Source organism: Pholcus phalangioides, unplaced genomic scaffold (assembly GCF_987345545.1).
Source record: "Pholcus phalangioides strain wild (caught in Gottingen) unplaced genomic scaffold, Ppha-v1.0 ptg000005l_1, whole genome shotgun sequence".
NCBI lineage: Eukaryota > Metazoa > Arthropoda > Arachnida > Araneae > Pholcidae > Pholcus > Pholcus phalangioides.
The window spans coordinates 13224848-13296936 of NW_028301598.1; the positions used below are offsets into that span (position 1 = coordinate 13224848).

Here is a 72089-nt window from a genome sequence, read left to right on the forward strand (position 1 = left end):
TTTGGTGAAGTAGAGTGCTGATGATTTGAGGCAAGCATTGAGTTCATCAGCTGGCGTTGAACGTTTTTATTCCCTGTTTTATCGTCGTAGTTGTTGTTCACTGTTGTTAGTAACGTCATATGTCCAGCTTCTGCAGCGAATATTATTCAAACTCCTTTTAAGCACTTTTTAAATTGAAACTATACCTCAACGATGGGTGGTTGATGAGATAAAGCCCACATTAGCACTTACAGGAGACCCTGTATACATGCAAGCAAATCTTTCGCTTCCCGGGTTTTTTTTAATTACTGGGAGGATTGGAAAAGAGCCAAACCATTATAAAGGAATAAACTGTAATGATGGCAGCGTTAAAGATGTGACAAACCGATGTGACAAACCATCGTAAAGACATATACACGTCTGAAATGCATTGTTGGGAACCACGGTAACCAAAGTAATTGTTCCGAAAGTAATTGTTGAGGCCCCAAAACCATTGTTGCCCGACAGTTTTTCGCCCATTTCGGGCATTTGCCCAGCTCTGACGAACTTTTAAAGTAGCCTACGGTTCAATCCCGGACCTGTTTGGTATATATGCAAAATCTGGCGACGATCGGTCTAAAACTGTAGATTTGTATAAAGAGCATACATACATACATACATACTTTCACATTTATATATAAGACTAGCTGATACCCGGCGACGTTGCCCGCCCCGTAAAAAAATTATATATGTATACCTTAATAATTATTTAACGACTGGCAGCTGGAGTTGAACATTTTTATTCTCAGTTTTGTCACCGTAGTTGTTGTTCTCTCCTATTAGTGACGTCCCATGTCCAGCGAATATTATTCAAACGCCTTTAAGCATTTTCTAAATTGAAACTATACCTATACCATGGGCGGTTGATGAGATAAAGGCCACATTAGCACTTACAGGATACCCTGTATATAGGCTAGCAGAAATACCCGGTGCTCTTCCCGGGTTTTCTTCAATTACTGGGAGGATTGGAAAAGTGACAAACCGTTATAAATGAATAAACTGTTATAATAACAGAATTAAAGGTGTGACAAACCATTGTAAAGGCATATATTCCCGTCTGAAACGCATTGTTGGAAACCACGGTAACCAAAGTAAACGTTCCGAAAGTGATTGTTGAGGCCCCAAAACCATTGTTGCCCGACCGTTTTTTGCCCATTTCGGGCATTTGCCCAGCTCTGACGAACTTTTAAAGTAGCCTACGGTTCAATCCCGGACCTGTTTGGTATATATGCAAAATCTGGCGACGATCGGTCTAAAACTGTAGATTTGTATAAAGAGCATACATACATACATACATACATACTTTCACATTTATATATAAGATATTTACAAGTTATTTATGAAATGATCCAAAAACCAGTCACTTCAGGGGTCCTTCCCAGCACCCCACCCCGTCTCAGTGCAATGCCGTTATTTTTTCCTCTTCCGAACGCTTTTCGTAGGATATCAACTACCAAAAAGTGAGAGAATACGCACAAAAAAAAAACACCTGCACAAGTTTTCAATGTCAACGTTTTTATTTTGTTTCAGATAGCAATATACATATTAGTAGCCGTAGGGTAGAGTCGAGAAATCAGGCAGAAGAACCCTCTTGTCGTATACAAGTCCGTACTTTTTCTCCTCCGCTCGGCTTATGACCCACCTTCTTTTCACGTCTCTTGTTATTTTATAATCGTCTCGAATGATGACCTTTGTGGTGAAATCCATAGATTGGACTAGCGCCTTCATTGAGTCATAGTTGAGGACTTCCGAATTTTTGAAGTTAAGGGTGAAGCTTCGAATCTTGCAGAACGTCTTTCCATCCGACCTCTTGTATGCGTAGTTTTTGGCTCCACCTGTTGTAATAAAATTAATGAAACTTCATTTAAATTAAAAAAAAGATTTTTGTGAATGAAAAAACAATATTTTTGTTGATAAAAAATAATTATAAACGACTAATGTATTGCAATACCTGACACAAATTCGGTGATGTGATGACCGTCGAGCTCATCTGTTAATTGGCCCAAGAAATCGCCCAATAATGGATCATTGGTCCCATTACTAGCATAGATGATTCTGAAATTTAAAAAAGAAAAAATTATAAAAAAACGATAACTATATAAAAATTAAAAAAATATATGTGTGTATCATCATATGTTTATATAAAAACTTACGAGTCGGTGTCAAAATAGAGTAAGGTATCGCCTAGCTTCTCCATCTCGAAGGTCATCATTCGAGACGATTATAAAATAACAAGAGAGGTGAAAAGAAGACGGGTCATAACAAGAGCGGAGGAGAAAAAGGACGGCCTTGTATACGACAAGAGGGTTCTTCTGCCTGATTTCTCAACTCTACCCTACGGCTACTAATATGTATATTGTTATCTGAAACAAAATAAAAACGTTGACATTGAAAACTAGTGTACGTATGTTTTTTGTGTGTATTGTTTTACTTTTGGTAGTTAATCTCCTATATATTCGGCATCGTAAGAGGGAAAAAATAACTCCATCGCACTGAGATGGTGGGAATTGAGCGTTTTTTTTTGGATCATTTCATAAATAACTTGTAAATATTTGTTTATGAAAGATTTTTATCTGAGCCCCAGAGCGAAGCCGCATAATTTGTACACTAATGAAAAGCATCATCAACGTAAGGAAAAAAAGCAGCATCATAAAGAAAATTCTCCTCACGAAGAGGAGGAGGAGGGGGAAGGTCAGACGGAAGGACCATCACTAGTGAGCGTGTCGAAAAATTACGCCAAACCGACGCGTATACTACTGATGTGTTAGATGGTGTGGGAAAGAGTTTTTCCAGAATTATATTAGCAAAATCTCTTTGGGTTCTTGTGCATCTTCTCCAAGAAGTTTGAAAAGCTGGGAGGGGGTGGTGCTTTTGGATTTAACTGTTTTATATTGTTTACCATAAGGATTAAAAGCTTTATTACAGAAGTCTCTGAAGGTTTCTCTTTTTGATTTGCGAATTAGTTTATAAAATTTTGCTCTTTATTGTTTAAATATTATAAAAAGTCTGGGTTTTTCATCTGGGGAGGCTTTTTGCGTTCTAAGCTGTAGAGCTTTGAGTTTATTTTGCGCGGCATTTACTTGGGGGTTGCCCCAGGAGGTTTTGATATTAAGTTTGGATGTTGTCTTTTTGAGAGATTTATGGCAAGCCTGGAAAATTAAGTTTTCCAACGCTTCCGTTTTGGCGTTGAGATCCTCCGAGGTGTGGCAATTATTAATTAAAGTTATTAATTTTGGGATGTCCCTGAGATGCTTGTTAAGTTTAGAGAGATCAAATTTACTTTTGAACCTTGTGAGTGAGATAGCGTTGGCAGAGATGTGTAGTTCTATCAGAATGTATTTATGAAGGCTGGCTGAGAAGTCTGCTGTTATATTTCTATTTAGACATTGCACTATTTCTGTGTTTGTTGTGAGAGTTAGGTCGGGCCAGCCTTTTTTGTCGCCATGAACGTATGACGGTGGGTCTGAGTTTGAATGATGGAGAAAAAGATCATGTTCGCCAATGAATTGCTCTATCTCTTTGCCTCTACCGTTAAGCTTCGGATAGTTCCATAGCGGATTTTGCCCGTTTAGATCAGACCCGATCAGTGCTTGTTCCGGTTTGATTGCATCGAGAATAATTACTGTCTGCACTGGAAAAATAGGGATCCCCTCACTCTACTCTATTTCTCCTCTAAGGATAATTTCCGCATTACCTAAAGATAATTCCAGAATTAATGAAAGATACTTTCAGCATTAACGAAATTGATAATTTTAAAATTAATGAAAGTGATTATTTCGGAATTAATAAAGATAATTCCAGCATTAATGAAGGAAATAATTCCAGAATTAAGAAAAAGGGATAATTCCAGAATTAAGAAAAAGGGATAATTCCAGAATTAAGAAAAAGGAATAATTCCAAAATTAATGATAGAAAAATGCTAGAATTAATTAAAGAGATAATTCCAAATTAATGAAAGAAAAAATGCTAGAATTAATGAAAGAAAAAATGCTAGAATTAATGAAAGAAAAAATGCTAGAATTAATGAAAGAAAAAATGCTAGAATTAATGAAAGAAAAAATGCTAGAATTAATGAAAGAAAAAATTCTAGAATTAATGACAGAAATAATTTCAGCATTGATGAAAAAGGGATAATTCCAAAATTAATGCAAGAAAGAATTCCAGAATTAATGAGATATAAATTCAGAAATTTAATGAAATAAATAATTCCAGCATTAATGAAAGAAATGATTCCAGTATTAATGAAATAAATAATTTAATTTTTTTCATCATTAGATGAGTTCTCCATCCTTCTTTTAAATCTTTAAAACGCAATATTTAGAGACCGAGCTTTGTTTTCACCGAGTCACGTGGTTTCCTTGCATTTGATGTCTACGCCGTCGCGGCGGCTGGATGCTCCCTCCAATAATATAAAGTTCGATGGATTTTTGGCAAATAAATGGTAATGTCCCACATTACCGCTGTGGTGGTCGAGTGGTTATAGTGCCGGACTCGTGATGCGAGGATCCGGGTTCGAACCCCACAGTGGTGGTCGGCTGAAGTTGGTTTTCTGTGGTTCCCAACTTCAAGGCGCAAATGCGAGCCGATCTCCCCGTTAAAAAGTCTCGCCACAGAGAGCAACAGTCCTACAACGGTAAATCATTCAACCATAACACTTCACTCATAGTTAGTAAAACTGGGGGCAGATGACAGCACTACACATAACAAGCATTACACAGAAACAAACTATACATCAGGTTGCACTACACGTACACGCACATTCCCGCATTTAACGATTCGTTGGGGGGTTCCGCGGGGGGGGGGGGTGCATGTGTGGTGTAGCAGTAGTAGGTAGGGGCTCGGGGATCCATGATGTTCTTAAGTCAGCCACCTCGTTGGGCAATTTGCCTGTTGTGGCGTTGTATTTGTATTTGTATTTATTTGGAATCCAAATTTCCCTCATTTTCTCGAGAAAATGTGGTCAGAGGTTCTGCTGTACACAGTATCAATCCCTCATAATCCTAACTGTAGTTAGTAAGCTGTGCTCTAGACCAGTGGTTCTCAACCTTTTTTTGTCCATGGCCCTCTTTCAACCATTTCTCATTCCTGCGGCCCCCTTGCGAACATGAATACTTTTCTACTCCCCCCTTCCTTTATTTCCCCCCCCCCCGTTTTCCCATTAGAAGATAGTTATTCAAAAATTGTCTGAAGTATATTCTTGAATTTAATTTCATTAATTTTTAATTTATGAAAATAACGAAAAAGCAAAATAAACATAATAGAATACAGTAAAAATAGAATAAATCCCTTGGGGGTCACAAAGTGTCTGTATCATCGTAACGTTACTTTTTGTGAAGTTTATTGTTTTGTGTTTTCTCAGTTTGATTTGTATGTTTTATGTGTTGTGTCAGTCCAATTAAAAAAAAAATATTTTTAATCCATGTAAACTCTGCGCTTGAAGACGGCACAATGTCATCAAGTTACAGTACTGGATGAAATTTTTATTATTTCCAAATTAGTTTTTTTGTGTCTGTAAATGATTATGGTTTCATTGAGAAATGTTAGTTGTAGCATCCAAAATACGCATTCTTATAATGATAAAAATTGCAAAAAGTGGTAGAAAACAGTTTTGTTAATTTTATTCTCTTCGTGCGGATAAAAGTAGTAATGAGGGAGTAGCCACACAAATGAATCACAATTGAAAAGTTTAACCTTCCACATCGTTTTCAACAATAATACATGTATCAAGGATATAGGTTCATGTTGTAGCCCTACTATGAATTTAAAAAAATGAACTAAAATACGTGCGAAAACTTTTTTAATATTTGTTTGAACCATTCATTCCAGAGAAATCATATACGCAGTGACAAAACTGTTCATGTGAACATAATAATGATTCATTATCAGGATTTCAAGCCCATCAGAAAATATAAATAATCAGATTTTCAAATAAGAAAATTATCAGTTTGTTGACTTCAATTTTGATACGGTCAAAATCTGATATTTCATTGGATGACAAGCTACCTTCAAGTGGCTTTTTGGTTCATAATGTGAACGCTCTCTCGCAGGCTAACGAAGCAACGTGCGTGTTGGCTTAAACACAACACAATATTTCACATAACAGTCCGTACTATATTTAATATACAGGGCGCATAGGTAACGGAGCATATGGCATTTTCCTGGCGAACCATTGGTCCTAGAGGCATACTTCCAATTGGAAGAAGTACCCGAATAATGTGTAGTACTCAGATATTTGATTCATGTTGCCAGTGGTTACAGAGTTATCAAAATAAAAATGTTAACTTTTTATGCGGACACCCTGTGCCCCAAAACCCAATTGGAAAGTTGTTTCCTGGTCTCCAACAAAAAAATTCAACATGTCTAAGTTCAAATTTCCACAGAGATATTCGAAGAAAGTTGGAAAAAACAGCATTAAATGAGAGGGAAACCATTTTACCCGCATCGAATGCTGTTTTTCCCCAAATTTCTTCAATTTTTCGAATTCGCATATCTCGGTGAATATTGCACTTAGAAACGTGAAATTATTTTAGTTGGCATCGGGAAAGACAGAGCAACAACTTCTTAATTGGATTCTTTGGCACACGGGGACGGTATAAAGAGTTGTTTTTTTTATTTTATAGCTATACAACCCCTTACAACATGAATGACATATCTGAGTTGGACACGTGGTTTGGATACTTTTTCTAGTTGAGTATGTCTCTAAGACTAATGGCTCACCAGTAAAGTGCCATACGCCCTGTTACCCATGCAGCCTCCAGATACACGTAAAAAATAGTTTGAGACGAAATACAGTCAACTCTCATTTTAACAAATACCATTATAACGGGAAAAATATAGTTTTAACGAAAACTTTTCTAATCCCTCGGATAGGTTTACATAGGAATAATAAAAAAACCTGTAATTCCTTTGTAACGAAATTTCGTTATTACGAAGTGATTTCTCGGGTCTCTTGGAGTTCCGGTCTAATGGGGTTTGACCAAAGCGTATTAATAAAGGGTCTTTAATACGCTTTGGGTTTGACTGTATTTCCCCCAAAAAAAATCTGACATTTTTCCAGTAAAGTAATTAAACTTCAGCAATTTGATATGAAAACAGTCCTTTTTATAATGATTATGTCCTTTTTACTTTTATAAATTTAGGAAGGAAACAAAAGGAAGAAAGTGTGGGTAGAAAAAGAAAAATAGCCAAAACGGGATCGGTTGTGCGTAAATGCCTCGAACTTCCACTTGTGCGCAAGGGGATTCGTGCCACACTCTCAGTTTTATGACAAAATTTCACATTTATGAGACGTATGACTACGGGCACGATTAATCTCTTGAAGTTCGTTGTAACTGAGTTTGACTTTCTTTTCAGCAGAGGCAATGGATTGGCACACCCTTTCAAAATTCATAAAAAATAACCCAGGGCAATCATTCTCTATTCGATTTTTATAAATATATTCCACATCAGACCACTCAGTGCTGGCTGAAGATAGCTTTGTGCTAAACTGGATGCTATCCATCTGTAATTGCATGAAAACGATGGGGTTTTTTTACAAGCTTTCATTTTTCACCCATCTACTTCTCGGATTACATTTACTACCAGCACTCAAAAGAATGTCAATGAATGGTCAACAAATCTTTGTCTGTTTTCTTTATGGCAGCTCTCTTTGAATGAAAAGTCTAAAAATTTTCTGTCTTTACAGTTACTCCATTTTGCTTAACCTCTTCTATAGTTTGTGTCAGGGCCTACTGTCACCCCCAAGTCGTATAACCATCGAGATAACATGAACCACTTTTTTTTATTTCCTTGCTCATGTTAATGTTACTTGAATAAGGAAAAATTACGAAAAAGATAATCCATGCATTTTGTTTGAAATTAAATTTTTTTAGTCAGAGTGACTAGAAAACATTAAATGTCACAAATTTCTTCGTGGCCCCCGTATCAGTAGCCGTGGCTCCCCTTTTGCAAGATTTTCATCCGTGGCCCCACTGGAATATCCTAGGGCCCCCGGTTGAGAACCACTGCTCTAGACCAGTGGTTCTCAACTTTTGGAAGCCCGTGGCCCGGTTTCATTCATTTTTATAAGTGGAAGGCCCGGTGAAACACATGATTAATGAAACGTGAATGGGGGAAAAGGAAACAGCAGATCAATCGCGGCCCGGTATGAATGATGTCACGGCCCAGTACCGGTCCGCGGCCCGGCGGTTGAGAAACACTGCTCTAGACGGCAGCATAAATTCGAATATTTGAGCTACTTCTTGGATACTTTTGAAAATGACTTTGGCTAGAAATTTTTTATGAATCTGACAACTTTATATAAATTAGTCACGGCCGTACATTACTGGTGTTATAGTTTTTTGATTGTTGCTTTTCTCGGGCGGTCGTCTGATTGTTATTGAAAACAAGAGTTTTAATGGTAGAACGAACTCATGATTCCTGTGGTACCAGCTATAATTGGTCAAGGCTTTGAGAAACACGAGTTTAGGTTCAGAGTTTCCGTCTTTCCAAATATAAATAGCTGGCAATTGTCTGGAGGAAAACCGGACCCGCGGAACAAGGACTTGATAGCTCGATGGTGCGTCAATGCCGAGTCTTTGGTCGGTATCCGAAATGTTTTCCTTCTTTCTCTTTCCACCAAAGTTCGTTGCCCGGAACGAAAAAATGTTTTCGCTACAGTTTACATTCTGTTCCAAAACTACAGTGGCAGGACTTTGCACGGTTTCCGCAAGAAATGGTGCTACCGCATTGAACGCGAAGAGAGGTTCCTCTTCTCACACATAGAGTTTATACCACCAAACTCCACCATGCTAGTCGCCATAATTTCGGAGACCGGTCAAAAGCCAGGACTAACAGATATTCTGTTGTTGGACGTTGAAATGAAACCGGTTCGTTTACCATGCAGAAATAAGTCTTCGACTCGGACGACTAATTACCGCTGTTTGAATGGGGATTGTTCTCGTGACGTTCCACACCCTAGTAATGATGGGTCTAGACTTTGGATCGGGAAGTGGGAGAAATTCACATTTGTTTTTCATTCGTTCAAGCCGCGGAGTGTCTCACAGATAGAACCCAGTCGAATCATCATGGAAGATTCAATACAGAGGTGGCATGTCCAGTTGAAGTCTGAAAGTGATCTCGGCAATACTTTCCATTTCCTTGTCACGGTTAAATTGTTATCGAGTGTAGAATGGATCGTTTATGCTAAAGTCATGTATGTCGTAGAAAGAAAGGGGAAGACAACTCAAAAACATCAGTTTTTATATTCTGTAAGTGCCAACAAGACTGTCTCTCACCTACTCAAAAATATATCGAACATAAAAAGTACCATTATCAAAGTATCAATCATTTCAGATACTGGAAGTCATTTTCGTGAACTTTATTTGCCGGATCCTTCCAATGATAGTTTCGTGATTAGAAACTATAGTTTAGTTCAGCCATATGTTGAACAGGAAGCTGAAGTTCCCGTTACACAGGAACAAATAAGGTGCAGAGAGGTTCATTCACCTGACCATATTCCTGTTGAATCAGAGTGTTCCAGTCATGTTGAATCTTCTACAATACATGGAAATAATGACACTACTCATGTTGAAAAGGACCAGCAAACAGAAAAGCGGAAACCAAGACATAAAGCTGAATTACAAATACCTTCCAGTGACTTAAGGGGCAATGTGGCAGGACCACCCCACCGTAACTATGATCAAAGTTCCGAATTGCATGTGTCTAATAAAACTGAATTTTCAAGTGTACAAGTAAGTTCATCTAGTCGGCAGAATAAGCGATGCAAAAAAAAGAAGCTCTCTGAAATTCATTCGCCCCAAGGAATCGAGCCTCATTTGGATTTCCATTGTTTAGAAAAGTGGAAGAAAGAAGATCACAGTTATTCTGTTCTTGCCCATGAGCGATTCCTATATTTATACTCCATCAGAATGGTAGATGAATTTAGCTCCATCCAACAATACTTGTGCCACAAAAGGGAACCTGATAAAACTTTGAGTTCGTGGAACATCAAGACAGAAAGCTCCCTCTGTGGTAACAGTGAAGTCAATATACACATTGCAGCTACTTTAGCGAAGAGTAAAATCAACATGTTGTTTGCTCGGATTCTCATCTTTGTATATCCCAGAATGGACCAGGCTGAATATTCATTTGAAAAAAAACAGTGTTTGTGTATAGGTGAAAGCATCATAGAAGACCTTCAAAACATTTCCATATCGACGACTACGACGATGGTAGAGATATTGATCTTGTCTGAGAATCCGGATCATTTTTCGACTCATTCCTGTGAACATAATGTTGATCCTGGTGTTCGTTTGATTGAGACTCCTATCCAACAAGTTTTTATACAATCCAGTACCAATATACTGGAAGCAGATTCCATTGCTTTGAGCAACTGCTCACCCATTCTCAGAGCAATAATACACAATTTTGACTTTGAGAACAAAGACAGGGTTATCCGCATGACAGATTTCAATGCTAAAGTAGTTCAGGGTATGTTAAACTTTATCAATGGTGCTTATGAAGTCAACTGGAAGCGCAAAAAGACTGAGAAAATCTTCAGATTATCTGTAAAGTATTGCATATCAGAGCTGAAAGAGAAATGCGAATTGTATTTGATGTCTCTGTTGAAAGTCACGAATGCATTAAAGTTATTGATTTTTGCGACAGATAACCCAGCCGAACGGTTGAGAAGCTCAGCTTTAGAATTAGTGAGTAGCAACAAAGAATACTTCAAGGAAAATAACAGATGTGACACTCTTCGTGACAGGCCAGAGATAATGCAACAGGTACTCGGGTATCTTGGAAATGACAGGTGAGAGATCTTCACTAATTACGATATCAATGTGATGATTAACTGAAATGTGACCCCCCCCCCCCCCCTTCAGACTAGAGAACAGCTGTAGTATAATCCCTTTTGGGGATGACCACAACAACTTGGCAATTTTTATTCCTTGGCGAGAAAAATGCCTGCAAGCATAACAGGAAGTTACTAATAGTGAAACAGAGTCATGTTTTTGGCCGTCTTTCCTCCCAAAGAAAAAATTGCCAACTTATATTCAATGGAAACATCTCAGAATAAATAAAATTTTGCAATGATGGAGGGCTTTCTATTTGACTCCGAGCCTCATTGGGTCTAACTGTTAAGACTCAACTGAGTGAATTGAGATACCACACATTGTTGACCACAACGAGCTTCATGGAAACTTCTCCGTTTTGACCTGCACTGTCTCCAAAGTTGAAAATTCCTGCTTTAGACAAGGTTAAAGTCTTTTGAGCTTTCTCCACATGAATGTGAGTCCCCCTTTCGAATAATAAGAACTATGTGCCATGGAAAAGGGGACATAAGCAGGACCTACTTTTTTTTGGGATTGGGGTGCACAATCTAATTTGAGGTTTGAAGTGCAGCGATTGGGTTTCAAAATCACAAAAATTGACTAAAACAGCAATTAAAGAATTTTTTTCAATATTTTAACCTTTCTTTAAAAAAAAATTGATTTTCAATCATTTTTAGAGGAGGGTTTGCACGGGGCTTCATATCCTCCCCACCACACACATGTGCCCTTTAAAGGGAACCCATGAGGGTTTTGTAAAATTCTTAGATGGGGCAAAAGTTGGGAATAACTGGCATAGAATTAAAAGCTTTATATAGAAACTAATTTTTCTTTTTTTTTATTGCCAGACTCATTTCAAAGTTGCCATTATGCCAAACCACAGACAAGAAAAATAACACTAGGTAAACATGGGATAAATCGAAAAGCCATCCATGCTTAGATTAAAACCATAATTTTTTATGGGCAATATATTTATATTTTATCATAATTATTGGTGTTTTATTGCTCCTATCAGGTTGCTGTATTTTTGATATAGTTTAAATCCCCAAAGCAGAATGTGCCAAAATCTGTGACTTGCGTCGCAGAACAATTAGCGCTACTGCAGAACAATTTGGAAGAATTTTAAGAAAAAGTGCAAAAAAAACTATCACATGCATGGGGATTTTTACCGCAGAACATTTCCAGTCAGCCGAGGGCTCATCACAGGACAGTGTTAAACATTCTGCTTTGGGGGTTTAAATATACAGGGTGGATGGCAAACAGGGAATATGGCATTTTACTGATGAACCGTTCATCCTAGAGGTATACTTCCAGTTAGAAAAAGTTTCCAAATAACGTGGTGTAGTACTCACATACGTCATTCATGTTGCAAGGGGTTATATAGTTATTAAAATTAACTTTTATACAGTCTCCGTGCATCTGAAAACCTAATTAGAAAGTTGTTGCCCTGTCTCCTGGCACCAAAAGAAAAGAAAAAACTTCATGTAATTCCTTTGCCACTTGGCAGTCTTGTAGTTAGGGAGCATCTGTGCAGGTGTACCTTCTGATTGTGCAGATCTGGGTTTGAATCCTGGTTCAGGCATGGATTTCCAATAACGTTAACAAATTCCCTGGACAGACCTTGTGGATCTCTTGGGAACACACGAGGATAACATTATGTTTCTAAGTACAATATTCACTGAGATATTCAAATTCGAAAAATTGAGGGGGGAAAAAAAACAGCATTAAATGCGGGTAAAAGGGTTTATCAGCATTTGGAAATGTTTTTTCCTTGAATTTCGTTCGTTTTTCGAATTCGAATATCTTGGTGAATATTGCATTTAGAAACATGGAATTTTTTGTTGGCTTCAGGAGGGACAGCACGACAACTTTCTAATTGTGTTTTGGGGCACAGGAACTATACAAAAAAAACAAAAAAAAACTTTCCCCTTGAAACATGAATGATATATATCCAAGTATTACATGTTATCTGGAAACTTTTTCTAACTGGAAGTATACCTCTAGAATAAACGGTTCACCAGTAAAATGCCATGTTTGCTATGCACCCTTCACATTGACAACCATATTCTTATGGGTATCTTTTTTTAGCCATCTTGTTGGTCATTTTGTCTGTTGCGGCCTTTGTATTTGTGTAACAAATTTTGACAAAGTTTCTGCATCCTGAATGAAAACAGTTAATTCTTAGGTAAGTGAGTGTGGTGAACACGAATCTGAACTTCAAAAAGCTGGATTGGCTATGGTTTTCTTTGCGATTGCACATTTAATGTGTACATTGTAGTACATAATACAATATATTATATATTGAAACAAAAAGGTGTATAGAAAATCAAGATAAATAATAAAAAACACACACACAAATCGTCATTAGACATTATGCTTGTACTGAACATAACGCACATGTACAGGATGATTCAGAAAAGATGGGAAAAACCTTAAGAGGTGATATTAGACACTAATACAAACAATTGTCATCAAAGAATGTATGGGTTTCATATCAAATACACTAGCACGTTTCAAAATGGCTGCTCCGCAAATGTTAAAACAGCATTCCTGTTGAAATTTATCTGGAGAAAAAGAACATGCATGCAAATGTAACCTGGGGAAGAAAAAGAAAAAGAAAAAATGTATGCAAATCTGCGTCACAGTGAATAAAAGGCCCAGATGCCAGCCCTGGGAAGTTATTCCAGTGTGCAACCTTTCCAACAGTTGTAACTTACAGAATAATGGTGCACTTTAGTAATACTTAAAAAAAAACAACAGACATCCATTTCATTTACGGCACTGCAAACTGAAGTACCACAGAGGCAGCATGAATGTATGGTGAGCATTACAATGAAAGTCTTCTTTTTCAGTATTATTAAATTGTACCATTATCTCCCGCACGTTACAAGCTTTAATAACTTTATAGGGCTGGCATCCATGCCTTTTATTCACTGACACAGTTTTGCATATGGTTTCTTCTTCTTCCCCAGGTTACATTTGCATGCATGGTGTTCTTTTTCTTCCAATAAATTTCAACAGGAATGCTGTTTTAATGTTTGTGGAGCTGCTGTTTCAAAACTCGCTAACACGTTTGCTTCATATTAGACCATGCATTCTTTGATGACAATTGTTTGTATTCGTGTGTACTATTGTAACCTCTTGTACTACTGTAACATCTTGTACTATTGTAATAGTGTGTACCATTGTAACATTGTGTTTTTCTTCATTCTTGTGAGTTTTATTTAGCGTGTTTATTTTTCGGATCAAACACTGCTGTGCTTTCTTTATTTTTCTAAATTGTGAGTTTATTCTTTTTAGTTTGATTTTGTCACTGAAATTTTTGACTTCCATTGCTGGATTTGCGAGATAAGAGTTTTTTCTTATTACTCTCAACTTTTTAAAATTTTCGTTCTGTATTTTCGATCGACTTAAACTTTTTTTTTCTCGCTCTCATTTCATTTTCAGTGTACTTTCACCAGGTTTGTGACCATTGCTTTTTTGTTGATAATCAATTCTTTGCTCCAGTTTTCATGTTTTCCCCATTTCTTTGATATAATTTCGTGCGTTTTTTGGGCATTAGTGTTAGCAAACCTTTTTCCAAGTATTCTCAGTAATTTTTGTTGTTTTTCATTTTGGGTCCTATTGTTTTAGTATTAGCGAATAGAGATGATTAGCTAAATCTAATAAGTATAAATTGTACTTTGTAGCTTAATACTTGTTTTAGAGTATGTTGTATTCTTTACATACATATATATTTTCTTCGGGATTTAGTGTTGAGCATTTTATTTTACTTAATTTTTTCGTACAATCTTTTACGTATATTTTGCATTGTAATGTATTTTACGTTATTTTAATTTCCTGTAAAAGTTGCTCATTTTCCAATTTTTTAAATACTTTTATCTAGTTTTAGCAATAGTGTTAGTATGCCTCGACCTTGACTAGTGTTGTGTAGAGCTTGCGACGGGAGGTTTCCCTGATCTAGGGGGATAGTAGCTGATAGTTTCAAGTGTAAGGGGTGTTTGGATAGGGCAAGGTTGGAATTCAAGGTCGAAGCATTATGGGAAAAAAATAAGGTTCTAGAGGGCCAGGTTATAATGGAGCCACTTGTTGATGAAGAAGCAAATATCCACGAACAACGACAGTTTAGAGGGTGAATGGGTGGTCATGGGTGAGGTAGAGGGGAATAGTGATAGGGGTTCAATCATCAGTGATTCTATGGTTAGGGAACAGAGTGTGTGGGGATTTTCTGGGTTTTGAGTGTCGTTGTCTTCTTGCGGAAAGATTAGCTACGTTTGAGATGTTTTTCATCGCGGAAAATTGACCTTTTGGGTAATTCTGTGGGTGAGAACGAATCAGGTAGGAGCGAATATGGTGAGTCTCTGTCAGAAAACGGGAATTTACTATTATCCGCTAGAAGGGTTGGTAAAAAAACCGAAAACCAGGTTTTTTTGTTTTAAATAGTGTTAACATGAAAAACAATAAAATTTCTCAAAAATCATTCAAACTTCTGATAATTAATTAAAATAAAATGTTTATTTATGTAATTAACACTTCCTATATTTAATTAATCAATAAATATTTCTTATATTTTAACAAAAACCAACTTTTGCAATTTAATTATTTTTTGCTTAACTCAATGGATTACTTCGTGTTTGAAAATTCTTTTAATGTTGTTATTAATCATATAATATAAAGATGTTTTCTTCAGTTACTTTCAGTATGCTTAATTAGGAAGCTATTTTGCAAAAACTATAATAAAAATTAGGTGAATATAATGTATTTAATGAAGCATAAATAATGCAGATTATTCAGTGATGATTTACAATATACAGGGTGATTATAACTAAGGTTCTGATTTCAAAACACTGTAAAAAAAAGAATGATTGTCAGAATGACTTGAAAATTGATATGAATATTGTTGAATAAGTAACTTTATTTGGTAAAGGGGGAAAAAATACTTAAAAATGTAAAATTAATGACATCATCCAACATGTGGGAAATTTGCTCGCAGAATGGAAACGATAGCCAGTCATGGCAAAATGATAACTTAATTATAGCATTGCACGATTCCATAATTCACGGAAACATCACAAGAAAATGAAGTAATTGAACAAATAACTACAACTTACTCAAGGAATGTTAAATATATTGTCCACTGCGTGTTCTGGCTATGAGGTTGAAAGCACTAAAATTCTTGTTCAACAACAGAATCGGAGTATGTCATGGTCATAATGTGGATGTGCTTGCAATTCAGTTTTATTAAACCAAACGCCCCCCGTTAATATTCCCGAGGAACTTCTAACATATAGGGAATGTGCTGGAGGTTGCAATTCCCCAAAGTTTGCCATCTGATTATTGTTTATAACATTTTTAGGTACCCCCACAGCCAGAAGTTGCAAGGGTTAAGGTGCATCCTGTCAAAATGGGTCTTCAGCAGCTGCTTTGCTGGTATTGCAATGTGCATCTTGATAGAAGTTCTATCCACACACTGATGCTGTGGAAGTGCCGAAATGATGTGGTTGCACAAAATAGATTATACTGCTTTCCAAGTACAGCATCATCTACTTGCGCATTTTGCATTTTTGCGAAAGAAACTTCCATTGCTTCAGGAGTATCCATGCAAATTTTCAAGTCATTCTGATCAGTACTTATTGTATAGTTTTGTAATCAAAACTTTAATTATAATCACCCTGTATATAGCTGATTATTTTTCATAAATCTGTTACTACTACTATGCAGAACCCTGATTAACTGGACCTAACAGTGAAAGTGTAAAAAAAACAACTATTGGATACAGCCGAATCCCGTTTTAATGAATATCATTATAGCGAAAATCTCATTTTAACGAACACTTTTCTAATCCCCTCAGATAACAATACAATACAAATACAAATACAACGCCACAACAGGCAAATTGCCCAACGAGATGGCTGACTTAAGAACATCATGGATCCCCGAGCCCCTACCTACTACTGCTACACCACACATGCACCCCCCCTGCGGAACCCCGCAACGAATCGGTACATGCGGCAATGTGCGTGTACGTGTAGTGCAACCTGACGTAAAGTTTGTTTCTATGTAATGCTTGTTATGTGTAGTGCTGTCATCTGCCCCCAGTTTTACTAACTATGAGTGAAGTGTTATGTTTGAATGATTTACCGTTGTAGGACTGTTGCTCTCTGTGGCGAGACTTTTTAACGGGGAGATCGGCTCGCATTTGCGCCTTGAAGTTGGGAACCACAGAAAACCAACTTCAGCCGACCACCACTGTGGGGTTCGAACCCGGATCCTCGCATCACGAGTCCGGCACCGGTATAAGTTTTTATAGGAACAATGCCAAACCTGGAATTCCTTGGTAATGAAATTACATTATAACAAAGTGATTTCTCCGGTCTCTTGGAGTTCATTATAATGGGATTCGACTGTATTAAGACTGGGAGATATACAGTAGGAGATGTGCTACTTCTTACGGGAAAGAAAATGAAAATGTCTACTTGAAAATGTAACTACTAGTACACTAGTCTTTGTCCTTTAGGAACAGCTGGTGTCTTTATTGGATTATAGGACCACCTGCCCCTAGCATGATGGTGTCACTACTGTTGCTGATTCTTTGTGAAGGGAAAAAGAAACCCTGTGAGACAATCAGGGTTGGCAGGTTTTTGACACATGGCAGTTTTTGACAGTTTAAACTGTCACACCAAAAACCTCAACTATTGCTTTTCAATATAAAAATTCCCATTGGAAATACACACATTAATTGCATGTAATGTTTAAAGTGACTATGTTATACAAAGAATAAATGTTTAACTCTATAATGCCCAGATCGCCCGAAGTCGGCCGAGTTGGTTAATGCCCATAACCGCCTCAAGTCGGCCCAGCTAGGGTGTATGGGTATGTTTTGGTGGGCTTTTGTCACCAACGGGGAAGAAGATGAAAGATCTTGTCAGAGGCGGGAACAGGAAAGACAACTGCAACGCCCTATCAATGAGATTTTAAAAGCTGATGTACTAGAATGTTCCTTGAGAATGAACTAAGGGTACTCAATGCATTTTACAAAGAGATAATACTGTGAGGAAAGGGGTGTTTTCAGTATATAGATAAATTATCTCCCAAAAATCCAAAGGGTGGCATCAATAGAAACTCATGGAGAAAGGGTGGGGAGAGGGAAAGTGGCCGAAATTTGGATGAGTCCACTTCGAACACAAAAAACTTGGTATTTTCACGACCCTCCCAGGTTTTCTATCTGGGCATTAAAGAGTTAATATGATTGTAAAATAATTTTCTACTCTTTACAGAATTATTTTATACAAAATATATATAGGTTTTTTTTCTTATGAAACATACAATTTGAATAAAGCATAGCATAAACACTGAATGGAAAACTATGGAATGATTTGATATTCTCTGATTCTTGACCTTACAAAATTTCTTCAACTGCTTATATATGTGTGCATTGATATAAACCATCTGCTGTACTCTTTGTACAACAGATCACTGAAGCTAATGGGGGTAGCTGGGAATCAAAGCGAAAGAGAGTTGCTTCTGACCCAATTGAACAGTATTGGAACATGGGCAAATGAATGGAGCATGAAGTTTAGCATTGACAAGTGCATGGTCGCTCATTTTGGTTCGAACAATCCACGTTTCTCTTATGAGTTGAGTGGTGTCACTATCCCGGATGCAAAAAGGTGACAGATTTGGGAATTTTCATTGACGAGCAGGGTAGGTTTTGTGAACATTGTTCAGCAGTGGCCAAAAAAGTGAATACAATGCTTGGTCTAATTTTCAAAAAGGTCTCTTCGCGTTCTCCTAATGTCATTCTTCCGCTTTTCCAAGGCTTGATTCATCCTCGACTGGAGTATGCTGTAAGGTTTTGAAGACCATACCTACAGAGGGACATAGACTTGGTTGAAGGGGTGCAGAGAAGAGCTACGCATGTCTTTATTGGCACACGGAGCTTGAGTTATGCAAACACACACCAAACAAGGCTCCCACGCTGTCTCTTGTAGGATATAAGCAAGGCTTGAGTTGTGAAGAGACTTCTTTTTTTGAATATGTTTACATTGGATGAACACAGGAGGCTTCGAGGATCACGATGCAAGTGTCGGTTACTCCCGCCGTTTACCCGCTGTCGGCATCTGGGAGATTTGATTGACGTGTTCAAAATTTTCAACGGGATGATCATGAATTACTAATATACTCTAAATCAACTGCTTTTACAAGGGAGCACCAATATCGATTACTAAGGGATGATTCTAGATTATAATGTGGGGAATTTTTCTCTAATAGAGTTGTTAATAAATGGAATAGCGTACCCCCGGAGGTAGTAAATTCTAACACAATTGACACGTTTAAAAAGAAATTTGATAAACATGTTTGGGTAAATCGAGAAGGTATCCATACTTTGAATAAGACAACTATAAATACATCCATATTTGTTATGGGCATCTTTTTCTCAGCTACTTCGTTGGGCATTTTGCCTGTTGCTGCCTTGTATCTGTATATCTCTGGAGAGTTACATGCCTGGTTCCAAATATCCGGTTAAAGCAGACAACAAGCAAGAAATGAAAACAAGTTTTTTTACATCGATTACATTAATTTATTTGGTGATATTACATTAACAGGCTAACTTTCAATTTTTTTGTTAAGAACAATTTTACATTTAAGTTTTCAATTGAAAAATTTGTTTTATTAAATGTGGATGGATCTCACCATTGGAAGTCCATGTTTTGCTGAACATCTTCTTTCCAGTTGTAGACCAGGGTGAACACAATGCAGGTCCATCCACGCCAGTAGAACCAATCGAAGAACAGACTCCCAGAGCCCAAGGCGAGTCACCAGCAGCCAACACCAGGCGAAGATCTCTCAGAGATCACGGATATGAAAGTCCTCAAAAATAAGCCAAGTCAACATCATAGAATGAAGAATAAGTCAGCACACGTAGACCTTTTCATCGATAATCCATTTGAGTTTTGTCACCCATAGCAAGCAGGTAGTGACTAGAGACCAGTGCTGTAATACTCATAAAGAGAAATTAGACTTTCATTATAAAAACTTTTTGTGATAAAATTATTTTCATTATACCAGCCGGGAACTGGAGAGCAAATTACTCAAGTTACGACATGATTTTTTTTTTGTTTAACAACCTGTCGATCAGCTTAAGCTACCCAAGTAGCAAAGCATAAAGCAAGAAGTAGTTGGAGTAATAGGTGCGGAGAAAATAGAGTGATCGTGACAGCTTGCGGCCGGTATTTAAAAGGGGAAAACTTTTGACCGCACATGTCCAGATAAGCCAATTGGCTTCAAGGTAATTTCATTTACATATCCTGATTGTAAGCCGGCAGCATCACGATCAGCCTTGATCGCTATCACACGACCACCGCTGCTGATTGGCGACAGAAAAAAGTAAACATTTGTGTTTTTAAGTGATAATGACTTCTGGCTTTTACGCCGGGGGCCCATGAATACATTATATTTTCACCTCTTGAAGTTGTTCCCATCTTTTCTGAATCACCCTGTATACAATGAGGAGTAGCACAATTGTCCAACACTAGTCAGCCAGCATCGAGATTGATCATAGTCCCTGGTACCATTCTTCTATGTCCTGATGGAAACGCTCTCATTGTTCAACATCAACATTCCCACAGTTTTCTAAGAAGAAATCCATATAGAAATCAAGAAATGTTTTAGGTTTGAGATTGAGGACCATGTCAGATGACTCTGAGAGCCCTTGAACATGCCCCATATTCATCTGTAACAGCCAACATATTTGAAATGTAAAAGAAAAAACAATTACTCGGTTTTCGTTAAATTGCATGTAGCGTACGAGTAATGCATGAAAGAGGAATTTGAAATTACATGAAAAATAAGTAATTTTTTAGATCATTATCATCATCAGAGTCACTCTCATCACTTCAGTTTTAGTTTCGAAGAATGGAGTAATTCGTTAATACCTATTACTATCCATGGTGTTTCCGACTTGCATGATGATGTTAAATAGTTTACACATTTTTATTCTTTCGCAGATGTAATAGGTTTTGGTAAAAAAACTAGCAAACTAAAAATTTTAATACAAAAAGTAAAGTGGAAAGCCCATTGGTATCTATGTTGGTACATCTAATATTATTTTGAATCGGCAATTAGGGCATAGAATTGAAAGCTTTACACAAAAAATTATTCCTCTGTTTTTTAATCAAGCAAACCCTAGTGCCACATTGTAATGCACTGAAAATACTTAGGGCAGTTATATTTAAGTGCCAAAATCATCTCCCTATATTTTTGTGTAATTTTTTCCATGTACAAAATCTAGAAACAGAACAATTTTCTTTCTGCACTTTAGGGATTAATTCAAGTCTATATTTACCCCAAAGATGTGTAATACTTTTAATCACAAAGTTTATCACATATCAGTAACATGCAAACCCTACCAGGTTACTTTTACTTTGATATCATTGAAGTTATGTGAAGTAAAAACCAAAATTTAAATTTTGTGATTTAATCAGTCAATCTTTTATTTTTTTCCCATAAAACAATATTATATAAGAAACGGGGGGGGGGGGGGATTGCCCAACTTGGCTCATATTGGCAATCACAGCATTATAGAGTATATATTTACTGAACGTTCAGTACAATTATACCAAATAATAATGATATATGTAATAAATGTAAATATTAATTAAAGGAAAGGAAATTACAATTGACTTGATAAGGGCCTGTGAATTTCAGATAGCCTATTTACCTCATCACCCACTTTGAATTTTTCTTCCCTATGTCAGATATTAATACAAATACAACGCCACAACAGGCAAAATGCCCAACAAGGTGGCTGAGAAAAAGATGCCCATAAAAATATAGATGTCATATATTTCAAAAATACAGCAACCCAATTAAAAATTCAATTAACAAAAATTATAATCAATATATACACAGGATGAAATATTATACAGTGCCCATAAAGAATACTTATGGGTGTCTTATTCTAAGTATGGATAGCTTCTCGATTTACCCCAACATGCTTATCATATTTCTTTTTAAACGTATCAATTGTGTTACAATTTACCACCTCCTGGAGAGGGCTATTCTATTTATTAACAACCCTATTAGAGAAAGATTCCCTGCGACACCATACCCTTGCATTGCCCCTCACCAATCGATATTGGTGTCCCCTTGTAAAAGCAGTCTATTGGCGGTGTACTAAAAGTTCATGGTCCATCCTATCCATCCCATTGAAAATTTTGAACTCTTTGAACATATCTCCTCGACACCTGCGTTTATCCAATGTAAACGTATTCAAAAAATGAAGTCTCTCTTCATAACTCAAGCCCTGTGTGCCAATAAGGACACGCGTAGCTCTTCTCTGCACCCCTTCAACCAAGTCTATGTCCCTCTGTAGGTATGGTCTCCAAAACCTTACAGCATACTCCAGTCCAGGACGAACTAAGCCTCGAAAAAGCGGAAGACTGACTTTAGGAGAACGCGAAGAGGCCTTTTTGAAAATGAGACCAAGCATTATATTTGCTTTTTTGACCACCGCTGAACAATGTTCAGAATACCTAAGCTGCTCATCAATGAGAATTCCCAAATTGGTGACCCTAGTTGCATCCGGGATTCAACCGTTCAACTCGTAAGAGAACCGTGGGTTGTTCGAACCAAAATGAGCGACCATTTAAATGAGGGTAGACTTGAAAAAGTAGAGGTGTCATAATGGAAGGATATTTAGTGAGCAATAAAAGTTCATGAATTGATGATCTATAGTCATTAAGATGATCTTTTTTGAAGATAAATCAATGGGTATAAATTTGTAGTTCGGTTGGAACCCCAAGCTGATAATCCATATAGCAGATGAGAATGAAAAAATGGGTAATACAAGACCAATAGAAATGATGAACCGATATAAAGTTTGGGATAGTAAAGTCTGTAAATTACATACCAGAGTTTAGAATAAATATGGTTAAGTGTGATTCGAATCAATGAAAACTCGTAGGTATTTGATGGTATTAACCTGTTTGAGATGAGCACAGTTACAGATAGCATCAGCGCAGTTGTAATTATAAAAGATAATATCAATATTTTGTTAGAGTTCAGATTGCAAGGAAAAATTAATGTATTTAGTTTTAGTAACGTTTAGTTCAAGACAGTTGGCAGAAAACCAATTTCAAATTTTTATTAAATCATTGTAAATGATATTAATCAGTGATTCATAATCTTTTGCTGAATAAATTAAAACCGTATCATCTGCAAAGGTAATAATTTTACCTGCGGAATTCAGCTTACAGAGATCATTAAGGAAAAGTAAAGGGCCAAGAATTGATGCCTGAGGAACTCCTTTATTGATTTTCATTAGATTACTGACTTTATCACCACATTTTACAATCTGCTGTCTATTGGTTAGTTAAGCTTTTAAAAAGGTTGGGAGGAGTTCCTCTTACTCCATTAAAGTTAAGTTTTTCAAGAAGTATTTTATGGGACACACTGTCAAAAGCTTTTCTGATGTCAAGAAAAATAGCTATTGTTTTATAAAAATTATCAATATTTTTAAAAACTAGAAGAGAATTCTAAAGGGCCGATTCTGTATTTTTATTAGAAGAAATCTATATTGATTATCTGAGAAAAAGTTGATGAAGAAAAGAATAAAGTCTATTTTTGATAAATGTTTCAAAGATTCTAAAAACAGAGTTCAAAACTGAAATAGGTCTATAATTGTTGAAGATATCAGGGTCACCGGACTTTTAAATTGGGGTAACTGTGGCAGTTTTTAGGCTGTCAGGGAAAGCACCATCCAAAAAACAGGAGTTAATCAGTTGAGTCATCACTTGAATTGTTCCGAATGGGATTTTTTTAGAAGAAGTGAGTTCATGATCTCAGAAATAGTTGATGACGGTAAAGAATTGATAGTTTTTTTAATTTCATTATTATCTGTCAGAGGGAGGAAATTTAAATTAACACTACTAGCTGAGACAATTTATCTAAAATCATAAGTTGGGGAAAGACCTGAATGAGGAATATTATGGTTGATGGAGAAATCTGATTAATTGATACAGGATCAGGTAGATTAGCATTAGAAACTCGGCTTGGAGACACGGTTGGAGTTGAAACACTTTTTTCCTGATGTTAGTATTGGCACTGCACTTGACACAATCCAGTTGTCTTTACAAGATTGTATTCTGAAGGTTCTTTTGGTAAACCCAGCACAAAAAAAATGAAAGTCAGCTTTACATACAGTACAGGTGATTTTATCCTCATCGACCAGGATAGGCTCTTTACAGAGACGACATTTCATAACACCTTCAGTAATCATAGTAGATATCAATATAGCTAAAGCACATGAATTCAATTATAAAATTAATTTGATGAATTTGGGGCAGATAATTTACTTGCATTCATTTAAGATGAACAGTAATTCATGAAATTAAAATCAACATTTGACTTATAGAAGTACCTGAAAAGCGTAAAACCTAGATGTGAAAAAAAATGACAAAAAAATAATAATAACCAAGCTTTTCAGGAGCGTAATGAATGTGTGATCGTCCTCTCTGCCAGCATTGCCGCCATTTTAAATCAATGATTTTAAAAAAAACAAGTGATTTAAATCAGCGTCCCTTGATAGACATATATGAGAAAATTCATAATATCTCTGTTTGTTATTATACACAAGTATGGCCACTTGAATTTTGATCGAAAGACACGTCTGGACTAAGGAGCAGTGTTCTAGTGGATGTTTTGTCCACATCTGCAAGACACGTTTTCTGAGTAACAGGAGTAAAATCTCTGTGACAGCTGTCCAGAGATTACTATAGATGGAACTCGTAAATCACCTATACGAAAGCCACGCTTAGCCTGTTACGTATGTATAGCTGTATATGCATGTAGCATGTATCTTAGGCTGTTTACAAATTGAAACTACTATCTTAGGCTGTTCACAAATTGACACTACTGTCTTAGGCTGTTCACAAATTGAAACTACTGTCTTAGGCTGTTTATAAATTGAAACTACTATCTTAGGCTGTTTACAAATTGAAACTACTATCTTAGGCTGTTCACAAATTGAAACTACTGTCTTAGGCTGTTTACAAATTGAAACTACTATCTTAGGCTGTTCACAAATTGAAACTACTATCTTCTAACCGGTATACTGAATCTCAATTATCCTTGCTTCTAAAACACAGTGTACATGCAAATTTCCAAATTCCAATGGACAAGAATAAGACAATATTTACATTATTCTTTTTGCAAGGTAGATACTGCTTTCAGTTCTAAAATCGTGTCATTAAATAGTTGTTTATTTTTACTTATTCTTTTTCAAATGTAGGGCATTGAAGAAAAAAAGAAAAAGAGGGGTTGATTCTCCCACAAAGAAGAAGAAAAAGAAGAAAAGAGACAAATGAGGTAAAGTTTTTAATGAAAAATCTTTTTTTTTTTCCTGCGAAAGAGGGTTGTCATATTAGAGGATTTTTCAATTACCCGGGTTATCGATTGGGAGACTTTTTCAGCTAGAGATCAATATGAAAGGGACTTTCTTAAGTTGGTGCTCGATAATTTTTTGTATCAGAAGAGCCACTATAGGGGTACTGCTATTTTGGATTTAGTTCTCACTAGTTCCAAGGATCTTATTGCACATGTTTCCGTGGGTGACAAGTTTTCTTCCTGTGATCATTGTGTTGTCAATTTTCTCTAACTTTTCTTTGAATAAGGTTGATAACAAAAGACTGGTTCCTTGTTTTCGGAGAACTAACTTTAATGTTTAGAGCGAAAGGTTAGTGGAAGTCTTCAAAGACTTGGTTGGAATCAGTCAGGGTTGTAAGTCGATGGGAAGAATTTAGTACGAAACTGCCCTGTGTTTTGCGCGACGTCATACGCTTTGTTATAAAAAAGCATGTTTGTACATTGCACCTCCTCTGGTTCACAAATAGCATGTGCATTCTTTATCTTGAAAAGAAAAGAACGCACGGAGAGTATAAAAGTGGAAATGGTGAACTGTTATTATTTACTGATTAAACAAAGGGTGTTTAAGAAAGGGATAGTAAAAAGGAAGTTGAATCTAGGTTGGCAGATAACAAATTGCACTGACCCAAAAATAGTGTAGTAGAGCCATGTCCAATTATCATCCTGTGAGTTTGATGAGTTCCCTGTCAAAAATTTTGGAAATTATTATCAAAGGGCAATTGATGAAGTAGATAGAAGAGAATAATGTATTTTTGAAAAAAAACCAGCATGGGTTGAGGAAGGAGAAGTCGTATGTAACTAACCTCCTTTGCATCTATGATCACGTCACTAAGGCTTTGGGGAAATGCCAGAAATGTCAGTGCAAAAATGCCAGAAGGCATTCAATTAGGTCCAACAGGGTAAACTCTCGAAGTGTGTAACTTTTTCATGAGATTAGAATTAAGGGTGATTGTCTGAATAGGGTAGAATCGTGATTAACCCATAGTGGTCCAACCACAATTATGGTGTGGTCCTATCAAACATTGTGGTTCAACCACAATGGGTTATGGTGAATGGGGAATTCTCTGATCAGACAGGTGTCGCAAGTGGAGTTCCTCAAGGAAGTGTCCGTGACCCCTTACTTTACTTTTTATCGATAAACTTGATCAAAGGATGGATGGGATTGTTAGCAAATTCGTAGATGACATGAAGCTAATGGGAGTAGTTGGAAATCAAAGTGGTAGGAAGTTACTCCAGACCATCTTAAACAAGGTTGCATTATGGGCAAATAAATGGAACTTTAGTGTTGACAAGTGCATGGTCACTTATTTTGGTTCTAACAATTCATATTTCACTTTCGAGTTGAATGGTATTTTTCCTGGATGCAATGAGAGGATCACCAATCTGAGTATTCTCATTGATAAGTGGCTTAGGTTTTCTAAACATTGTTCAGCAATGGTCAAGAAAGCAAACAGAATGCTTGGTTTCATTCTTAAGAAGGTGTCTTTGCATTCTCCTAAAGTGATCCGTGTACTTTTCCAAGTCTTAGTTTGTCCTGGACTGGAGTGTGCTGTGAGGGTTTGGACCTTACTTGCAGAGGGACAATAGACTTGGTTGGGGGGCAGAGAAGAGCTACGCTTGAGCTCTGGTTGGTACTAAAATAGGGAAAATTTGTAGTGTGATTAATTTTAATGATACGCCAGTGTTTTATCAGTACACAATGCTTGCGCTATGAAGAGTGACTCCATTTCTTGAATATATTTACATTGGAAGGAAGCAGGTGTCTGGAGGGATATGATTGGACGTCATTGTATATGATCTGGACCATGAATTATTAATATACCGTCAATCAACTGCTTTCACAAGGGGACACCAGTATCATTTGGTAAGAGACAATTCTAGGTTATGGTGTCACAGGGAATTTTTGTCTAATAGGGTTACTAATAAATGGAATAGCTTAATTCAGGAGGTAGTAAATTGTAACACAATTGACACATTTAAAAAGAAATATGATAAACATGTTGGGGTAAATAGAGAAGCTATCCATACTTAGAATAAGACAACCATAAATACATTTTATGGGCATTGTACAATATTCTATCATGTATATATATTGTTTGTAATTGCATTTTTAATTGGGTTGCTATATTTTTGAAATATATGACATCCATACTTGTTATGGGCATCTTTTTCTCAGTCACCTCGTTGGACATTTTGCCTGTTGTGGCCTTGTATTTGATAGTACACAAGTATTTCTATTTCTATTGACACATGCCGAACATCCCTTGTGTAGAAAAAGTACTAGAATTTCTTTCTGTTGTGGCAATTTTAGAAGGTAACTTTTGTCCATTGAGAACAGAGAATGCATATGTTATACTTAAGTCTCTGTTAATCAAGTGGTTTTTTTCAAAAATCAAATAAATGTTGCCTAAATATAATTTTTTTTTCCTTGAAAAATATCACATTGGTTCATTATTAGCCAAAATGTTTCATTTTTACCACATTTTATATCCTTGGGGTACATTCTTATGGTATATCTTTGAATGGCATAAGATTTTATAAGTGGTTTTTTTCAAAAAGTCTCATAAAAGTGGCCAGAATATATATATATATATTTTTCATATGAAGTATCTTAGTCATTTAAAGTTATGTATAAAAGCAAACTTCTCATTCTTACAACATTTTCTAACCTTTGGCTACATTCTGATGCTCTATCTTTAGCAAATTCATGAATAAGGATTGCATCACACATCTAAATGTAGTGGTGTATTATCTCACAGGGTTTCTTTTTCCCTTCACAAAGAAGCAGCTGCAGTAGTGACACCATCATGCTAGGGGCAGGTGGTCCTATAATCCAATAAAGACACCAGCTGTCCCTAAAGGACAAAGACCAGTGGTAGACACTAGTAGTTACATTACCTCACATACATTTTCTTTTTTTTCCCATAAGAAGTAGCACATCTCCTACTGTATATCTCTGTTTTAATATTCAATAGTTGTTTTTTTTATACTTTCCACACACACACACACACTGTTAAGCCCAGTTAATCAAGGTTCTACTGTATAGTAGTAACAGATTTATGAAAAATAATCAGCTATACACAGGGTGATTATAATTTAAGTTTTGATTCCAAAGCTATACAATAAGTACTGATCAGAATGACTTGAAAATTTGCATGGATACTCCTGAAGCAATGGAAGTTTCTTTCGCAAAATGTGCAAGAAGATGATGCTGTACTTGGAAAGCAGTATAATCTATTTTGTGCAACCACATTATTTCGACACTTCCACAGCATCAGTGTGTGGATAGAACTTCTATCAAGATGCACATTGCAATACCAGCAAAACAGCTGGTGAAGACCCATTTTGACAGGATGCACCTTAACCCTTGCTACTTCTGGCTGTGGGGGTGCCTCAAAATGTTATAAACAATAATCAGATGGCAAACTTTGGTGAATTGCAACCTCCAGCACATTTCCTATATGTTAGAAGTTCCTCGGGAATATTAACGGGGGGGGGGGGGGCGTTTGGTTTAATAAAGCTGAATTGCAAGCACATCCACATTATGACCATGACATACTCCGATTCTGTTGTTGAACAAGAATTTTCGTGCTTTCAACCTCATAGCCAGAACACGCGGTGGACAACATATTTAACATTTCTTAAGTAAGTTGTAGTTATTTGTTCAATTACTTCGTTTTTTGTGATGTTTCCATGAATTATGAAATCGTGCAATGCTATAATTAAGGTATATTTTTGCCATGACTGGCTATCGTTTCCATTCTGCGAGCAAATTTCCCACATGTTGGATGATGTCATTAGTTTTACATTTTTAAGTATTTTTTCCCCTTTATCAAATAAAATTGAATTTTTTCAGGAATATTCATGTCAATTTTCAAATCATTTGTGTTTTGAAATCAGAACCTTAGTTATAATCACCTTGTATATAATAAATCATTGCTAATTAATCTGCATTATTTATGCTTCATTGAATACATTATATTCACCTAATTTTTATTACTTTTTGCAAAATAGCTTCCTAATTAAACATACTGAAAATAACTGGAAAAAAACCGTTATATACTATATGATTAATAATAACAAAAGAATTTTCCAACACAGTAATCCATTGAGTTAAGCAAAAAATAATTAAATTGCAAAAGTTGGTTTTTGTTAAAATGTAATAAATATTTATTGATTAATTAGCATGGGAATAGTGTAAATTACATTAATAAACATTTTATTTTAGTTAATTATTGGAAGTTTGAATGATTTTTCAGAAATTTCATTGTTTTTAATGTTAATACTATTTAAACCAAAAAAACCTGGTTTAAACCAAAAAAACTGTGTTTTGGTTTTTTTCAAAAAAACATTTTTTATACCAACCCTGCTTGCAGTAAAATCAAGCAAATTATAGCTTTGTTTTTCCACCAATGTAATCCAATTACTATTCACATTGTTTACCACAATGCATTCAAATTATTGTCCAATTACCAAATTATCTTACCGCATATGCGTAGTTGATTGTCAGAAATTTTGAACCCATGGAAATATACAGTGGTATTCCCCTATGTTCCTTCAGGAACAGGATATGTTCCCTGGACCATTCACAAATTTTTTGCGTTGGCTTTAGGTTGTATCTGGAAGATCTTCCTTCCTGGACTATCAGTGCCATTCAAGTTCTCTTGCCACTGCATTTCCATAGATTTCAAATTATATCTTGTTGTTGAAATCTTATAAGTTGAAATGAAATATGACAATGTGATGATCATCTGGTTCTTGTGAGTTGCCTCTTTTGCTAGGAAGTCACGTTTCAATTCCTAGGTTGTCTGTGTTGCCTCTTGTCCATTGCAGAATAATGATAATGTGCTGGTTCTCGAATGAAAATCTTTTTCATTTGTGTGAGTGCATATCTAGTGTTGTCTGATTTTGCAGTGCTGCCATCTATATTTCAGAAGTGAAGTGCAATAATTGAATATTTGTTTGCACTCTTTCCCAAAATGATAGATACAAACCATCCCTAAGATGGTCTCTGTGAGCTGCCAGCAATCATGTTTGTACTGTTTGTAGCCATGTTGTTCCCTGTGGCGACACAAATGAAAACATTCCACACCAGGAATCAAACCCAGGCCTCTTCGGTATCCTAAATGCCAGACCATGTAGGAATTTCTATTGACTACAGTGGCTAGCCGAGAAGTGATTGCTCCCCCAATTAAAATTTTGCCTATTCTCCTGAATGACTTTCGATCTTCAAAAAATGTGATAAAAAATTGAATTTTAAACTTTCTACCTTTAGTGACATTCGTAAAATGTGTGAGAGAAAAAAAATTCTCTACTTATACAGGGTGATTCAAAAAAGATTGGAAAATTTTGCATGGGTCTCACATCAAATGCACTAGCACTTTTCAAAACGGCCGCTCCGCAAACGTTAAAACCATTGTTCTAAAAACCCGGGTTTTTTGGGCAAAACGGGAAAATTGAATTTCCTTTTTCCACAACCACAAAATATCTAATTTAAGCATGGATGTACATTCTTTGTGTACAGCTTACATTATGCCTAAATATATATTTTTAGTGCATGTTAAACTATGTATTTGATTAATAAAATTGACCATACAATAAGGGAATAATTGTTCACTTACAGCCCGGGCTGGACTTTGGGACAAAATGGGAGGAAAATTGAATTTCCTTTTTCCACAACTTCAAGATATGTAACTTAAAACATGTATGTACATTAGGGTGGGTTGAAAAAAGTGTTTTTATTTTCAAATTACTACAGTGCAGAAAAGTTGCCTGCTTTAATAAGAAGAAAAACATGAAAATTTTTAAAATCGGTTGATATATATATCTTCCGCTCGCGCATAGTACACTGGTGAAATAAATTAAGAGAATTTGCATATTTTATCAGCTTTATAAGTTCGTGTAAGTTAAGATGCATTTCGTTCGCTAGCACACCTCGGCGAATTTCTTGTAAAAATGAGTAACCACCAACGTTTAGATGATGGAATGAGGTGGCGAATTGTGGGGAGGCTAGAAGCAGGCCAATTTGTCCAGATTTGTAGAGTTCAATTTAACACCCAGCGTCGTGTGTAACTTATGGAAACAGTTCCAGGATACCGGATCCATTGAGAGAAAACCTGCACTTGGTCGTCCAAGAGCCACGACAGCCAGAGAAGATCACCATTTTTCGATTATAGCGAGGCGTAACAGGAGTGCTACAGCTTCTCAGCTCTCTCGTGATTTGTATGCAGCCACAGGAACCCGTGTATCAAGGGTGACTGTTTCCAAAAGATTTCATGAGAGAGGGTTGTTTGCGTCCCGCTCACTTCTACGGACAGGAGAATGAGTTCGACTCCGGTAGAGACAGAGATGAGTTTTTTCCTTCCTTAAAAAATCAACATCTCAAATAATAAATATCTTCACAACATCCAGTCTTCTGTATATCTTGTATTAACAAGTGGAGAGCGACATTCATGTCATATATATAGCCCTCTGGTGGCTCGTCGTTCATGAGCTATTAGCTGATCGGTTTCACCGTCCATTGCATGGTTCCGTTCGGCATATATACGCTCTAGCGAAGGAAAATCTCTATCTCCTCTGTAGCTTAGTGGTCAGAGCACTCGTCCGGCAATCGAGGGACCCGGGTTCGACTCCCGGTAGAGGCAGAGATGAGTTTTTTCCTTCCTTAAAAAAATCAACATCTCAAATAATAAATATCTTCACAACATCCAGTCTTCTGTATATCTTGTAGTATAATATATGTTTATTTCCTCAGATCCCTTAATTATTACTGAATAAATCCCTTCTCAGATCCCTTGAGTATCATTGTACAGAAGTTTCACTGTAAAAGGAATTGGTGAAAATTATATTTGTTCCACAATTTTTTTGCATTGGGCTCTGTGTCTGATGAATGTGGCCTTGCTCAAATCTCCTACCTTTGATCAGACCGGTTTCACTCATAAAAAGATTTATAAAAAAATAATCAACTATTTACAGGGTGATTATAATTAAAGTTTTTATTTAAAAACTATACAATAAGTACTGGTCAGAATGACTTGGAAATTTGCATTTAAACTCCTGAAGCAATGGAATTTTCTTTGGCAAAAGAAAAAAGTGCAAAATGTGCAAGTAGATGATGCTGTACTTGGCCAGCAGTATAATCTATTGTGTGCAGCCACATCATTTTGACACTTCCACAACATCAGTGTGTGGATAGAACAACTTCTATCAAGATGCACATTGCAATACCAGCAAAGCAGCTGCTGAAGACCCATTTTGACAATAATAGGATTGCACGAGACACCTGGCCGGCCATCAGTTCATTTAACCTTAACTGGCTGTGGGGGGTACCTCAAAATGTTATGAACAGTGGTCGGATTGCAAACTTTGGTGAATTGCAAGCTTCAGCGCATCCCCTATATGTTAGAAGTTTCTCGGGAATATTAACGGGGGGGGGGGGGGGGCGTTTGGTTTAATAAAGCTGAATTGCAAGCACATCGACATCATGACCATGGCATACTCTGATCTATTGTTAAACAAGAATTTTCGTGCTTTCACCTCATAGCCAGAACACGCGGTGGACAATATATTTAACATTCCTTGAGTAAGTTGTAGTTATTTGTTCAATTACTTCATTTTCTTGTGATGTTTCTGTGAATTATGAAATCGTGCAATACTATAATTAAGTTATCATTTTGCCATGACTGGCTATCGTTTCCATTCTGCGAGCAAATTTCCCACATGTTGGATGTCATTAATTTTACATTTTTAAGTATTTTTCCCCCTTTACCAAATAAAGTTACTTATTAAAAAATATTCATATCAATTTTCAAATCAGTTTTGAGTTTTGAAATCAGAACCTTAGTTATAATCACCCTGTATATCATAAATCATTGCTAATTAATCTGCATTATTTATGCTTCATTAAATACATTATATTCACCTAATTTTTATTATAGTTTTTGCAAAATAGCTTCCTAATTAAGCATACTGAAAGTAACTGAAGAAAACATCTTTATATTATATGATTAATAACAACATTAAAAGAATTTTCAAACACGAAGTAATCCATTGAGTTAAGCAAAAAATAATTAAATTGCAAAAGTTGGTTTTTGTTAAAATATAAGAAATATTTATTGATTAATTAAATATAGGAAGTGTTAATTACATAAATAAACATTTTATTTCAATTAATTATTAGAAGTTTGAATGATTTTTCAGAAATTTTATTGTTTTTAATGTTAATACTATTTAAAACAAAACCCGGTTTTTTTACCAACCCTGGAATGCAGTCATAAACAATATTAATGACACTCAGCAAAGAGCTAGAAATGAAAGTGCTTCATTTTTCAAAAACGATTAAACTGGCATTCAACAGCAAAATGTAAACAAATCCCTTTAGAAAATGGATGGATCTTGTGAAAAATAGATCTGTTTACAAATTGCGAGAGTTAGTATGCCAATTGATAGGCAGGAATTTTTATCTGGTAGAGAAGGCCCCTAAGAAAAATCAGCTTGTCAAAGAGCCCCCATGATGCTGTTAAAATTAAAGCTAAAGCTAACTTTATAGAAATTGCACGAAATTTCATTCCAAAACTTCAACATTAATGTGATCTCTAGTTTGCAATATTATCAGTTTTTTGTATTTGTGCCATCCTTTTGATGAATATCTTCACCTATACAATCAATCAAAAATTTTAGGATTTTCTGCCGCATGCATAATGCAGGAAAAAAATTGTACATAAAAACATTTTGGCAACTTTTTGTGGTGCCCCTTTTCTCTTGATGTCACTTAAGCACATGCTTATTTTCCTTAATGGTCTATCCGGCCCTGGTTATACATGACAGGTTGTCTGGTATAAAGTGATATTAATATACAGTAATGTTATTGACATTTGTATTTAATGATAATTCGAGTTATTCTGTAGTTTTAAGTTCCCAAAAATGGCTAATTTGGACAAGTGGAAAACACCTCCAGAGTAATGAATCCTCAGAATGACTGCTATATCCTCCTCTTAACCACAGATCATTTTTTAATTATTATTGCTCCTTTAAAAATATTTCAGAATTTAATATAACGAAGCAGGGGATATTCTTGTAAAGGAATTCAAGAAAAAGGGAAGCATGCGACTTTAGCTCCTGAAAGTTTGGGTTTGATTTAGAAAAAACTTTATGGTTTTGGTTACATAGCTCAAGGTTTTATTTTTGACGAATCAGGACACTTTTGGATACATTTTCTTTGAGGTTTGAAAAATTTGGAGAAAAAAAAAATTCAGGCACCATCCTGATTTTTCTCAGAATTTTCATTATCCAAATTCATTCCTTTTATCACAAACAATCTTCTTGCTACAGTTCTGTATATAACTCAAGGTTCAGATACAATTATTCAGAAGTGAGTATGTTTGTGTGTGAACAATTAATCCCTTAATACAAATACAAATACAACGCCACAACAGGCAAATTGCCCAACGAGGTGGCTGACTTAAGAACATCATGGATCCCCCGAGCCATTTTTTGGAGGCCCTACCTACTACTGCTACACCACACATGGACCCCCCCCCCCCCCCCCCCGCGGAACCCCACAAAGAATCGGTACATGCGGGAATGTGCGTGTACGTATGGTGCAACCTGACGTAAAGTTTGTTTCTGTGTAATGCTTGTTATGTGTAGTGCTGTCATCTGCCCCCAGTTTTTCTAACTATGAGTGAAGTGTTATGGTTGAATGATTTACCGTTGTAGGACTGTTGCTCTCTGTGGCGAGACTTTTTAACGGGGAGATCGGCTCGCATTAGCGCCTTGAAGTTGGGAACCACAGAAAACCAACTTCAGCCGACCACCACTGTGGGGTTCGAACCCGGATCCTCGCATCACGAGTCCGGCACTATAACCACTTGGCCACCACAGCGGCAAATTACCTTATTGTATGGTCAATTTTATTGATCAATTCCATAGTTTAACATGCACCAAAAATGTATATTTAGACATAATAAATGATGGACATATAAATGGTATTTTTAAGTTACATATTTTGATATTGTGGAAAAAATTCAATTTTTCCCATTTCGCCCAAAAAACACTGGTTTTTTAGAAAAACTCTCCCGGGATGGGTTTTTTATAACCCTGTTATCCCCCCCCCCCCACCATCTCATCGGGGCTGCAACTAGGGGGGAACAAACGGGTCTCGTGCCCGAGGTGGCACAAATTTCTTTCTGAAACCTCTCCTTCAACATTACAAGGGGGCGTCAAAATGTGCTCTCGCCCCGGGTGACCAAGCATCTAGTTGCGGCCCTGCATCTGATGATCAGTATAGTGCTATAGTACCCAAGTGGAATCCCAGAGTGATTTTTACCACTGTTACATCCATTGTTGCAGCATCACTTGGTAACTCAATATTTGTCAGTACAGTGTGCTGAAAGCTCCAGATGAAAGGATTATGCTCCCGAGTACCATGCATTTGTGTTCCATTAATTGTCCAATCCAGAAGGACATGGTTAAAGTGGTGTGTGTCATTATGTTATATAAGTCGTCACATGCTTAACTTGTTCATCATGATATGGCAAGATGTAACCGACAATCATCTTGAACTAGTTGAACTGTGCATTGTTTTTTTATACATGATTTGGTGATCGTTCTTGATCAACAATAATGAGACAGTTATTCTTTTGTTATTTTTCAGGATTATCTATGTGTATATGAGTCATTGAAAAGAAATCCAAGTATATATGTTTAATTACTTTTTTCTTGAATTTTTTTTCTTCTATTTTCTAAAGCATGGTTGAAATGGTATGATGTATATTTATATTCTCATCTCATATGCAAACTAGTCTACAGAATCTAAACTTGATCTCAGCGCATACATATTATTTTGTTGAAACTAGAAAAGGTTTGTTTCTGTGATTTGTTATTGGAATATGCAATACTGAAATTTATTTTTGCTTTCATATTTTTTGGATATAAATTATTTTCAATGTTAGAACTTACAAATAAAATTTCTCCTAATCATTATTTATCTCTTGTTATTCTGTGTGTCTAGCAATCATTAACTCTCCATAATCTTACAATTGAAAATTACAATAATATACAGGGTGCTCTATAAGTTCCTATGTGGCTTTTATCTTGTGAACATAATGTGTGAACATAGTGTGTGTCATAAATGTAAGGTTTCAATTTAAAAAATGCTGAAAATGTGTTCAATAATCATTCTGTGCCAGTTTCGAGAGGGGAATTACAGTGTGTCATACAATCGGATGAAAATTTAATTCAATTTTTTTTGGTCTCGCTGTTTTCCCAACTTCTAATTAGAAAGTTGTCGCCCTATCATTCGTGAGGCCAACGAAAAAGAAAAGTTGGGAAAGAACAGCATTAAATGAGGGAAAGGAGCATTGTCTATTCTTTCCCAACTTTTTTTCAGATTTTTGAATTCTAATTTCTAAGCAAGGCCAACAACTTTCTAATTAGAAGTTAGAAAACGGGGGGGGGGGGGGGGGGACCGGATAAAAATTTAGATTTTTTATTTTGTGACGCCTGTAATTTCGCCCTCAAAATTGAAACTGTAATTTTTGAATGCTTTTCGAGCATTTTTCAAACTGGAACCATACCTTTATGATAAATAGTTGATGAGATTAAGGCCACAATCAACACCTTCTATAGCAGAACAGGTCATTCCATGTCAAATCACCCAGCCATGAAACTCCATGGTCACAAATTTTTTTTTATTTTTTTTTATTTGTTGCTTTTACCATCCTTATTAACCGTGTGAAATATTATTTGCATATCTCACAAACTTTTTGAGAAAAAAAAAAGTTAAAATTTATCAAAAAATGACGACTTTTCCAAGGCTCGATTTGACAAGAGGCATTGTTTGAGAGAATAAATCATAACTTTTTCAATTTTCAACATATTCAAGTGACATTTTCACTAAAGTGTTTACAAAAATATTCAAAATATGAATAAAAATAATTCATACACTTACATTTTAAATTTGCATGAAAAAAATTATGTAAACTGTTTTTGTGTGGAATGTTTTGTTAGAAAAAATACAATTTTTCTAACGTATTTTTATACCAGAGGCAAAGCAGTTACAAAAACAACTTATTTTAAATTTCTCCCAAATATATGAAGTAAAAGACGACGAGAAAAAAAAATAATGGGTTTTTTTTACCGTTAATATATTTTGGCTCGCAACACAAAATTCATCGAAGTAAGACTGGATCCCACTGATTTCAAATTATTCAACTAGATACTTTGACCTTTGAAGACCGGACACACCCCGCTTCCCATCTCATAGAGATATCGAAGCGTTCCCGATGGGTGGGTGTATCCGGAAAGTTTTATTATAAAAACAAAACATTGTCGCCTCATACGTAGGCAACCAAAAAAAAATATATATATATATATATATATGAAGACGATCGTCAATCTAAAATCATATAACAGGTGATTAAACTCTAAACATAAAACGCCAATCGACAATCGAAATTATAAAGAAGATTATGCGATGATAGCCCTCCCATAAGAATCTTGCCATCGTCAGTTAATCGAATGATTGTCAATAATCTAAATCTAATGATTGTCAATAATCTAAATCTAATGATTGTCAATAATCTAAATCTAATGATTGTCAATAATCTAAATCTAATGATTGTCAATAATCTAAATCTAATGATTGTCAATAATCTAAATCTAATGATTGTCAATAATAAATATAAAATTTCGAATCGCAGAGTAAATCAGCTAATCACAGCCATCCATTGTCCAGCTCCCACATATCAGTTCGATTGTCGGTATCGGTCCGCCGTCGTCTAGGCCGCAAGTTGTAAATAATCGCCTGGCTGCCGCTCTCTCGCGAGGGCGGGTGCGTGACGTCAGTAACTCCTCTGAGTCTTGGCCGCAAATCGTACTGTCTCACCTGACTGCTGCACTCCCTTGATGGCACATACGTCGGGTCGGTGCCTCCTCTCCGTTCACGTGCTCCTCTGGTTTTGTCGTGCATATGGTGAACGTTCTGCTCCAGAAACCTGACAAGACCTATGAGGCGGTGAAAGTTCGTAGGACTACGAAGGGTCCTTATCTTCCAGGCTAAGGTATAAGACTCTGGCATCTTACCAAAGTGGAACTGAGCCGTCATTGGACACTGCGTCGCATAGTGCCAGAGAGATCCAGAAGCTCCACAATTACAAGCAGAGTGAGTTGAGCGCTTAAACCGTTCGAAATAAACCGGAAATGGACCGTGCTCTGTTACCACTATTATCTTTTCTCTGGGCCAAACATAATGGTGCCAACGGACCCGTCGTTGGACTTTATAGGCGTCTTTGGCCGCATTAGAATTCCAACTACATTGCCACGTCTTCAACAGATCCTCACGCAATAAGCGTTGACCAAAGCTCCAGGGTGTTCACCTGGAGTTTGAAGATTAGCGGCTTCCTTAGCAAGTTGGTCAGCTTGCTCGTTGCCAGCTACTCCAGAGTGCGCTTTCACCCAGGCCAACCGTATTCTTGGATTTCCACACAGGATGCGACGAATCTCTCTGACGTTGTAATACGGTGAACGTGGATTTTTTATAGCCCACAGACCAAATGCACTGTCTGAAAATATGAGCACTGGATGCTGTTCGGATTGCGCCCATTGAACTGCATGCAAAATTGCATATACCTCAGCCTGGAAGACGCTGGTCTCAGTAGCAAGCCTTCTCATCCAAGATACTTCACGAGAGTCATCCTGCCGCAAAACCACGAATGCACTACCGGTTCCTTCTGGAGTCTTTGAACCATCCGTAAAAACTAATCTTGTATCGGGCGCTATCACAAGATTACTATTGGACAGTATTGTCTGGTTTACTGCTATGTCCATACTTGGGTGCTGTGGCCAGGTCTTGAGCGTCTTTTCGAAGTCTGCAACTCGCAGTCGTCTAGCTGCCACCACAATATCCTCGTCGAGGTGAAGCAGTCGTGTTTTGCGCGCCTCGTAATCAAGAAAACTACTGAGAGGTGGATTCCCAGTTGCCACATATAAGACGGCGTTGGCCGTGGTGACGTATGCCCCTGAAACATAAAGCAGAAATGGTCTCTGGGCGATATCCAGAGCTCTTCTTTGCCTCTGCGTGGGATCCCGATACCAAGAAGCGCATCCATAAGATAATTGCTGCTGCACCACCGACTTGTAGAGCATATTCCGGAAATTCTGTCGGAGGCCCCACCGTGGTCCGGCAACTCTTCGCAGCAATTGCAGAGTCTCATGAACTTTGTCAATCTGTTTCATCAAGTGTGGCATAAAGTTAAGCCGGCTATCTATATGTACTCCTAGATACTTTATTTGCTTCGAAGGCCAAATGCGGGTATTGTTGATTATAATGCGCGGTTTATTTTTCTTAGGATGGGGCCAAAGAAACTTCGTCTTCTCGGCCTCCATCTCAAGATGATTCTCATTAAGCCATCTAGTCAGTTGGTTGAACGCAAGCTGAGATTCAGTAGTGATGTCGTCGTGATTAGCACCAGAAATCACAAAAACCAGATCGTCCGCAAAAGCTTGAATATGGATGTGCTGTCCCCAATCAAGCTTAAGCAGAGTGTCCAGGACCAAAGACCACAGGAGTGGACCGCTGCAAGAACCTTGTGGACATCCTTTCCGCTGGGCTTTGATTGCAACGCCGCCATCGGTGGTCATTGTAATATGTCTACCTTGTAGCATGTTCTCCGTTGTACGCACCAGGTTCTCAGGGAGAGGCATTCTTCGGAGCTGATTGATAATGACTTCGTGTCGCAAGGAGTCAAAAGCTCCACGTATGTCCACAGAGACTATTGCAGTCAACTGGCCCTGGACATGCTTCTGTCGAATAATTCGAAGGAGTTCAGCGATAGCTTTTTCTGCTGATCCGCCTGCTTTGAATCCAAACTGAAGAGGACTCATCCAATTGACCTTCTCTAAGTGAAATACGATTCTCTGCACCAGTACTTTCTCATAAACCTTCCCTATAGTAGGCAGCAGGCATATCGGGCGATATGACCTTAGAGAATCCGGGTCCCTATCTTTTTTCAAGAGCAGAAGCAGTTTACCTATTTTGAAATGATGTGGGAACACCGACATCTCTAGTAGTTTGTTGAAGATAGATGTAATCTCTGTGGCGTATCTCTTGAAGAGTGACTTCAATATAGGGATACTTATGTTGTCAAATCCAGGAGCCTTGCGGTTGTTTAATTTCTCCACGATGTGCAGCACTTCAGATGTCGAGATTGGGAGGTCGCCACTCAAAGTATTACTGGATCGTGGTACCAAGATTATATCGTCTGTGGGGTCCGGGAAGATAGTGTTAAGCTGGAGTTCAGCGGCTTCCAAGATTGTAGCGTTTGAACCACTTTGACGCATACCCAAGTAGCACAAAGATATAGATCTATATCGTAAAATTTCAGTTTCCAATATAGATCTATATCGGGCCACGATATCGTTCTGGCTAAAAAAGGCATAGTCGGAGATAAATAGATCTATATCGTGAATGTGATATATTCAAATACTTCACATTTTGGACGATAGATGGCGCCCTTTCGGAAGAAAAAAAAAAAAGTGTAATTATTTGGAGGTGGGTGGACTTGAACCCGTGTACCCTGAACTCTTCCCATCTCTAACTCTGTATCTTACCAACCCACCACTACAGCACTGGTTACAGTTTCGTATTATAACATTAAATTACAAGTGATATTTTTTTTTACTTATATTTTCAATCAAATTTATTCATTTTCATGTCTGCACAAAAATTACAAAATAGAAATTGTGAGACATATTTATCATTTTGAGGCAGATAATAGAAAAATTATATTATAATTGAGGAAATTATATATAATTCAAAAAACACAAGAAACAAATTAATGTATTGTGTAGTATATTTATTTAAAATTATTAATTTATATGCTAATAAAACAAAAAATACCGAATGACAATTTTAACTCTTTCGTGATGCATATTTTTTAAAGTATGGTAAAAATGAAAACATCAAAGGAAAAAAATAAATAATTTTCAGAAAAACACACATACAACAAAAACAAAGGCAATTTTTTTTAATTAAAAAATATGTGCAATTATAAAGTGGCAATTAAAGTTAGAGTAAGTTCTCGCTCCTTCTAAAATACCAACATCTACGATGTAAAACATACACAGTAACGATTCAATCATAACTGACGAAATGATTTTGATATATCAACATAATTAATCCTATTAAAATCAAAATTTCATATGAAAAATTCAAACGTTTTTAATTTCAATTCAAACAAAAAATTGTACACTCGACTTTAAATTTTCTCCAAATTTTTATTTCAAGGCAATATTTTTATTTAAAGGCACACAATATGGTGATATATCAGCATATTGTGTATCTGATATATATCTTTGTCAGGTTCACGATATAGATGTATGTCATGCTCAGGATATAGAGCTATGTCGTCTTTGATAGATCTATATCAGGTCTATATCAAGAATCTGATATAGATCTTTGTCAGGTGCACGATATAGATCTATGTTTTTCAAACTATATTAAAATAATTTATTGTCCCAAGTTGTTGTCCTTCAAAGTAGAGATTATTACATGGAATCAAATACATATTCGGCTGAAAAATTAAAGACTTGATCAATTAACATAATAAATAATTTGCACCATATAAGACGAGATCGTTCTATATCATAGTTATGACATCTGATATTCCTCTGACATTTCGATATATAACGATATGGTCCAGATATTGTACTATATCGTTGTGCTACTGGGGTAGTAATTTGCGGCGAGATTCGACGATACTTGAAGACCGAACGATACGCTGGTCCAAAAGGGCGATTCTGCTCGGCACAAAAGTTCGCCCAACACGTATCCCTTGTCTTTTTCACCAGCCGCGTATACTTCGCCTTGGCTTTTTTATATGAGATTCTCGCTGCACCTTTGGTATTCTCCGGTGCCTTCAAAAACTTGCGTTCCAAAGCTCTTACTTTTCTCCTCTCGATAGCCAGCTCTTGCGTCCACCAACTTATCATGTGGGACATTTTCTTCTGTGTGAAGCCCAGGGTGTCGGCGCATGATGACTGAAGTTGGAACATAAATTTGTCTACCGCAGCATTCACATCGACCTCGGTTGCGACGTGGCTGATTCGATGATGCAACTCAGAGACAATCGGCTTAACTACTGACATAAGCTTGTGTAACCTTCTTGTCGTCGTTCTGTACCTTGTCTGAGTGTTATGGTAACAATAAGCAGCACTCAAGAACATGTGAATGTATTTGTGGGAGCTGAAAGAGTCATCGCCTCCCACTGACCAGGTAACCTCCTCCATAATTGAAGCGGATGTAGTGAATGTTAAATCGGGCCAACCCCGTGCTCCTTTTAATTCGTACGTGGGAGCTGTACGACTGGAGTTGAATAAAAACATGTTGCAACCTCCTAGAAATTCCTGTAGTGATCTTCCTCTGGAATCTGTATCCTTATACCCCCAGAGCGAAGAGTGGCAGTTCAGATCCGTACAGAATATTTTCCCTATCCCTGGTGACATATTAAACACTTCCTCCATCTCCTTAAGCGTATCGTCCACATCCTCATACGGGGAGACGTAGGCACTCACGAGAACCAGCTCCTTATGCAGCAGACTTAGTTGTACAGCTACAAGATGTCGGCCAATTCTGAAGGTTGCTGGATGAATGCATATGGAGGGAACTATAATAGCGCTTTTCCCGTCGAGGGATTGCCATCTGGACCATTCCTGGGGCCAACCACACATGACACCGCGATGAAGCCAGGGCTCCTGAATAAGCAGAATATCCACTGCATTCTTCTTCGAGAACGTCACCAAGTTCCGGGTACATTCTTTTGATCGGTCCATATTTATTTGGAGGAGCCTCAGGGAATTGTGATCACAACTGCTGCTGGGTACCCCGTCATTCATTCTTGATGTCTTAGATGACGTTGGTTGTCGACTAAATGGTCATTCGTACACATCTTGCTACGATTGTATTTACTTTACTGTGATTCGTATTACGTTGAATTCCTTAAGCCATAGATATGAGGCTGCAGTTTTATCGAAGTTGATCTGAAGCAGCCGTGTCTATCTCATTTGCTGAGAGATATGGTATTCATCGCTAGTATATTTCTTCACACTGCAATGTTTTGTCCGGTATTGCGCAAGCCTATAGTGAGGAGATAGCTGGGGCATGCCCTGCTTCTTGATAGATGGTTTGTGCTGAAACAATAGTGATAAGCTACATTGACGAGCGCGCAATCCACACACCGAGCAGGTTCATTTCTATCGCCGTCGTCCGACCTGCTGTAAGTAGAATTTTGTGGTCGATTGGTCTTATTATAATGATCAAGCTGCCAGAATCTGCGGTGTTTTCCATTCAGCATGTTGTTGTAATTACAGCTATCTGTCTGATGATTGCGTCTCCAGTTCAGCGCTTTACTAGGCATTGGCCAATGACCATGTTTTTGTTGTCTCCAGTGTCGTATAGCATATTCATGCGGACGGTATGTATGGCAATGTGGCCGTGACTGCCCTCGCCTTGCACCATCAATATAGGCATAATGCTCGGATAACGCATGGTGGTTGAATGTATGACGTTTTTGCTGATATGGTTCGCTGTTCCTCTGCATATCGCGTCTCAAGGCCTTATTACGGGTTACGTATGCAGCATGCCCGATAGCTCTGGTGTCGCTAGGACAGATCTTCGTCTCTTGATCATAAACTTCACAACGGTCCGCCCAAGACAAAAAGTCAGTAGACTGACCTTCATTTGCATTGCCAAGTGTCTTAGATACTGTCTGGGTAAAGGACTCGGATTGGGACGTACTCTTGTCCTTGAGTTTGTTGTTAATCGTCCGCTTTTTTAAGGTGACTCGTTGTTTGAGCCACTGGGTGCTGGTTTTTCCGCTTCTGGTGACGTCAGACCATAGTCGCTTCTCGGTAGGGTTCATAGTGAATTCTGATGTATTCAAATCATCTCTCGGCTTCTCTTTTTCGATCATAGAGTGGTCTTCTGGGCATAATAGTGGCCAATCGTCTGTTTCAGTACTTTTATCAGCTGAGCATCCCTTAATAGTACTAGCTTTTCTCGCCTTGGCCAGTCTTTGCGGCTTCGGAGGTGTCCATGGCATCAATGTTTTATCGGTCCAACTATCCTCCACATAAAAAGTTGAATGAGGCAACTGCGTGTGCCTCACTGCTGTTGGACTTGGACGGACATTCTTACTATATTCGAACCCTTGTGTGTTGCTGTTTCTTTCGTCCATATGAGTTGTGATAATGGTTGGCACAGCTGGGGGGCTCTGAGGCTCTCTATCCCTGTTAGACTCTTCTCTACTAGTCTCATTAGTATTACTTTCAAACACGCTAGGCCGGCTGTCCTCCATTTCAAAGTTTGTGTTGGAAATGTCCCGTGATATTACAGCGGGGAGTGAGAGTCTTGCCTGTTTCCCAAGAAGCACCACTGGGTAGAGTCGCTTAGCATCCTGTAGTGATCTTCTCACTTCTTTTCGTCGTCTCGCCTTGTTAGTCGATGGGGAAAGTGTGGAGTGTGGATCTGTAAAGTCAATTTGCACACCCTTTTGTATGATATGCCGTTCATATTGGGTTCCAGTGTCCAAGAGATCCTTCTGATTCGAAGTCGTTTGAGTTTCCGTGTCAGCACTGGGTGTTAGTTCTGTCGGCAATGTCTGTGTACCCTGATCTATCATACGGAGGTCCATCGGAGGTTGCTGCAGAGTAGCCTGATTCTTTTCAACATTACCAGTAGTAGGAATCCGTTTTTGCCTCAAATTCGGACTAGCTGCCTTGTCCAGTCGAGATTTACTGCTGGTCGTCAATGTTTGTGGCCTAGCATCCGGCTGGTTTACTATATCTTTGACGAGTTCAACCAACAAGCGTTCCACACTGTCTTGGTCACGAACAGGCAGTCGAATCTTTCCCCTCTTTGTCACTCGTATAGACTGCCATATGGTTTTCACAGAATCAATGACATTTTTGAGTTGTCTTTCCAAGCAGTTATGCTCACTGACCGGGATTCGATGTCGGGATTTTCCTGAGTTCTTTCGCGGGGTTGTTAGAAAGTTCCAAATACTCATAGCAGCATCGTACGTGTATGGCCCCATAGCATCGGGATCGTCCTTAACGTTATCATTGTCCTGTGCTTTGATAATTACTGGATGTGGTAGAGTGCTTATTATACCCTGTGGGCTCGAATCCGACATAGCATCATCAGATGGGGTGGCAACCTTCCTTCGAAGATTCCTTTCTAAAACCATCTTAAGTAACGGTAACGCAGATTTCATGGATCGGTGACGACTTCGTTTTACAAGTGGAAATGTGTCGGGTATGCCGGGAAGATCAAGAGCTGCCACCAACTGAGAGCTGGGTGTTCCGGAAGCATCATTAATGTTATCCAACATAGTCGGATTAGCTCGTCTTATGTGTTGTCGCAGTTGGTCAAATTTCATATTGATCGTATGTATCTGATATTCTTGTAACCCTGCCAAGCCTAATACCTAGTAATACAGGAGGATCAACATAGCGAATGTGCTAGCATGAAGTACGACTGCCATATCTTAACAAATAATAGTTCGATTCTCACGCGGTTTTCACCGGAACGTACCGGACTTCCAGGTGCACAATGGCAATTAAACAGTTCAAACAAATCTTTAACCGAACATACCTAAAACCTCCAATTCTAAAATACGAGATCCTGAGCGCGATTAAAAACAATCCTCTCAGTTAAGCGCCTTTGTAACGTCGTAACTAGATACTGAAATGCAGCCCATCATCCCGGATTCCAATTATTATTTTTTGTTTATTGCTTTTACCATCCTTGTTGACCATGCAAAATTTCATGTGCATAATCTCAAACTTTTTGAGAAAAAAAATGTTTTTTAATCCCACGAATGATGTCTCTAAGGCTAACCATTCAAACAATATTATTTATGAAAATATATCATAACTTTGCAGATTTTCAATACATTCGAAAGAAATTATCACTAAAATGTTCACAAAAACATGCAGATTATGAATAGGAAAGAAAATTTAAACCTTAGTGGAAAAAAGTCATTTAAATTATTTTTTTGATTTTTTTTGTAAAACAATTTTTTTAACTTTTTTTGGATGCACAGCATGAATTTTTAATTTTTTTTCTTAAATTTAATCCTATTAAGAAGACTAGAAGAGTAAATATTATTTTGACAATTAATACATTTGAGTAACAAAACACAATTGTACTTATATGACTACATTAATTATATTTGTACATTTTGACTTAATATAATGATTCGTGCTTAATAAAAAGAAATTTATATTTTATTTTTCATGTACGCTTAGATGCATTTATTACAGTATTCACTAAATTAAGTTTCGTGAGTAGTTAGTGCAATAATTCAAAACAATTAATAAATTTTAAAATTCAAAGATTAAATAAATTCATGAAATAATTAGAAATGTTAATGTAATGTGTGTTAAATCTGAGTTTGTGAAAAAAAACGGTTTCTTGGTTTAAATTCATAATTACAATAAATTCATTTATTTTTGAATAAAATAATTTTTTTAATTAAACCTTCATGTTCAGATTCCAAATAATTAAAAGGATAATTAATTTCAAAATTAATTAATCTATAAATATTTCTTATGATGCAAAGGTGAACTTTTGCAATCTGATATTATATTTTTGCATAAAGAATTGTTTTGTACTTTGATAAATCCAGATAGTATTACATATATATAGATATATTTTGAAGTTATTTTTTTTTAACATGCTTAATTATAAAGTTATTTTACCAAAACAGTTAATTTTTTTTAATTACTTTGATTTTTGCAGCATATTAATAAACATACGAAATAGTTATACTTGTGTGAAAAACATTCTACATTATAATATTTAATACAGGCCTATAGATTTTTCCCAAGAAATAATTTAAAATTGCTGATAAAAAGCTAGAATATGAGGCATCAAATCACAAAGAATGAAATAATTATCAGATACAACCTGATTGTTGTAGCTGAGGCAGATGGAAGAGAGTAGAATTAAAACTTATATAATGCCTGGTGGTGATATATGAGATGTGAAATTTTTCTTGTGATGATGATTGTAAAAAATAATAGCTTCTGTGAAGATATGAACTATGGCACACTGGTCTTTGTCCTTCAGAGGGCAGCTGGTGTCTTATTTAATTATAAGACTATCATCCCAGCAGGTGATGATAAAGTCACTACTGCTGCTTCATTGAGGAAACTAAAACAAAAGTGTTAGAACCAAACTGCCCCTCTCCCTCCATCAAATAATGCAAGTCTCAATTATGATCTTGCTGAAGACAATGTGCTCCATAGAGTAGCCTACTCCAGGGTTAGCAAATTTTTCTTATGATAACACAATTTCCATTTGAGCTAAATATTTTATATCATCATTTTGGAATTCAGAGTAAAATTTCAGAAAATACACTTGAAATTTATAGTGTTGGAAAAGAAACTGGATCTGACTGTCATAAAAAGTGTTACGCAAAAGTAAAAAAATCTGTTACCCATTACATCATTGGACCCATCCACAGAGTAATAATACTACAGAGTGCGCGCGAGGGGTTACAATGTGAAGCAAAGATCCGGAGTCACGTGACTCCGGTCGAAAGGCTGGTCAGGGAATCTCGCTGGCAATGCTTTCCTTATGGCTACTCGTATGACGATCTACATGTGCTGTCTTATTTTTCATTAGAATGGTCACCACGTGTGCAGCTTTCGGATGTTCTGAACGGTTTAGGAAAGGGGGACCAGTGTCCTTTCACATGGGAATACTTTTTTGCTTATTCCCCTTCTTATAAATTAAAAATTGGAATATTAAATTAACGATGCAATGGATTTCTGACGTAATCTCAGTTTTTAACATTTTGGATTTAATTCAATTAAAGTTCCAAGTTTTGGTAAAATTCAAATGTCATGAATCCAGGGTTCGTACGGGTCAGGGAAAACCTGGAAAAGTCAGGGAAAAAAAATTTTTACCAAAAAAAGTCAGGGAAATCAGTGAAAATGGCCCATTTTTGCTTTAAAACCTGGAAAATCGTCACGATTGTCGTCTGATCGGGAAAAAAGATTGATCAAAAATAATAATGAGGAAAAAAAAATCCGTCGGGATGAAAAAGGGAATTCCGATAACATCGTAAATATTGATAATCCGTAAAATATTGCAATGTATCGCAAAAACCGTTAGATACTGCCAAGGAGGAACGAGAATTTCGTAAGTCCGCTTGGAAAAGCGTATTGCTACGACTTTATCGTAACTTTTTCTAGCGCTTTCCGAGAAACATCATAACTACGCATCGTAGAAAGCCATTGGTGGGTCATTCCGTGTCAAGTCAACACAGTGATTTTACTCCCCATCTCAGATTTTGATGAAACTTGGTACAGAGGTAGCCTGCATGTAGATAAAGAAAACTACCCAATTTCATTAAAATACGTCAACCCAATTTGAAAATATGGCGATGTGAAGTTGTCAAAATTCACCAAAAAACACCCCACGGCCATAGTTTCAAATTGCTGTTGCAACTCTCCTAATTAAGCTAAAATGATGGGACAGGTGTCATTTTGCAGCATTTGTTATGGGCTTTCCTATGATATACAACACAATATGGGTTTGAGATAAAATGTTTTTTTAAAAATTAAATTAAAATTTAAATTTTGAATTTATCAAAAAGCGCATCTTCAAAATTTTTCAAAAAATTATATTCAACACTTCACATTGTTCTTAACTAATTCCCTAAGTATGAAAGTGGGACTGTCATGGGTTCACAACTTTATAAAATTTCAAAAATATATATTTTACTAAAAAAATTGACATTTTTGTAAAATTTATAGATTTAAGCAGAAATATACATAACTTACCCATAAATAAATCTTTAGTCTTTATTCTTAATATATCTATGTACACATTGAAATTTACTCTTAACACATACATTCAAATGTCACTTGCCAAACCTGATACAAACAGTATATTTTTTAAGATTTACACTGTCTTTTTGAACGCTTCATTTGTTTTTACAGTATCATCCCCAGGAATTTGATATCTTCTTCCTGTTGGTGTTACTGGGTTTACTTTACAAAGAACATCATTTTACAGATACCCATAGAATATCAGGTTTTGTAGGATATGCATAAGACAGTGATGGGCCAGCTGGGTGAAGGAAAGTAGCTTTAACTTCATCAAGACCTTCGTCTTTTGTTAAAACATAAGCTAGCCACCATTTCCTGTCGTAGATGGCAGTAACATATCCATGAATATCTCTTAAAGCCAGTTTTTCCGGAGATTTTGTGATTTTCAACAGTAGATTCTGTTGTACCTGAAAAAGTTTTTATTAATATTTTTGATGTACTTGATGCTATCGGTATAAAGGCATGTAACCTGTGTGTTCCTTTGATGGTAACAGATCGACTAAAGCGTTGTTCTAGAAATCTTTCAGTTTCAATGTACTCTTCTTGTGTTGAAAATTCAAAGTGTACAGATGTAATTTTTTTAACTACCCAATCAAAAAGTTGTTGTGTAGTAAGAATTTGGTTCTCATATGGCCTCTGCAGACTTGCTTTTGTTGCTAATCTCTTAACAGTGCCACCGACACCATCGCAAGGTCCTTTTCCATGTGCAGAGGCAAAACAATGCCATTCTGTATCAATGCCAAAATCTTCTTTGTGGAAACATAAGTTTAAAAAATTCTTTTTATTCTTGTACTGGGCTGCACTGCCATCCGAAAAGTAATATATCTTCTGTACAGTTTGAAATTTGGATTTTAAAAATTGAATTAGCTTTTTCTGAAAACAGTAAACTGCTATAGCGTTATGCTCTAGACAATTAGAAATTATGACATAGCTCATATGCTCTGTTTTATTCTCTCCATTGTAATACATTACAAAGGGGTGCACTGTTGCATGATCACTTGACCAATGATAACTCTGGGCCTCATCTTGGATCACAAAAGTGTAATTCTCAGAGAAGTCACATGTAACAACATATTCACCCTCATTCAAGTTTTCCTTGACTTCATTTACAAAAGAGCTTTGCTGCTTAGCTAGAAAATCATGGAGTATCAGTGTGGTCAATTTCTCAGAAAATAATTCGATAAACTCTGATGAGGTCTTCTGTATGGTTTCTAAGTTACATCTGTCTACTGAAACCCATTGTCGAAAAGTGATATTCTCAACCATATTATTATCAAATGAATTTTGTAGTGTACTTTTTATTGGGTCACTTCCTGGGCAAGAACTACAGTTTCCCTTAATGCAATGAATTGATGCTGGGTTGCACAGCATTTTTGCCAAACAGTGTTTATAAGAGGCCAATTCTCCATTGGTTAACATACCGAGCTTAGCATTTTCTATCATAAGTTTGACATTTTGATGTGTAGTGCAAACACATACTGAGTGTGTTCCACTATGTCCTGCTAAAATGCAGTGTTTTGGGAGCAGTTCTACAAATTTAGAAAACCCTATCTTTCTTTCTTGAAATTTATGTTTGAAAATTTTACATGCTTCTTTTAAATTGCACAAAATAAGTCCTTTTAGATATTACTGTTTTATCTCCATTCTCCCCCTTCACAGTTACACAGACAGACAGACATGACCGCTGACTGCCCAGAGAGACCATCTTGGGATGGTTTGCGCTCTTTCCCAAAGGGATGGACGGTTTCGGAGATCACAGTTACACAGTCTTTCTTTCCTGGCATTACTCTACTTATTTCATCATTTTCATAAAAAGAACGTACTGTTTGCACAACTTCTTGTGACAAATTCTTTCCCGGTTTTTGGTCAGGACTTTCTAATATACCTCTTTCCTTCAAAAGCCATTTTGCCTGGCGTACCATGTAGTCAGGAGCATTGAATTCGCGCATTATCTTTCTTATACTCCAAGATTCAGGCAAACAAGTCAGTAGCATTACTTTCTTTTTCCTGCTACTAGAGGAAAAGCTAGCTTTCAGATTAGCTATAACAGATTGTTCCAGTGACTCACATTCATTTTCTGAGGAATCCTCTGCATTAGCAAATAGTTGTTTTTTAAGTGCTAACCCAATGCTTTTAAATTTTTTGGTTGAATACTTCTTCATCTGAAGTTTTGTACTACGCACAAGGGACTCTCCTAATTCCTGGAGAGACATATTTAGTGTCTGCACAACAGCTGAAGGTGGAGGAACATAGCTTGTTTGATCATCCAAAAGTTTTCTGCAATCATTTTTTCCTTGCATATTTTTCAATGAACCAATCTGCTTCCTACAATTATCACTAATTTTTGATATCTTTGGCATATCAGGAAACATACCACACATCCGTTGAGGCACATTTCTTAGTCTCCTTATGTTTTTCACAGAATGATTGTTTTTTTAAAGGATTGCAACATTGTAGTGTCTGATATCTTTCTTTCTCCATTGTATAATATCACACAGATCTCAATTAAAATATAGGAAAAAGTTTCTGAAGAAAATATACTGAAATAATAGTTTTTTTTCACTAATACCAACACCTCACAAAATATTAACATTTAAAAAAGAAACTTATTACCATCACATTTTTTTAATCACCAACGACATTCACATCCAACTGCCACTGAATCAGTATGAAGACTGATCAGTCTGCCTATGCCCACAGGCAGTTGGAACCAGTTGGACTGGTTTAAAGTGGTTTAAACTAGTTAAACCATAAAATAATCACCCATCATAGTCACTAGTTGCATTTTAAACACATTAAAAATAAATTTATGAAAATAGTGAAAATTTATTTATGGGTAAGTTATGTATATTTCTGCTTAAATCTATAAATTTTACAAAAATGTCAATTTTTTTAGTAAAATATATATTTTTGAAATTTTATAAAGTTGTGAACCCATGACAGTCCCACTTTCATACTTAGGGAATTAGTTAAGAACAATGTGAAGTGTTGAATATAATTTTTTGAAAAATTTTGAAGATGCGCTTTTTGATAAATTCAAAATTTAAATTTTAATTTAAATTTTAGAAAAACATTTCATCTCAAACCCATATTGTGTTGCATATCATAGGAAAGCCCATAGAAAATGCTGCAAAATGACACCTGTCCCATCATTTTAGCTTAATTAGGAGAGTTGCTACAGCAATTTGAAATTATGGCCGTGGGGTGTTTTTTAGTGAATTTTGACAACTTCACATCGCCATATTTTCAAAATGGGTTGACGTATTTTAATGAAATTGGGTAGTTTTCTTTATCTACATGTAGGCTACCTCTGTACCAAGTTTCATCAAAATCTGAGATGGTGAGTTAAAATTTATATAAAAATTGTGTTGATTTCACATGGAATGACCCTGGTACAAAGCGCAGTTGCGATAATTTCGTAAGTTGACCAGTTAGGAACGACAGATGACGCACGGGTATGTTTTGATTTTCCACGTGGGTATTTTTATTTGAAAACAATACGTTGTAAGAAAACTTGTCTGAGCGGATCGTCAGTAGGCTGATTGGATCGAAGCAGTCAAAAATGACCCGTATAAAGCATGGTGGCAGCTTTGCGGTAAAACTCGCAACATGGGCAGATAAGTTATCCAGAACTATGCCAAGCACGTGAAATCAGAGTTCAGTGAACAACCCCCGATTGCGTAGCTTCTCGGTTCTAGCGCTTACGCGAGTGCAAGCCAACTGTAAAGAATTTTGATGCAGTGAAACCAGCTACATCTTTGACTAATTATGTCACAAAGGAAACAACTGTAAAGGCTTAAATCTTGTGGGCATTGAAATTGCCGAAAAGGGAAATCTTTCATTCCTTAATTGTGCTCCATTTTTCTTCTCCATCAGGTGTATTTGAAAAGCATAAATGTGTGTAAAAAAATCTACGATTATGATGTCATTATGATATTGTAATTAAAATTATTAATTTTATAATTAATATAAATAATCTTATAATATAGTTAATTTTTTCTAAATTTTTATTAATTTATATCAATTTTTTGATTTAAAAAAAAAACCTGGAATTTTTTGAAAATTTGACTGGAAAACCTGGAAAAGTCAGGGAAATTTTTTTACGAAAATGAGTATGAACCCTGTGAATCATTATTAAATGTTTTAATAGAATTTTTGGCAATAAATGATTGAAATTGTGAGTTTTATGAAGTTTTAACTGAAATATACGTCTCCGCAAGATTTGGCGAGATTTGGCAAGCTAGTGAGTTCATTGGAGTTTTGCTCAACTTGGAAGAAAATATTCTTTTCAGAAGGAGAAATTTATGAAAAATATTCGATTTAAATAGAATGTGAGGAAAACTCCCCCCCCCCCTCTAGACAATTGCAGTTTGGCATAAAAATGCATAACAACCTCTAAAAATAATAGTATTTTTATCCCTCTTCACACCTGAGATAAAACTATTACAGAAAAGAAATTTTTTTATTCATTAATTTATGTTTGTTGTATGTGAAATTGCCTCTTCAAACAAGAAAATTAATTATTCAATTGATTTTTTGAGTCAATATCTGTACTAAGACCTGAAGTCATATATTGTGTACCTCAGATGTTATCTTGAAAAAGAATCATTCTAAAAACGATTTAATACCTTAAATTAAGATTAACATATGCATACTTTTGGAGCGAAGAGATTACATATGTCACATATATATATATGTGACATGTGTAAATATTATATTATATATATGAAATATTATATCCTAAAATATTATATATATATATACACACTTTAAATTATTACATATATACTCTACATGGAATTTTAATTCTTATAATTTAGAGAAATTGATGATGAGATTCTGTAATTTTCTTGAGTAAAATCTATTTTAATCCTGAAATATTATGTAAGTGTTTACAGTTTTGTGTGATGGGGTTATAAAAGGTTTTTCAGGAATGTTAGAAATGAAACTTTTTCTTATTGTTTGAATATTATTTCATGACTGAATATGGTATGAGTGTGAATGTGTTACATTACATAACATAATATGATGCATTATAATTAATTATACATTAATTATGAGTATATAGAGTAATTGTAATGTTCTGGAAAGATATATTTTTGTTTTAATAACCCCTAGTATAAATAAATTTTCGAAATTAAAAGCGACAAAGGGAATGAAGAGAATATTTAAAAATATAAATGAATTAGGCTTTACAACATATACGATTTTCTAGCATTTATTTTTACTCCAACATGTTATGTATAATGTATCAAATTTACAGTAACATAAACATTATATATTTGTTGTATACAATATTTTGTTTCCTGTGTGTGTATAGATATTTAGAAAGCTATTAAAAACTGTGCCAAAAAAATTTATTTCATGAAATTTATACTGTTTATATTCACTTCCTTCAAATATTATATATTCAATTAAAATTTAAAAACCCATGTGTTAAGAAATTATTAAGAATTATCTCTTAATGGAAAATAAAAAAATTCCGTTTTCCAATATTTGTTTATTTTATAGAATTTATTTTTTCAAATCTGATACTCCCTAAATATTTCACATAAAAATGAGTGAAATTCATTGAAAAAATGAAGGAAAGTTTTCATCAACTTGATCGAATTGAGTCAAATTTCGTTACAGCAACATCCTAGCTTCTGCGAAAACGCGCCAAATGTAATAGCGCAGAACCTGTTCTTTCCCCGACAATACTGCTCATCTTTTCTTCACGTTCGACAAGTTTTATGAATAGCGTGCGCGGTCTATTTATATCTTAAGTCTATGGACCCATCGGACATCAATCTTTTATCTTGAAGAGTGGAGCGAGTTCTGAACATTTATCTACTGTGTGTGAGCATCATAGAGCTTTTTTCTCAAAGAAGTATAAAATGTACCCGAAAGCATGCTCTAATCCTTTTAAATGTCATAAGAAGAAAATAACAAAAGGTTTAAGGATAGCAAACTTGTATTTTTCACGTGTAAATGAAATAGAAGTTTGTACAAAACCAATTCTAGGGCAAAAAATATGCCATGCTTGTAGGGACAAAGTGAATAAACACATCAATAAATTAGGTAAAGAAACTGAATACTGTGAAGAGAGAGATGAATAGTGATATATAGAGATAAGTAACTTGGAAATGTCAATTACTAAACAAGAAACACTTGAAATAAAATTCATATCTACTGAACATAGAAGAGTCATCAGTTAAACTTCATAGGGTAGCTCCACAGTGCAAGTCAAACTATGAAAATAGTTATATTAACGGTCAAAAAACCATTATTTTTTTTGCCCAGTATTCATATATTTAGGAGAAATTTAAAATAAAAGTTGTTTTGGTAACTGCTGTGCCTCTGGCCCAAAATTGCGTTAGAAAAAATGTATTTTTTCTCACAAAAAATTTCATAAAAACAAAGTAACAATTTTTTTGCATATAAAATTTCAAATGAAAGTGTATAAATTATTTTTATTCATATTTCGTATGTTTTTGTGAGCACTTTAGTGAAAATTTCACTTGAATATATTGAAAATTGAAAAAGTTATGATTTATTTTTTCTCAAACAATGCCGCTTAAAAATTGAGCCTCGGAAAAGTCATATTCGCCCTGATGTCATTCATACCGGGCCGCGAGTGATTGGTGTTGAAGTACGAAGGAATAAAACACGCTCCCTGGGAAAGAATCGTTTCGTGCATAGTCACACTTAGAATTATCCGGGAAAATAATTTCGAAGAGTAATTTTACTCTCCTAAATTTTAAGGGGAGGTATTTAAAATTTTTTTTTTATTAATATAAATTTTTTTTTTTTTTAAGCTGTATTTTATCTTATGAAAATAAAAAAGTTACGCAAAATTTGAAAGAGTACTTTTTCACTCCTCTACAAAATTTGGAGGATTGAAATTGAATTTAGATGCGTATTAGATTTTTCCGGCAAGTTCCCGCTCTCGATTTTGTCCCCGGAAATCGGATTGTGGTAACCGCAGCGCCTTATTTAAATTATCGTCCCCTCATCGGGCTTTTGATCGTGAAACTCCGATCATATCCTTAATCCTACAGCTGAAGATGGTTTAATCTAGTCCAATGTTTCTCAACAACCGACCGCGGTTTTCGTTTTCAAAAAAAAACGAAAAAAAAGTCGCCACTGGCAACACCTTCTAGAGCACTTTCAAGCGCCTTCTGCTTTAGAAGGTATTGCCACTGCAAGCAGCAGAAATTACTATGGTCGATCGTCATTGCGTCAAATATCCCGATATATATATATATATATATATGTGTTTCGTGGAAAAAAAGTTCTCTTCATGAATAAGAGCTAGTCCGGCGAATTACGAGTTAATTGTAAATTTCGCCAAATAACGAGTGTTAAATCGCGAATGTCACCAAATAACGAGTGCTAAATCGCCAAACATCGTGTTGAATGTCTTGAAATTTGCTCCCATTTTGCAACAATTTCTTTCTCAGTGTAACTGAAAAACAAGAAGTAAAATTGAAAAAAAACTTAATTTTAAAGAATATGTGCATGTGTTAGTCCATTTTTAAGTGAGAGGTGAATAAAGAGTTGCTGCAAATATAAATAATTTTGTAAGAGAAATCTTTGTCAGCTGTGGTTTTTATTTTGAATAATTGGAGGGGGAATGAATATCACTTTAAGAATTTTTATAATTTATTTGATGCTGTTATGAGTTATATTTTTGACCGAAGCTTGAAGGTTTCACAACACTTTGGTGACAACAGATTATGTGGATTGATTATTTTATGAATTCTTGTGATGCTGGGTAACAAATCAAAGGTTGTAATTTCTGAACCACTTCTACGTCTATATTTTTGAGAAGAGAGAAAATTTGTTTGGCAAATTAAAAATATAAATTTGCATACGTGCCCCCCCCCCTTTTTTTTTTGCTGTAAAACTTGTAAGTTATGAAGTTTGCCATGACTTTTTAAAAACTGCTTGAAACTCCTTAATTTTTATTTAGGAAATTTTGTATGAGCCCAGTTTAACTCTAGCATACATCGGGACCAAGTTATGTGCATGTACCGAGAGGCTCCCACACCCTACAGCAGGGTTCTTGGACTGGAATAGATGGCGAGCCCCAAAACCAGCTTTACAGGGGCCCCTCTGTGGTTAATTTATTGTGTGAAAAATCAAAAAGTGATAATAATCGTTCCGGACACTGTCAGCCCTGCCCTTGTGGGGGTCATGCCGACAGGTATGTAGATGTATAATATACAAATAACATCAGTGCTCCCAACACACAGGGTCGGGGTACCCGGGGAGATTGCACGTATACCTTCATGAGGAAGTTAAAAGGTTTTCTTTTCCAGGGGACCTTGATGGATCTCGTTGTTTTCTTGCTGCTTTAACATTGAAAAATTTGCGATAGTGGAACACCAAGATATATCCAGTCTGGGGGCCCATAAAATTTGCGAATTCGGTCACGGGTAATTGAGGGGGCCCTGGATTTTATTCGTTGGTAAAATGAATGCAAATGAACATTTGCCATGGCGCTCACAGGGGGGATGTCCGACAAGCTTCCGAGTCAGGGGGGCCCGTTGCATTTTGGGGCCCTAGATGAATCTCATTCTTTTCTGTGTATTTCACATTGTGAAATTTGCAACATTGGTAGCCCGAAATAAAGCCAATCTGAGGGCCCCACTAAAAGTATGCGAATTGGTGTCCCGGGTAATTGGTCGGGGGCTCTGGATTTTATTCGTTGGTAAAATTAATACAAATGAAAATTTTTCATGGCACTCGCAGCGGGGCATGGCCGACAAGCTTCCAAGTCGGGGCCCCCATGTTTACAGGTTTCACTTTGGGGGCCCTGGATGAATCTCATTCTTTTCTGTTGTTTAATATTGTAGAATTTGCAAAAGCGGAAGCCTGAGATAAATCCAGTCTGGGTCCCCCACTAAAAATCAGTGTATTGGGTCCCCGCTACTGCATGTGGGGCCCTGGATTTTATTCGTTGTAAAATTGATAAAAATGAAAAATTTTCGTGGTCCCTTAAAGGGAGGATGTCCGACAAGCCTCCAGGTCGGGGCCCCATGGAAATGTTGACAGGTTCCTATTCGGGTCACCTGGATGTATCTCATTGATTTTTATTTTTTAATATTGTAAAATTTGCAACGCGAGATAAATCCAGTCTGGGCCACACTAAAATTCAGCGAATTGGAGTCTGGGGACCCCATGGGTAAGTTTTCTGGGGGTACTTGATGAATCCCATTTGTTTTTTGTTGTTTTATTATTATAAAATTCGCTTCTTCAGTAAGCTGGTGCTTTCACATGTCCCTTTCCATGGCACGCTGATGAAGTGGGACGAAATAAACATGATATGTGTTGTGAAAAGGGGGGGGGGGTTGGCCGACAAAGGCGGTATATTATACAACTGTAAATTATTATTTGGCCGTAAAAGAGGGGGGTGACCGCATCTGAGGGGTGTCAGTTAAGAGGGGTTTTACTGCAATGCAACTTGTGAGCTTGAATTTGCATGATAGGGGTGTAATGTGATAGGCCTCCTCGTGGTGCACCCTGGGTAACGCCAAATCTATCACACGTCATTGTCATCGCTTTTTGTGCTCATATACTTCACCTTCAATAGCCCAAATTACATGTTTATTTCGACACATCTTGCAGTACATGTCTTGCGTCTCGTTTTGTCCTGTACATGTTTTTGTCTTTTGTGTCCAACCCCTCATTGTGGGCCCCGCTCAGGCGGGGAGGGGTCCTCCCGGATGGGGCATTGCTTCTAGCGTATGCTCCATCCGGGACGCTGTCTACCTACGTGTTTGCCGTGCGTGGAGACCCGTAAGGCTGGAGATGGGGATCCTGGTTAGCCTGATGCGCTAGCTTTGGCCTCGGATTCAGCCGAAACGGGAGGCTTGGATTAGCCCCGTCCAGGTCAATCGGCTGTGGTCGCCTCGGTGGCTGAAGGGGTTACACTACTGGGCAGGTAGAGGGGCCGGGCCTGCCGGACGTCGTTGAGGTTTGTTGGTGCTGCTTCACGACGATCTTGGATCTTGAACGCGTCTGCTCGCCTGCTTTGGTGGTGTATAGCTCCCACCTAACCTGACGTTGCTACTAACTTTCACCGGTTACGTGTGCGCGTCCCCTCGTAGGGCTCCATGGTGGGCATGGTGGGTGGGAGTGGAACAATACCCATTCAAATATGGGAACCATTGGAACAATCAAATTAATAACAAATTACATGCCATCAAGCCCACACTTGGCCATTGGCGTTCGAGCTGCAGAACTAACCGAAAGGAGGAAGTTCTGCTTGCCCGGTTGCGCATAGGACACAGTCGTATCACACAATCATATCTTTTATTACGAGAGAGTCAGCCACAGTGCCCACATTGTCAAAGTCCATTAACCATTGCTCATGCTTTTACTTGTTCACATCATCGTCATCATTTTACGACCGCTTTTGGTCAAAGTCATCTTTCACTTCATGACATTTTAAATGACCACAGCGATGCATCTCGCATTTTTAAATTCATCAAAGCCATTGGTTTTTATAACAAATTATAGATTTTTACAATTCATGTCATTTTTTTATGCTTTACGTTGCTTTTTATCATGCATGATTTTAGTATTTTGACATGACAAAAGGATGATTTTTCTTATTTTTATAATTTGTTTTGGCGCAGTTTGACCAAATTGGTCCTTGCGCCAGAAAATTTAAAATCCAAATCCAAATCCAATCAAATATGGGAAAAAATCAAAATGCACCAAAACGTCAAAGAACTGCTTCAAACCAAACACATGTCACTGTAACTGCTTCAAATTCATCAACTGTCTCATTTTTCTTTCTGCACTCTTCAGATGCCGAAAAACCGCTGGCCAAAGTATCACCATTTGTAATAGATAAAGCTCTCTATGGCACAGTTGGTACCTTAAAATCGGTGAAGGCCCTTCGTTCAGGAGACCTTCTCATCGAAACTAACACATCCAAACAAGCCGAACTCATTCAAAAGCTCACATCTCTCGGAGACATTCCAATAACAGTCAAAATCCATCCCACGTTGAATTATTCACGTGGTGTCATTTCAGATAATAACTTAATTAACATGGATGAAGAAGAACTAACACAAGAGCTGGCGTCTCAAGGCGTAACATCTGCCAAACATATTATGAGCCGCAAAGATGGCAATCCAGCTCCCACACGAAACATAATTCTCACATTCTCATCACCAACATTGCCGAAAGATATCAAAATAGGTTATTATAACCTCAAAATCCGGCCATACATTCCTAACCCTGTTCGATGCTTTAACTGCCAAAAATACGGCCACTCACGAACGGCGTGCCGCAGTCAACCCACCTGCGCAAAATGCGGTGAGAAGGACCACATTTCGGACAACTGCACTAATTCACCATTCAAGTGCGTCAATTGCGGTGGCGACCACCCCGCATTTGACAGAAAGTGTCCGAAATGGAATGAAGAAAAAGAGATCCAGAAGATCAAGGTCCTCAATAAGATCTCATATATCGAAGCACGCCGTCGTATAACCTCTAACCAAACTCCAATAGGTAATAGATCATATTCTAATATGGTAACAAATCCATCATCAGCTAATATGACTAACAATGTCACCAAAGCATCCGTAACAACTCAGACTGAACCAATAGCTGATACATCAACTCAAACATCATCATCTAACCAACCGTGTAATAGTTGTGGCTGCTGTTGCTCTGCTGGATTTCGGAGGGAGTCCACTACCTCCGAAGAAGAGGCAGGAAAGGTGACAGTGCACACATTCAAAAAACCTACTGTTACTAAACCCAAGATTAATTCTGGAAATAAATCTAAAAAGACCGGATATTCAAGAAAAGCAATACAGAGAGCAATAAAATGTCCCACCCTCAAGAATGTGTCACTAATTGATGACAAATCAATTGGTGACATGGATCTTGATAATCTATCAGAATCTGGTGGTACTCGCCGGAAACTAGACCGGAATAAATTTAAAGAACTCGAACCGTCTACTTCTACCTAATTTATGGCCAACATAATTCAATGGAACATTCGTGGTCTTAGATCCAATTATGAAGATCTCAAGGATTTGATCAATCGTTATCATCCTGTTTGCGTGGCACTCCAGGAAACTTTTACAAAGCCCTCGGAGACATGGAACATCAGGCGACATTCCCTGTTTCGTATTGACTACGATGACGGGAGTAGAGCCTGCCGCGGTGTTGCTCTGCTGGTTCCACATCACGTGTCGTCGCGCGTTTTAACGCTGCGCACGAACCTGCAAGCCATCGCGGTGGAAATTTCTACTGGCCTAAGAATTACCATCTGTTCCATTTATTTGCCACCAAATGACACCATCTTACAGAGAGATCTAGAAGATCTGATTGATCAATTACCTCCATCATTTTTTCTTCTTGGAGACTTCAATGCTCATAACATGATATGGGGTTCTAACAGCAACACCCCTCGTGGGGAAATGGTTGAACGACTGTTAGATGACATGGACCTTACCATCATGAATGATAGCAGTTTCACTCATTTCCATGCCCCAAACAATAGTTTCACTGCAATAGATTTATCATTATGCTCACCTTCACTCTTGCCGAACTGGTCCTGGTCGGTTGATCCAGACCACCACGGGAGCAATCATTTCCCTCTAGTGGTTAAGTGCCTTGATCGAAGCCATAGCATACCTGAGGGTCCTCCTCGGTGGAAGCTTGTGGCCGCCCGATGGGCAGACTTCACGGTCAAGGCAGAAATCACGGAGGATATGGTTTCGCAACCCGACGTCGACCATTGTGTCGACCTTGTGACCAGTTGTATGATCTCAGCAGCCAATGAAACAATACCCAAAGTCTCCTCGAAACTTCCTAAATTTCCTAAACCTTGGTGGAACCACGAATGTAATCTCACGATTAAAGCACAAAAGAAAGCATGGAGTAGGTTCCGGCGGTATCCTACCCATGACAACAAGTTGGCATTTTTAGAAGCAAAGGCGATAGCAAGAGGAACCAGGCGCCAGGCTCAACGCGAGTCCTGGCAAAAGTTTACGACGGGAATCAATTCATCAACTTCATCCAAAATCATTTGGGACCGGATCCGAAAAATCAATGGTCATTATCAGTCTCATCCCATCACCATTTTAAATACCAATGGCACTATCATCAGCGATGTGAGGGATATTGCGGACACCATCGCCGCCCATTTCGCCGCTGTTTCCAGCGATGCGAACTATCCCCCATCGTTTCATCCCATTAAATCATCAGCCGAACGTACATCGTACACCTTCCGGCCTTTTACACCGGAGGGGTACAATTCATTGTTCACCCTTCATGAACTGACGACGGCCTTGCAACGAAGTCCTGACTCAGCTGTAGGGCCCGATGCCATTCATTACTCCATGATTCGGCATCTCTCACCAGAATCACTCTCACATTTACTCATATTATTTAATCGGATCTGGGTCAGTCATTCATTTCCTGACACCTGGCGAGCAGCCATAGTTCTTGCATTCCCGAAGCCTGGCAAAAATCCTCAACAACCGAACAGTTACAGACCTATTGCTTTGACCAGTTGTTTGTGTAAGCTCATGGAACGCATGGTCAACTATCGCCTTATGCACTACCTTGAGGTTAACAATATTTTATCGAAACATCAAAGCGGCTTTAGACGGTTCAGGTCAACAACATGCAATTTGTTACGCCTTGAGACATCAATAAGACAAGCATTTGTGAAGAGGGAGCATATGCTAGCCATACTTTTTGACATAGAAAAGGCCTACGACCGTACTTGGAGGCACGGAATTCTTTCCGACCTCTATAATTGCGGCTTGCGGGGCAACTTGCCCATTTTCATTAAGAACTTTCTCGCTCGCCGCATCTTCCAGGTACGGATCGGAAGTACATTATCAGCTCCCCAAATCCAAGAACAAGGTGTACCTCAAGGTAGTATTTTAAGTGTTACACTGTTTATTTTAAGACTCAACGGTGTGTTGAACCAACTCCCGTTGTCTGTCACTGGCGCACTTTACGTGGATGATCTGTTGATGTCATATCAATCAGTAAATATGAGGACAGCCGAGAGACAATTACAAACCGCACTCAACAAGATCAGCAAGTGGGCACATAATAACGGCTTCTCATTCTCCGCTGACAAAACTGTCGCTATGCACTTTTGTCGGCGTCGAGACCTACATGATGATCCACAATTGTTTCTAAACAATAGTCAAATACCAATAGTAGAAAATACAAAATTCCTCGGCATCACATTCGATAAGAAACTGACTTTCAAACCTCATATTGCGCAATTAAGAGCTCGTTGCATGAAGACGATGAACCTCTTGAAGGTCATCTCGTCTACATCATGAGGAGCAGACCGTAAGTCACTCATTCACTTGTATAAAGCTCTAATAAGATCAAAGCTCGACTACGGTTCCATTGTATACGGGTCGGCACCTCGGAGCTATCTGAGTGTGCTCGACCCGGTCCACCATCTCGCCCTACGGATTTGTTCTGGAGCTTTCCGGACGTCTCCAATGGAGAGCCTGTATGTCGAATGCAACGAGCCATCACTGACATCAAGACGCCAGCAACTTTCCTTGAAATATTTTATCAAGATGAAGTCTTTTCCAGATCATCCACTTCATCGTGTCATTTTTAATCCCTCATTTCATAGACTATTTGCTGCTCGCCCTTCATGTGTTCCATCTTACGGTCTTCGTATGAGGGCACTTGTGGAAGAACTAGAATTAGACATCAGTCGTGTGGCCCCAGTTGCTTGGCAACTGGCACCATGGGAGCAGTCTCTGCCAGATGTCTCTCTTTCATTATCATTATACCTTAGAGCCACCACAGCAGATGTCATATATCGACAGATATTCTTCAGGCACAGGGGTAGGTACAACAGGTACTTCCCCATATATACCGACGGCTCCAAGAGCCCTGGCCATGTCGGTTGTGCCTACATCTGCTGTGAGGAGACATCTTTCAAACTTCCAGACACATTGACTATATATTCGGCAGAACTGTACGCAATCCTTCAGGCTCTACGTCATATACGACGCAAACGCCACCGACGATGCATCATCTATAGCGACTCTCTCAGCGCATTACAAGCACTGTGTTCCTGTACGTTTCACACTCATCCATTCATTCATGCCATTTCTCATGAACTGCGTTACCTCATTCATCATGGTACCACAGTAAAATTTTACTGGGTACCAGGTCATGTTGGAATACCGGGCAACGAAAAAGCAGACACCGCAGCTCGAACAACAACTAACATTGACAATAACCTTTTGGTACCTGCCAGTGACCACTTCTCAATCCTCCGGGAAGTGATGCATCACCGCTGGCAGGATCATTGGAACCATCAGATAAATAATAAATTGCATGCCATCAAGCCCACACTTGGCCATTGGCGTTCGAGCTGCAGAACTAACCGAAAGGAGGAAGTTCTGCTTGCCCGGTTGCGCATAGGACACAGTCGTATCACACAATCGTATCTTTTACTACGAGAGAGTCAACCACAGTGCCCACATTGTCAAAGTCCATTTACCATTGCTCATGCTTTTACTTGTTCACATCATCGTCATCATTTTACGACCGCTTTTGGTCAGAATCATCTTTCACTTCGTGACATTTTATCTGACCATTGCGATGCATCTCGCATTTTTAAATTCATCAAAGCCATTGGTTTTTATGACAAATTATAGTTTTTACAATTCATGTCATTGTTTTATGTTTCACGTTGCTTTTTTATCATGCACAGTTTTTGTTTTTGACATCACAAAAGGACATTTTTCTTATTTTTATATTTGTTTTGGCGCAGTTTGACCAAATTGGTCCTTGCGCCAATAAACCCAAAATCCAATCCAATCCAACCTGGTAAATCTTAGAAACTTTCAACCAGATCTCATTTTTGTGAGGTCTCACTTCTCTTGAGGCCCCCGGGCCGTGACCGGGTGGGCCTATTCGTTAAGACGACACTGACCGATGCCCCGAACTCCGAGCCAGAGGGGTGCGCAAATATTATCCTTTCATCTCTCCTTCAATATTAAAAGGGGGCGCCAAAATGCGTGCTTGCCCCGGCTGACCAAGCATGTCGTTGTGGCCCTGTACATCAATATGTATGTTGCAAGGTTTAAGTTACATACAGGGCCACAGCTGGATCCTTTTTTAACTGGAGCTAGCAAGCTTTTGGCGTCCCCGGGTATGGAAAGGTTAGAAGGAGTGGTTAAAGGGGTAATTCGGCACCCTCTACAATGGACCCGCTCTCCCTAGTTGCGACTTTGTGTGTATATGTAAATCTGAAACTGCTTGAAAAGAACGGTAGGTGTGAAAATTGTCTTGGTGGAACTGTTCGATATCACCCGCATGCAACTTTTTGTCTAGATGTTTTTTTCATTGCAAAAACAACAGATAGACAGCCGCATTCATATACGATACAAAAATAAATACCAAAAAGACAGAATAATGAAAGCAAAACAATCACAATGCAGCTCTTAGGGACATATTTCCTCCCAGGTTCATACTTATGCTTTTGATAAATGTTTCAAAAGTTTGATATGGAGAATTTGGAAATATAAAAATATATTCCTTCAGACGTCTAATTATTTTTACTTCTGATAATTTTTTATGAATTTATTATAAATGGTTGGGCCCCCAGTAATTCGTACTTTTTGGATGAGATACTAATTGGTTTTTTTGCTAAAACGTTATAATCGGGATCCAATGCATTTCATTCAAGTATTTTAAAATATATATCTCAGTTTTAACTGCGTAATCACGTTACTTTATGAATGTCATTATAACCGAGTTTTAATTTATGCTCATGTAGGAAAGCAAAAAAATTTTATTAGTTAGAAAAATTTAATTTTTTCTTCTTCGGTTTTTTTATTGTTATCAGTGCAAGATCGCCAACTCGAATTTGTCTTTTTCCCTCATGTTTATGGAAACCTGAGAAGAAACTAGCGGCTAAAAATCAGACATTCCCTAGTGAACTTGACCAATCACAGAGGAGCGGGAGTGAGTTACTTTCGAACCGGTCGTTACTTCGTGTGGACGACTTCGAAATTGTCGTGACTTCGGAAACTGTTCGGAACTTACAATGCGCAAGCGCGTTCTCGTAATGTTATAATATTCTGCGCTCTTTTCCCATCATTTATTTCTGGCTCATCTTTATTTTTTTCATCAATATTTTCTATATGGTTCTCTTTTTTACATCAATTTCCTGTTGGTTTGTGTTTATGTATTTGAGGTTAATTGATTTTTCTTTTATAATTATTTTTCCTACATTGTGTATTATTCTATTTTTATTTTTCCTGCATTAAATACATTTTCCTGTTATTTTTCCTACATCGTGTATTATTCTGCAATTACTTTTCATACATTACATGTACTTTTCTGTTTTTATTTTTCCTGCATATTAAGTACATTTTCTTGTAATTATATTTTCTACAGTAAGTATACTTTCCTGCAAAGGATAAAAAATCTGAAACCCCCTCCTCGAGAAAATTCTACGTACGCCTATGCTTTCCTGTAATTAACTATTTGTTTAATTTCTGTCCACCCCTTTTAAATATGAATCAATAGAATTAAAGAAATCTTTGCGATGTGTGAAATAAAATAAAATTTACAATGTGTAAGTCTCTTCGCTCATGCCGTTTTCATGATTTATTCAATGTGGGAAGGAACCAAAAAAAATAAAGCTGCCTAAATTCATTAACATTTGCACTTAAAGTGTATCACTGAACTTTTGTGACAAGCTTTTGAATTTTGAAAACTAATCATTTCCACAACCCTTAAGGTTTTTCTTGACTTGGTGCTATGGATACAACACATCCTCAGACCGATATTTTGGGATTAGCTCATGATTAGTGGTAAGTTATTAAAAGTTGTTTTAGCCCCACTGTTTGTGATGGTCAGCTCAAGTTGGTTTTTCAATTTTAAGGTGCAAATCTAAGCCAAACTCCCATTTAACCCTTTAAGTGGTTTTTGAAATTTTCCTGATCAGCATTCCTGATCCACATTTGAAATTGCCAAACCTTGCCATTACGTGTGTGGCTTTCTATGAAAAGAAACCTTTTTGTATTATTTATACTGAGCATATATTTATTTTTTTTCTTGCTTCTTCTTATCTAACCTAGAACAATAGCTAACTCCCCCCCCCCCCCACTGACAGTTCATTGGTTGGAGGGGAATGGAAAACATGATTTATTGTAAAAACAATTTCACTGCATTTTTATAGAAGACAAAATATTTCGGGGTGACAAATAAAGCAGATCAGGTTTGACAAGATATCTCAGGATTGCCGCTGAAAGGGTAAAAAAGGTTTCTTTGGGCAGAGCAACACAATCTATAATGTTAAAAATTTAATGCATGGTCATGTTTATTTTTAATATTGTAGAATCGTGCTTGCAATGTCTCATTGATGGCCTTATCCTCTCAGCTTTTAGAATAATTGTTTATTCTAGTTTATATCTGTTTATCTACTGTATATATATGTTTATCTTCAATGTTATTGAACGTCTGTGATCTCATATTGATTTTGATGATCTGTGATCTCACATTGATTTTGATGATCCGTGATCTCATATTGATTTTGATGATCTGTGATCTCATATTGATTTTGATGATCTGTGATCTCATTATGATTTTGATGATCCTCTCTGCTATATCAAGAAATTGCTTATTCTATAATGTATAAAAATTCAAAACACCATGTACATCTGCACAGTATTACAGAATACTATAAAAAATAGCATTTTCAACCTATGAAAATACAAGTAGCAATTTAAAAAAATTTTCAATTTCAAAATATATAAAATCATGTTTATTTCAAATTGCCTTTGGGACTATGACATAGTGTGTGCAACTTTATTTATGTTAAACGTCATTCAATAACATGACTTAATAAAAAATTTTGTGTTCAAAAAATTTTTCCCTCTCACTATGTATAATTATTTGTACATTTCTATTCTCACAACCGTTCAAATATTACACAAGCACCAATAGGGAAAAATAGGGTTTTGTATTTGCTTTTAATAGCAAGGAAGGGAGGGATTGGAATGATTATCTGAGCATTTGGATGAGAACACATTGGCATGGCTTTATTCAAATCGGGTTTGAAGAAAAAATTGAATATATCATCAGTTTGAGGGAGGACATATAACTACAGTACCTTGGCTAACAAATGCCTCTGCTGGTGAATTTTTTTTGCAAACAATTTTTTTTCCTTAGTTTTTCTGCCTTGGCTAACGGATGCGATTAATGAACATTTTCTTTGATACAAATGCAAGCAATGACATGAATTAGCTGCATCATGAGCTGAATTTAAGCTAATCATTGTCAGAATGTCACTCGAGCATTGATTTACACACATCCCCTTTTTGTAATCTTTTCTCTAGAGGTACCAAAATGGATGGGGGACACCTACACACTCGACTGTGTTAACACTGGCTTAAGCAGATTAAAGCTGGTGTTTATTGTGTGCATAGTTTAAAATAAAAAGATCTTATGTATCTAATACTCCAATAAATTCTCATTCATTCCAATTTCAAAGCTATTCATTTTAGCGTTTGGTCAGTTTTTATCGTCATTATAACATTCCTTGGTATTTTAAAAATCTTATCTTTAAATTTTGAGCCATACCTGGAATAAATTAAATAACATTCCATAGAATTTTATGGGAAATTGTGTTTCAACAAACAAAAGTGATTCTGAAATGAATTTCTTCATACAGTACTGTATCCTCATTCAGAGCCGCAACTAGGTACTTTGTCACCCAGGGCAAGACGGAATTTTGGCGCCCCTTGCATGCAGAGGAAGCAGTTAAGGGTGAATTTGGCACCCCTTCTGGTTCAGCACCGGGCACCAGATCCGCCTGCAGCCCTGTCCTCATTTCCAACCGAATCTAATACAGTATCTCATACAACTAAAGAAATAATTATCAAAAATTTCCTGTTAATTGAGCATTCATCACACTGATATAGATTTTTAATAGAATCATTCTTCACCCTTTAAATCAAAGCATTGATATGTTATTTGGAAAATTATGCATCAGTACTTGGACCAGATCAAGGTGATAGCCACATTTGACATTTTAATAAAACTCACAGGGCACTAAGATATACTACACATATTAATAAACAGCTCAGCAAACCATGCGTTGAAGATTATTGTGTAGATGAAAGGGGTTTTGAAACCAACTTGATCATGCTCTTCTGGGCATTCAAAATGTACATGCACTATTAAGGAATCAAAAAGTTATTTTTTTAGTTTAGATGGCAAGATGTTAGTAAAATATTATAAAGCACAATGACAATTAATGGTTGTTTTGTTGATTCGTAGAGGTGCTCACCTCAGCAGTGCAATGTCCTGAAATCTCGATCTATTCTCCTAGGTTGCTTCAGATCAACAAGAGAAGTAAAGGGGGGGGGGGGGCTTACACAGGACCTGCCTTTAAATGGGGACAAGGTAAAATATTTCCTCTCATCACAAGCTTTCAAAAAACATTTTAAATTTACAGAAATTAATCAAAACAGTACACAGATATTTTTGTACATTTCATTTAAAAAAAATTATTTGAATTTAAATTTTTAAATTCAATTTTTATCTCTTGGAGGTCACGAGTGGGGGGGGGGGGTGCGTGTACATTATACAATATATTATTATATCCCCCACCCGCGTATCTCTCGAGAATGGGGAGGGCAGCCGAAGCTCCCCTTGGTTAATAACGGTACTAATCTAGAAGGTTTTGGTCCAGTTTACTTGATTTTGCTGACAAGTGGGGTTGGGTAAAAAACCCCATAATTTTGCTTAAGTAATTTGGAACTATTTTAACTTTTCTCCAGCTCCGTAGGTTTCAATCTGTTGTTTACACCTCTCTTACAGTGTTTACGCCGCTAAATTTACGGTTCGAGAGTAACTCATTCCCGCTCCTTTGTGATTGATCGAGTTCACTAGGGAATGTCGGATTTTTAGCCGCTAGTGAAAAGAAGAGCAATTCCTTTGTCCAGTGCATCCGAAATCCCATCACCCTCCTTGTCAAACCACTTAATAGATAATGGAAGACAGCAACCGCGAGTCCAGCCGAACCGTCATCAGGATGTTCAAACCTTTCCAATAGATGATGGCGGCTTTCCGGTTACCCCAACCGTCCAAAAAAATGTGGATTTTCTCGGTTGAAAAAACCGCCGTCAGCGGTTGTATCTGTGCGTTGACAGAATAAAACAATAGATGATGCCTTCCCCCCCCCCCCCCGACCAGGTTGCCATAAAAATGAGGGGAAAAGACAAATTCGAGGAATCGAATAGTGAAGTTCCATTCGACAGAAACTAATTCCTTGTTTGGCGCTCTTGCACTGAAAAATATAAAACCAGATGAAGAAAAAATTAATTTTTTCTAACCCATGAATTTTTTCTTTTTTTGCTTTCTTACATGAGCATACATTAAAACTCGGTTATAATGCATTCATAAAGTAACGTGATTACTAAAACCGAGATATATATTTTAAAACACCTGAATGACATGCATGGGATCCCGATTATAACGTTTCAGCAAAAAAAAACAAACCAATTAGTACGTAAAAAAAGTAGGAATTGCCAGGAGGTCAACCATTTCTAATAAATTCATAAACAATTATCAGAAATAAAAATAAATAGACATCTTCCTGCAAATTCCATATCAAACTTTTGAAACATTTATTAAAAACATAAGTATGAACCGGGGAGGAAATACACTGGCGTAAGAAATTAAGAGAATTTGCAGATTTGGTCGATTATCTCCAGAACTACTGTACCGATTTTAATGATATTTGATATGTACATACATTGATACAATACAAAACAAATAACCACTCAATAATTGTAATACACACGCATGATCGTGAGTAACACTCGTTGGAGTCAGAAGGTATGAAACAGCGGTCGCAGAATAAACAAAAAAAGGGGTTAATACAAAATACAAATACAAATACAACGCCACAACAGGCAAATTGCCCAACGAGGTGGCTGACTTAAGAACATCATGGATCCCCGAGCCCCTACCTACTACTGCTACACCACACATGCACCCCCCCCCCCGCGGAACCCCCCAACCAATCGGTGCATGCGGGAATGTGCGTGTACGTGTAGTGCAACCTGACGTAAAGTTTGTTTCTGTGTAATGCTTGTTATGTGTAGTGCTGTCATCTGCCCCCAGTATTACTAACTATGAGTGAAGTGTTATGGTTGAATGATTTACCGTTGTAGGACTGTTGCTCTCTGTGGCGAGACTTTTTAACGGGGAGATCGGCTCGCATTTGCGCCTTGAAGTTGGGAACCACAGAAAACCAACTTCAGCCGACCACCACTGTGGGGTTCGAACCCGGATCCTCGCATCACGAGTCCGGCACTATAACCACTCGACCACCACATATATGGGTTAATGGGGGTATGGTCCCCTCTTACAGATATACAGGTCTCGCAGCGTGATTTCATACTTGAAATGAGGCAGTTTATCATTTCCTGTGGCAATTGGTCCTACTCGTTCAGCAACGCTGTTTTCATTCCCTGGATGGTTCCCGGAGGGGGGTTGCGAGTTGCAATTGCCCTCCCCAGACATGCTCTACAGAGTTAAGGTCTGGAGATTAGAATAACTGATAAAAGAAGACTGTTAAAGAAAGCGATAAGGGATAGTAAAAAGGAAGTTGAATCTAGGTTTTCAGATGACATTGGCTCTGACCCAAAATCATTTTTTCGATACGTCAATAATGGATGTAAGGGGACAGTTGGCCCCCTCTCGATAGGAGGCTCTAGGGTAGAGAGCAATGTAGGCATGTGTAGTGCCTTCAATGACTTTTTCGCGTCGGTTTTTAATAGAGATAATGATATTCGATATACGGGTGTTGCATGGGGTAATAAAACCCTCAACGATATTCAAGTAGAAGACGTGGAGGTCCTAAATCTTCTAAGGAATGTATGTGCAAGCAAAGCACCAGGACCAGAT

The 72089-nt window shown here is 37.1% G+C and overlaps 1 protein-coding gene across 1 annotated transcript; it reads left to right on the forward strand.

The window, feature by feature from the left end:
• The first annotated feature begins 8207 nt into the window (after positions 1 to 8207).
• LOC149086333 (uncharacterized) lies at positions 8208 to 36235 on the forward strand. The gene is made up of 3 exons (XM_089232349.1): positions 8208 to 10810; positions 25120 to 25196; positions 35908 to 36235. The coding sequence occupies exons 1-2, from the start codon at positions 8430 to 8432 to the stop codon at positions 25193 to 25195; spliced, it is 2457 nt and encodes an 818-aa protein (XP_089088475.1). The 5' UTR covers positions 8208 to 8429; the 3' UTR covers position 25196; positions 35908 to 36235.
• Positions 36236 to 72089: the final 35854 nt, after the last annotated feature.

What these genes read in the sequence shown, in the direction of transcription:
- LOC149086333 (XM_089232349.1), top strand. Translation starts at nt 8,430, where the DNA reads ATGATTCCTGTGGTACCAGCTATAATTGGTCAAGGCTTTGAGAAACAC. An exon ending in GGGTATCTTGGAAATGACAG is followed by an intron (nt 10,811 to 25,119) that starts GTGAGAGATCTT and finishes TTTCAAATGTAG; the next exon opens with GGCATTGAAGAAAAAAAGAA.